At 39.3% G+C, this 65,177-nt stretch overlaps 2 protein-coding genes across 2 annotated transcripts; both read left to right on the top strand.

Annotated features, from left to right (window-relative positions):
- The first annotated feature begins 9,577 nt into the window (after positions 1-9,577).
- LOC139736331 (histamine N-methyltransferase-like) lies at positions 9,578-13,340 on the top strand. The gene is made up of 3 exons (XM_071647069.1): positions 9,578-9,806; positions 11,255-11,572; positions 12,979-13,340. Exons 1-3 carry the CDS (start codon positions 9,578-9,580, stop codon positions 13,338-13,340), a joined length of 909 nt encoding a protein of 302 aa, XP_071503170.1.
- An 8,106-nt stretch (positions 13,341-21,446) lies between these two features.
- On the top strand, positions 21,447-23,813 carry LOC139736325 (histamine N-methyltransferase-like). The gene is made up of 3 exons (XM_071647054.1): positions 21,447-21,675; positions 22,234-22,551; positions 23,461-23,813. Exons 1-3 carry the CDS (start codon positions 21,447-21,449, stop codon positions 23,811-23,813), a joined length of 900 nt encoding a protein of 299 aa, XP_071503155.1.
- The last annotated feature ends 41,364 nt before the right edge of the window (positions 23,814-65,177 follow it).

Here is a 65,177-nt window from a genome sequence, read left to right as displayed (position 1 = left end):
GTCTGTAAAAATGTCTCCTGAAGGTAAAAAAAACACTAAAGAGACATACATAAATTGTGAGTAACGCATGATTCGAGAATCACCTCTTTTAAATCTGAAAACCAGCTTAATTGTTCAAAATCCTTTCAGTTCTTTGCTATAATATATATACATACCCAATATATGCTCACTATTCAAACTCATATAGTGTCCATTGTTCTCTTGAGTTGTGTTGCCGTTGTTACTTCTATGATTTTTATGACATGACCAGCAATCTGCCCATAATGTTTAACTTTAAAGAATCATATACATTTGGTGATGTGATCGAATTGCCGAAGTTGAGAGTGTCATCGGCTAGTTGTGACATTTTTGATTCTCTGTCCGTTGACGGTTTTGTCAGAAAACACACAAAAAATGCCATTTATGCAACTGTTCGCCTCATTTATGATCTATAAGGCAGACAGCTAACCAAGCTGACAACCATGCATTTCCTCCCGTTCTTCAAACTTCTCTGATACTCGTACACATGTATATTGTTCATAAGGGTACCGGAAGAGCGTAATTAATTGTAACCAATAACAAACTCTTTAAATGTCATTTTATGCAATCAAACGACCTACATACGAATATCCTTTATAGACTTGTCTTGAACAAAATTCAACATGATATTTTTCATGTCACTGATAAAACAGTACATGAATGTATCAACTTTCTTTTTTCAAAAACCCCGTAAACTTTTTAACACTGTGATAAAAAGAAAAACTAAAATTCCTGGTATATTACCACTTCCTTTAAAAAAACAAACAAACATATTTTTACCAAATGTTTTCTGCTTCTGCTTCTTCTACCCGCAGGACTGTTCACGTGGGAAATGTTGAAGTGATTGAATTACACAACAATCATGTGAATGTCTCTTTGTGTATGTGTGTGCGTTTGCGTGTGTGTATATGTGTGTGTTTGTAAGAATAAATGTGTCTACGTGTATGTATGTATGTCTGTGTTTTCCTGACTGGGAGCCATGAAGGCCTGGAATTCACATGAATAAACTTTTTCATTTCTGCCTTTGAGAATCCATGATGTTTGACTGCAGCTCAGAGCAGCAAGAAAATTTAGTTGATGTTGTAATATCTAGTAAGTTGAAAGAAATTTAGAGTTTCGAGTCAAAATGTACCCCTCGTTCAAGTTGACTTTAAAAGATAAACTCAAGCAAAGAAATTAGAAGATTTTCACTTTTTTTTTTCAGCAAAACAGTGATATCAATCACTGTCATAACGAAGCAGGTCAGGAAATGAAAGCGTGGTCTTACAGGTCTCTCTGTCTCTCTCTCTTTCGCTGGCATACAGCTTTAAAAATCTAAAAAAAAACCAACAAAACAACAACAACAACAACAACAACAACAACAACAACAACAACAACAACAATTCCACAATATGAAACCAAGGCCCAGATACTGTATCTTCACATCAAGAAATTGACGTGGTTGACTGTGTGCAGAGACGGTAGGAAATGATTATAATTATATCGATAAAATAATGATCTCATTAATCCGTTGAGGACAGACTGATATTGGTATAACATGCGTTTCCCATAGACACCTGCCCGATTATTCGTCGGACTCGTCTTCAACGGGTTAATACTGGTATATGCACAAGTGTAGAAAATTAGAGAGAGGGTTACAAAATAAAATTGTCTACGTTGAAGAGATTGTGGTAGATTACACTGCTTGGGAATATTATGTTAAACTTGAAATTTAATAACATTCACATCTGGTGTGTTTTCTGATGATCTTTTCTTGTTTCTTTTTTTTTCATTTTAGTTTCCTCATCGAAATCTCCTCTACGATAATTTGCATTTCACCTGAAGCGTGTTGTTGAATTTATTGGACCAGGAATTGGCATAAAGCAGAAATCAACCAAGCCTAAACCAAGCCCTTGGAGAAAATCAGCCCTGATCAATTGTCGCAGGAACAATAATGTCGTGTTACCATTTTACACGCATTAATATTCTAAATTACCGGTATAAAGTAGATAATCATCTCGTCTGAGCGGATCTAAAAAATAAACGTACTTAAATATGTTGGTACTAGAATGAGAACTCAATCTTCAATGATCAAACTTGAAGAGGGACAGGGTTAGTGTTGCGTGTATTTACGCGTCACCCCGTTTTAATGTGCGGGTATAATGATGCGTACTTAGTATACCCCCCAGTCCTGTACCCTTAGATTCTTCCCTCATAGATCCTCAGCAGACGTTTTTACATGTGTGAAATTACAGCCGGCTGGTGACTGAATTTCACTTGTCAACCGAAGACGGTGGTTACGGAAACTTTCTCCTGTTTTGGACACAGAAGTTCACGAACAGGTAAGTTTTAACAACGTTTCATCTCCTGCATCAAGCAATGAGGGTAAAGAATATTCGCCTGATACTCTATTATCATGATAGTAAGAATCGTTGTTGTACATTGTATTCACACATATTCCTCATATTGGTCAAGTTTTTGTTTTTGTTTTGTTTAGTTTTTTAGTGGGAGCAACCACTTACCTCTTTGCAATCGCTTTACATGTACTTTCGTAGCATCGTAATTATAACTGATTAATTTAAAGAATAAAGTCTGGGGAGCATCACCGATGATGATTTCTATAGACAGAGAGACTTGTAGCTTTTTTCTTTTCCCTCGTTCTCTTGGTTGTTCTCAGCCACATTAATTTCCTTAAATTTTCCAGGCACTAGGGTTAGATTAGTTTTCTTGGGTTGGGACAACTGCAGTAAATGTTACTCTGTGGTATCGATTCCTAGACGGAGCTATAGTGTAGCTTTACTCATTTACTCGCTCTCTTGGTCGTTATTAAAGCAATATTATCGCCTTTTTTCAGTTCTCCGGGTACAGTGGGGTGCCTATGCTTTCTATTAATGAGGGGAAAACAACATTAAGTGTTACCTATTTCTATTCCTAGACGGGAAGTGTATCTTTACTAGTTTCTCTTGGTAGTTTTTAATAGCAACATACTCTCTAAAAAAAATCGAGTGAAAATATTCACTCTTAAAAGAGTGAATACAAAAAAGAGTGAATTTCGAGTGAAATTGGAGTGAATTTTGAGTGAAAATGTTCATTTTCACTCATTTTGGAGTGACGTCAGGGATCACTCCAAAATCTTCGAGTGATCCCTGACGTCACTCCAAAATGAGTGAAAATGAGCATTTTCACTCAAAATTCACTCCAATTTCACTCGAAATTCACTCTTTTTTGTATTCACTCTTTTTAGAGTGAAAATTTTCACTCGATTTTTTTTAGAGAGTAAGTTCGTGTCAATTTTCAGGGTACTGGGGTTGGATTCCGTCCCTTGATATGGATAGGGACAGTAATATGTCATATTACCTTGTGGTATTGATTCCTAGACGGTAAAGTCATGAAAGTGTAGCTTAATTATCAGGTTGCTCTCGTTGTCTTGCTCTTTCTCTGACACATAAAAGTCTTTAATTTCTCCAGGTAGTGCCCGGTGGTTGAGAACTGGTTTCCTTGCCAAAGGACATGGTGGTCAATATTAAACCTTACCGTGTGGTGAAAAAAAATAAGGGGGGGGGGGGAGAGCTATTGCATTATATAACGTGCACTCTGGATAATTTTGAGTAGCTTGATTTAAGGGGGGCAGTGGGGTAAAAAAAAAAAAAATTGAGTTTTGTAATTCTGTGGAATCTGTGAAGTGTAAGCTTTCAGAAACTACCAAATTTGTGGGGTACAGGTAAGTATTTTTTTGTCTAATTAAGGATTAAGTAATTAATGTCGAGCACTTTTCTGACCGGAAGTGCTTATTTTCAAACCAGAAGTGGACATACAATGACTGACTGAACAGCCAACACTAACTATGTGCACAATAAGTAAACTGTGAATGTTGAAGTCCAAACAGATCAATTTATTGTTCTGTTTTCCAGAGATGCACTAGAGAGATAATGCAATGTATCATGGTCCCTGGAACTTGTATAGTACTCAAATATGTTTGTTATCCCACGGAATTGTAATATTTACACATTTACCAATATTGTATGTTTACTTTAATCGCTTATTTACCAACATTGAGGTTTTATAGACTAAAATTGCAATAACTTGAAGATTATTCATCAGATTTTGCTGAAATCTGGAGGAAACATTTGTTTTTACGAGATGAACAAATTAATGATGAGTTTTTAGGGGTATCTGTATTGTGAGCAAAAATATGTCAGTGGATGAGTAGGTTTTCTGATTTTTCAAATAATTTTTATCAATCTATGAAAACAGCAGAATATCTTAAAGAGCTATCGTCAAAATATTGTTATATCAACATAACATCTGTCTTTGATTTGAATAAGGGATATACCCCTACACCTCTGAGGAGTAATGGTTGGAATTTTGATCTGAAAAAAGAGAGAAATTTTTGCCATGACAGGTAAAATTGCTTGTCTCTCTCTCTATTTTATGTTGTCTAGTCTGTTGGTTAACTTTTCTGGATTCCTCAGGATCTAAGCTTTCCAACAGTATATGGGTCGTAGGGGGTATCTTGCATAGTTTACAGGTTATTCTTAATTGATCGCGGGTACCCAAAAACATGAAATAATACCCCACTGCCCCCCTTGATAATAAATGATAATTCAGTGTGACCACCTGCAGTAGCCAGCTGCCTACCTTTTTTTTCAATTCATTTTCCTCATTTCCATAGATCAAATTATCGCTAGATATTAGCTATCTATTTTCTTTCTTTTTTTGTTACCGCAAGAACACATGATTCAGAAGATGATACTGTTTGAAGGGAACGCATGGCCTAAAATTACTCTTTTTTTCTCCAAAATAGGTAACCATTGTCGATTAGAACTTGAAAGTATCGTTGTATCTTGAACTGTAGCGCAATATAGAAACTATTTCTTAGTAGACTCTTCAACAATTAACCAAGAGTGAATATTCTTGAGAAAGTAAAGGGTTAAAAATGCAAAACTAATACAAAATCAGGAAGAAGGACATCGCGCATTACAAAAAGCAATTGAGACATCAATGACATGAAATATTGCCGTAAAATTGAGAGAAAGACAAAAGAAATGAACAATGACTGCATCCTTGAAATACTAGTGATAACATGACACGATATCCTGTATTCAACGTCACGGTAAGATTCAGTGATAACGCCTCTTTCGTTTTGTCTGTTTGCAAGTTAATAATACCGCGTAAAATCGTGCAAATAGAATGAAAGATGTTTTGTGAACTCGGACATAGAATGTTAGAAAGTTGTTGGATTTAAAGGCATAATTTTACTATCTGCAGATGAAACAAAACCCCAGCATTAGTGCTTTCAAATAGCTATAAAATGTGACTTAGGGATAGAAACATCCACTGTCAAAATGTGAACAATAGGCTTAACAAAAATGCTTTCAGACTAAATCTTCAATACAGGTATGCCTTATGGAGAAAGTATTGATGTCTCCTTGTATTTTAGGCTTCATTGCCGAAATTTTATATGGTTGGATGTTTTGTGATACAACAGACGTATACATATGCATCAAATGTGATATCTTGAACATTTTATTAAATCACTGCTCCCAAAGGTAAACTGGACCTTTACAAATTCATGTGCCTTTAAAAATTTTTATCATTATTAGCAACTAATTTCCACTGAAATCAAGAGGATAAGAATTTCATCTTTCTTCTAAAGCTTTACTGTGATTGCACCGTAATCATCAAAGAATAAGATGAGAATAATAATAATAAGGATATCAATATAAAACATTATATATATATATATATATATATATATGTATATATATAACATGCATATAAATATATTTTTTCATAATGACAGACTCAACTATTTATTCAAATTTGCCACTAAGATGCAACAGGAAGCACACTGTATATTTTCCCTCTTGTCTATCTAATTTGATTTCAAGTTGTCGAATTTATAAGACTATTTTTTTCTTCATCTTTATTATCATCTTTCTTCATCATTTTGTGTAGACGTAGCGCATTTCCTTTTTCACTGTATATCTTTCTTTTTTTTCTGTATTGGGCGAGATTTTGAATAAGTATTATTTTGTTTCTCCGACACCCTTTTTTCGTCCAGTTTCATTTACCATGAGTTAAAATTGACACAATGAAAATCTGCAACTGGTTTGAATTATCTCCATTGAAAAGAGGCACAATATCTACTCGTTTTTTCTTTGTAACAAACTAGTCGTTTTGAATCAGTTGTTTCGTGATACATTTTACTTTCACCGTTCTCAATGACATCGTTTTGAATACAGTCATTTCGCGATCCATTTTCCGTCTATCGTTCTCAATGACGTCTTTAGTATAAGTATGCACAACATAAGATACTGGTAAATGATCTGTTATGTCCGTGACCAGGATGTCTGATGTTGAAATTGCATGGTCCATATCAGTTCATCCCATTCAGCTGCCATTACGCTACGCATTTCTTGTATCTTCTCTCCGTCCTTCCTGTGCTCTATAGTTAAGAAAGTGATAATACACAACATTACCATTGATTACCACTATAGGAAGCCAAGTTTCGGTATAACCCACGATATTATAATCAAATTAAAAGTTCACGCTATTTAAGAACGATGCGGTGACAGAGGGCTGTTTTGGCAGGCTTCTGCTGTTCAAATGAAGAATGCTAGGGGGAAATGAACATTACTACAACAATATGAAATAAAATCAGTCGGTGTGAGATATTCAGAAACGATATCGATATCTCTTTTAGAAAGTCTTTGTAAGTCATGATGTGTATGATTTTTTTGGCCGAGTTATAGGCAGATCCTTCTCTGATAATAAGTGGAGGATAAACTGTGTCAATAAAAAGTGTTAAAATCAGCATCAAAATAAAGCTTGCCTGTGCATAAAACATTTTACCGAAGCTAGCAACTGTAAGGTTTGAAATACAATCAATATATGCAAAGCCTGCTTTACAGTCTGAAGAACAAATATTATGTTTTGCCAAAACACAAAACGTATATATTTGTTCATTGTTTTCCACGCAAAAGATTTCAAGGAAATTGATTGATGAAGCTAGAAAAAGGAATGTATTTTGGATCTCATCTCAAAAAAAAAAAGAAAGAAAGAATGATGGCTATAGTTTTACCCAAAAATATAACCTTAATGTAGACAAAACTCTATCAACTTTTCCTCGACTTATAACTGACATAATGATATGTTAAGGTTAATATTATACCCCTGTCTTCTGAAAGAGGCAAGTGTTCTATTCATTATGAGAGAAAGTAAACATATGTTAAATGTTCTTCACATTTTTTATATCGTTCCACACATGTGACATCACAAGCTGCAGTAGTCTTCTCATCCAGCAGTGACTGAGCAGAAACCTCAAAAATTCATAATTTTTGAACGGATTGTTCAATTTTTCCTCAAACTCTCACTAAAGTATTCTACTAATATTGCTGCATTCACTCAGTACACATGTCTATGAAAGGGAACTTGTCCTTTGAGAGCCACCTGTTTTAAAGTTGTAGAATGTTGGTGGAAAATTCTCCTTGGAATTTACTTAAGGAATATTTGTGGAGTAATTCAGTCCATGACTGAGCAGAAACCTCAAAAATTCATAATTTTTGAACGGATTGTCCAAATTTTCCTCAAACTCTCACTAATGTATTCTACTAATATTGCTGCATTCACTCAGTACACATGTCTATGAAAGGGAACTTGCCCTTTGAGAGCCACCAGTTTGTAAAGTTGTAGAATGCTGGTGAAATATTCCCCTTGGAATTCACTTATGGAATATTTGTGGAGTAATTCAGTCCACGACTGAGCAGAAACCTCAAAAATTCATAATTTTTGAACGGATTGTCCAATTTTTCCTCAAACTCTCACTAAAGTATTCTACTAATATTGCTGCATTCACTCAGCACACATGTCTATGAAAGGGAACTTGTCCTTTGAGAGCCACCTGTTTTTAAAGTTGTAGAATGTTGGTGAAATATTCTCCTTGGAATTTACTTAAGGAATATTTGTTGAGTAATTTAGTCCATGACTTGCTTAACTATAATGATAGGACAGTAATTACTTCAGTGCTATTTTATGCGTCTATATGACTCATAATTATTATAAGCCTGTAAAGCGCATATGGTGCGTCATCACGTAACCCGTATAAAGTCGAAGATCATAAAATGAAGAAAAATGCGTATATAGCCGACTTTGGTGATGTAATGTTTACAGTTTTCTAATTTTCAACTATTTTAAAAAGTATGTTCCGAGTATGGAAGTAGGTAAAATCATATAGTAATTTCGGTATTAGTACTACCGAATTCAGATCTGTCTAAAAAGAAAACAAAAAAAGAAAAGTATTTCCCCGACATCAAACGGCTTTAGTGATGATGCCTCACATGGATACAGAATTACGGTAATTTTCTTTGTGCTGTAAGTATATGACTAACACTGTTATTATCATTATTGTTAACAATAATAATATAGTAGTATTGATAGTGGTAAATAATACGATGTAGTAGTAAATTGAAAGCGAAGTATTTGAAATGTTACACTTTGTTATCCAAATATGCTTCAGAGAATAATATGACCTTTGTACTTGTTTGTACGATTTCATCATCTACATGCCCAGGTTTTGCTCTACTCTTTTGGATATTTGAAAACCTATAGTGTCGGATTCTGCTGTCTTGTTTGTTGGGACTTTACAAAGTATCATTTCAGGGTGTTTTCTTTTTTTTAAGGCTCTCCAATTGCTTGATTGCGTTGTCTGTGGCTCGTCAATTCTACAAGTCGGTGATTTGTTTTTGAAGTTGTTGCTGATCGGCTCTGCAGACGTGTGTTGCCGTGTGCGTTATTTGTTATTGACCATCTCAGGATGGGTTACACTTTCTTATGCCGAAGGTTCATCATTCCGAAGGTTCGTTAATCCGAAGACTCGCTATTCCAAAGGTTTGTTGGTACGCACCTTCTCCTCATTTTCGGATTAACGAACCTCATTTCATTTTCGGATTTAGGACAAACCTTTAGAATAACTAACTTTATTAACTGGGCTATTTTATTTTTGGAAATTCGAACCTTCGTAATAACGCCACAAAATGTTCGGATTAGCAAACCCTAGTTCATTTTCGGTTTAACGTACATTATTGTTTCGGAATAACGAACCTTCGGGATAACGATCACATCACCGGAGTGAGTTAGTCATTTTGAGTTGACTGCACACAGCTTGTACACCATCTCCACAGTATGATGCAGTAGCTGTGGAACTCGGTCGTAATCACCTGCTGAAGCCTGGAATCAGCCCTTACAGTATTATGGATATATACGTGGTCTATTTTAGTCATAAATCAGAGTCAGTAGTCGTTTTAGTAGGTTCATGATTCAAATACAGGCGTTAAAAATAGCTAGAGACTCAGATTCCAGTCAGCGTTTAAATTAAGCATGACAGCGCCACAACAAAGGAAACATGCTCGCCCTTTTTCCCCGAGGCCTTCACGTATAGTTCAGAGATCATTCAGCCATTGTATTTATATATAATATATTCATATATTATAACTATCTAAACTAACTAAATATTATATATTTATAACTATCATCATACATTTCATCATCAGGTTTAGAGGTTTGAATACAACACGAAGAGATGGAGAACAACAACAGCGTCAAAGTGTTCCGGCCAGTCAGCCTGACGGAAGACCTAGATCGGTACACTGACACCTTCATGACGGCCTTCTGGCCAAACTCCGAAGACGTGGAAGTCATTCGCCAGTGGCTCAGACAAGACTTTGAGAAGGAAGTCGTCGCAAAATTAGCAGCGCCCAGCCACGGATGCGACTGGAGAATCAACGCTCTAGGAGTGGGGACCGGAGATGGTGAGTGAGATACTGGAATGATCAAAACGACGGGAGCGCGAACACAAAATGGAGAGAAAGAAAGAAAGAAAAAAAAACCTGTAAGAAATAATGAAAGAAAGAAAGAAAGACAGAGAGAGAGAGAGAGAGAGAGAGAGAGAGGCGTGTTTAGAATACAATTTTTTTTCAGATATCTGGAATTGTTTCATGGGATTTCATGCGTGGGATAATTTGGCGTAAAAAATTGCAGGAAAAGTAACTTAAATTGTCTACTTAAATTTTAAAGGACAAGTTCACCTTCATAAACATAAGGATTGAGAGAATGTAGCAATGTTAGTAGAACACATCATTGAAAGTTTGAGGAAAATCGGACAATCCGTTCAAAAGTTATGAATTTTTGAAGTTTTTGTGCAGTAACCGCTGGATAAGAAGACTACTGCAGTGTGTGAAAAACTTAGATGTCACATGCGTACAACAATATAAGGAAAATATAAAGAGAATTTCACAAAATTTCATCTTATGAAAAAAGTACACATTCCCTCGACTCGTTACCGACAAATGTTATTGGTAATATTATTCCCCCTGCCTTTAGAAAGAGGCAATTCAGGTGCTCTTTTATTATGCGAAAAAAAGTGAAAATATGTTGAATTTTCTTTATATTTTCTTTATACTGTTGTACGCATATGACTCACAAGCTGTAGTAGTCTCCTCATCCAGCGGTTCCAAAACAAAAATTTTAAAATTCATAACTTTTGCATCGATTGTCCAATTTTCCTCAAACTTTCACTGATGTGTTCTACTAATATTGTTGCATTCTCTCAATCCTTATGTTTATGAAAGTGAACTTGTCCTTTAAAGTGTTCATAAGAAATCGAGTGCTTTCTACACAAACAGCGATCAAGGGTCCTTAATGGTTTACCACGGGATTTTTTGTTTGTTTGTGTGTTTGTTTGTTTGGGCGTTTTTTCTGAAAACATAAGCAGTGACAAGTGAAGCTAAAACAGGGACAAAATATATAACTTGAAGCGTTTGTTTGCAAAAACCGATAAGTCCATTATTGAAGGTTTTTAAGTACGGTTTCTGTCATAAAGTACAAAATAATACCTTTTAAATGATATATTGGTCACTACATATAAAGGCACATTTTTGAAGTTATGGTCAAAAGAAGCAAACAATTTCTTATTATTCTCTTTATTTTTCTTGACCTTTAATCGCAAATATCTCCATTTGGCAAATATGGACTTATCGGTATTTGCGAACAAACTCTTAATGTTAAAAAAGGTATGTAGAGCCATTCAGGATGTGTTTTTTGTTTTGTTTTTGTGTGTCTTTTTTAAAGAAATCCATAATTATCAACTGCAACTCCATTAGACCTTGTCCTTTTAAAATTCGCACTTTAAATTCTAATACATGTAAAGGGAAAATCAAAGTAAGATGCAATAGTTTTTGTATCATTGCCTTTATCACAGGCTCAATGGATGAAATCATAATCGAAAAGCTTCGTCTGTACTTCGGAAAGGTTCGCTACACCGCTGTGGAACCAGGAAAAGTTATCGAACAGTTTGAACGCCGAGTGCACAACAGCCTAGACTTGAAGGCAACGGAATTTTCTTGGAAGAATATGACGTATGAAGACTTCTGCCGAAGTGAGATGAAGCACGGTCGGAAGTTTACGTTCATCAGCCTGATCCATTCGGCATACTACTTTGATGACATACAGGAATCTTTGAGGTCCTTAATGGGATCGCTAGAAAGAGGAGGGGCGTTGTTGATCATCGTAAACAGAGGTCAGTGCAGAGATAATTATCAGTTGCCATACCTCAGACAATCTCTTTTCATGTATTCGTCCCCAAGGAATGTTTGACAAAGACTATTAACAAGTTTGATTCAAGTTTTGTTTATGGCTGGCCGTTCATGCTCCTGTGCCTGGGGATGCACGTCACGAGTTCGACGCCCACGAGTCGTGCAGACCACGAGCCATACAACCCACGAGTCATACCGTACACCCCATGAGCTCGACACTAAGGCAGATAAAGCCCCTAGGCAAACTAGGCCAACGAGTTAGACACTAAGCAAAAAAGGCCAACGAGACCGACACGCTGAGCCCACTGGTGTAATGCCAGTCTTGTGTGTTTTTTTTTTTCTTTTTGCTTAGAGTCTAACTCGTGGGCCTTGTTTGCCCAGTGTCGGACGCATAGGACCTATTTGCCTATTGTGTCGAGCTAATGGGCTGTGTGACTCATGGACTGTATGAATCGTGGACTTTTTTTCAATGTTGAACTCATTAGCCATATGACTCGTTGGTGTCTGTCTCGTGGGATGGCCCCATGCCTGGCCACTCGTATTCCATTCATGGTTTTCAGGGGAATTTACAAATATCGTGGACAGTAACTACCATCCATAGCTTAGGTGCGATTTACGTAGAATTTAAAGTTCGGCTTTGTGAAGAATCCCCCCCCCCCCCCCCCCCAGCACATGGGTATACAAGCAGAGAAATCACCCAGCGGAGAACCGTCGATGGCTCCTCCTTTGCTCCTTCCTCTGTCCTTTTCATGTCCTTTTCTGGCCTTTGACCTCCTGTTTATTGTTTCCACGCGTATGTAAGAGAGTTGCTTTGTTTCTGTCTGTGTTTGCGTTTGTGTGCGTACTTGTTTTATGTTCTGCTTCCCGAGGAATATGTCTAATTGTTTCGTTTCATTATTACTACAATTTACTACTCACGAGGGGACTGCATTCTACAAGCTTGGCTTTTTAGCAGTCCACTCCATTTCCGACTTTTTCTTGGATATGATTCAGTCCCATTTTGTCCATGTATTTCTTCATCTAAAGTATGTTTATTGTCTCATTGTAAACAAATGACGTTCATTTATATCTCATTTGGATATGCAAAAGTTACAATGTACTTTACTTTGTTTATATACAATTGTCATATTGTATACTTTCGTCGGAAATGAAATAAAATGAAAAGAATGAAATGAATGGATGGTTACACTATTGCTCCCAGGCTTTGTCATTATTGTTGAATTGCACTGGATTAAATGGAATTAATTCTATTTATCATATTTCACAATAAGACCCTAATACAATTACCTTTGTCCGTCTCGAGAGGGAGCAATTTGGTGCTGTCACGTTCGCTTAGGCCTTCCCATTTGACGGAGTTCTATCTTTCTTTCTTCACGTTTCCCTCCCCTAGACGATAACGACCTGGAGACATTTCTCAGTTCTCTCTCTTGGAAGACAAAGAATACCCAATCGAGACGTGTCGAAGAAATCCAGGCATTCGCCGCTTCGGAGAACATCCCTTTTACTACCTACCTGCTGTCTGCTAGAATCAACGTCACTTCCTGTTTCGACGAGTCGTCGAAAGAGGGCGACAAACTGCTCGACTTTCTCACGGAAACGGCTTATCTCCGTCGCACAGCGCCAACCAGTGTCCTAAGAGAAACGATAGACGTCCTGAAAATGGTTTCCAAGGAGGACGAGGAAGGGTTGCGGTATTTCTGCACCGCTTGCGATGCAATGTTGCTTTTCAAAGAACACGAAGAAACAGATTAATGTTTGTTTCCCTAAAAACTCATCAAAAACCTTTAGGACAATTATTTTTCTGAATTTGTTGCAACTCATTAACAAAGTGCCCCACATCGACGTATTAAGCACCGAATAAATCGGTGTAATAGTAGTACCAATGATTTAAAAAAAAATCATGAGCATACGCCAGGCTTGACTTGAGCCAAAGATTGTTTTCGCATTCAGCCCGAGCATGTATGCCCAGTGTTACTTACCTTTTTTTCTCTTTTAAATCATGGCTTGTATATTACAACACTGGTTTATTCGGTGCTTATCTATGCAGGGCTTAATTATAAAGTTGATGTAGGGCACGTTGTCAATCGGTTGCAATAAAAATAACTCGACGCAAGAGTGCTATTAAGTTTAATATTCTGCATTTGTACCACCTCTGGGGCTCATTTATGTTGCGATAGCTGTCCCATGCTATAACTCTTTATGTGCCATGGTGAAAACCCCCTGTGTGCCACGTTATTCCGAGACACGAAGGTAGTCATGCTTTGAGAAAGAACTCTGTTTTTCTAATTTGTATAACCTCTACAAATTTCTGTTAAGATGGGCATAATAGTAGGGAAAGTTAAAGAGGAATGCCAAACTTTGTTTCGATAAAGAATTTATGACGAATCTATTTCCAATTTCTCTTTCGAATGATCAGTTGCTACATTACTGTAAATGCATGACTTTTGCACATAAAACCGTGACAGAAACTTAGAATGTACGAGCAAATATAGTTGGGAACACCGCTTGACAGTCAATCACCACATAGAATGCAAGCCGTATATGAGAGGAACAAAAGCATGAAAAACGTTTTCATTGTGCGGCGGGATTAGCAGTGATTAGCGATTTATCGATCGGTTTTGGCGGCTTTATTTGTTGAGCAGAATATGCGAAGTTGGCAAGCCGTCGACTGAGTCGGACGTGCGAGCGTGGCACATAAAGAGATAGTAATGATACAAAAATTCTTATCGTAACCGAGTACGGCCCCATCAAGAAACGAGATTCTTGTCACTGTGTAGGAATGTACAAAAGAGCCTTTATATCATCAATAGTCAGCAGTAGTATACTGGGAAAAATATGATAAGGAATTATATTCATCTTCTTTGCAAAGTGCAGTCTTATCGTGGAAGTGCATATTTGATACAGCGTTCGCATTCAGTACCCTTGCATCGAGTTTTCCAAAAGTACGTTATATCTTTCGACAATTTTCTAAGGCGGGAGACAGTAATAATTGTGGTGTACTTTCAATAGGTTTGCGCAGGTTTGAGTAATGAGTACGAAACTTACACCACAGGTACATCACCTAAAGAAGCCAGTCAAATTCGAATATTTGGTTAAGTCCGAAAAGTTCAGAGGTCAAATGATCAATGGGTTTTTTCTCTGTAATCAGCTGGTAATACATGTACTTTTATATCGATTTTATTTTGAAATTTGGATGTAAACTAGCATAACAATGTAGTGATTATTTCGGAATTAAGTCAGGGGAAGAATGAGTATGACCCTAATACGTTGTATATTTCTTTCATGAATACCCATTTTCATTCATATTCACAGACACTTTACACAAACACACACACATTCTTTAAAAAACACTTTTATGCAATCTCTCATTTAGAAATGAAAATATACTAACTTATATCTCTTTAGCAACTTAGACTCGTATAATAGTCATTATGAATTTGACACACATCTACACAACTGTATACACGCACATCACACCCAACACAATGTTGACTCATGCATAATCAGATTAATATTTCCTCCATTGTCATGTATCTCTCACATTAATATTGATAGAGTAGTTTTTTTATCTATTTTTATGGCTATCGATTATCTATGTATCTAATATGGTATACCTGTGTTCCGTCTGTATTCACTCTATGTATCTACCAATGTAATGTGTTTGTATGCAAACTAAACAAATTGCCGGAAATGGACAATAAAATCGAATTGCATCGAAAGTATATATCGCGCCTGATGTGAGAAAACATTTGAATTCAACAATGTGAGTGTCTATCACTCAACTTGAATACATGTATACAGAATCGCTTTCTCTTTATATACAGAGTCAATCAAATTTCCTGTAGTTTCTACAGTAGTACTTATTGATTAAGTTATTCAATTGTCATTGTCTCCTCCATACATTTTAATCATATACTTATTAATAATTGTTATCGATTTATACTATTATTACTCTTTATCTATATTTAGTCATTTATCATTTGAATTGAACAATTGAATTGAATTATGTATAGAACAATTGCTTTGATTTATTTTTGTGTCTTCCATGTGTATGCAATCCCTATCTCTCCTATTTCCTATCTATTTATTTTCCTATTTCTCTCCTATCTCCTATTTATCTCCAAGTAAAATTATCTTTCGGGTTTGTGCTCGTGTGTCACACACAAATGCACTGCTATAGCTTTTGACCATTCGGGCATTGAGAATTAAGGGTTTCTGGGACGAAGACTGGACTAGGGCTTTCTATTATACTTATAGCTCGGTCGGTAGCGCACCGGGCTAGCAATCCGGAGGTCTAGATGGAATCCCATTTTCTTTGCTCATTTTTCCACTATTGAATTACATTCTTTTCTGGTCAGTTTTCACAGAGCACACATACGCATACACATAGCACCCTCAAGAAAAAAACAAACAAAAAACAGATGCACCCTAAAAGTATAAATTTGCGAAAATGTAGAACTTTGCACATTTGAAAGTGTACATCACGGGGCTTAATGTGTCGGTCTCGCTGTCCCCCCCCCCCCTTTTTTTTTTTTTGCTTAATGTGGAACTCGTGGGCCTTGTTTGCTTAGTGTCGAGCGCATGGGCTGTATGACTCGTGGACTTTCGTGAGCCGTATTAACTCGTGGACTGTATGACTAGCGGGCTGTACGACTCATGGGTGTCGAACTCGTGACGTGCTCCCAAACCAGAATGCTAATTATCCTGTATTCCCAAAACACAACCCTCCACTTGACACACTCGCATGGACAAAATAATTAAAGAATTTCGAAGCTCCATGGACAAACCAACCCACCTGGGCCCCATTTCATAAAAGATGTTAGGATATACAGCAACTCTTGCTGGAATGGCAACTTCCAATAGCAACAACCAATCAGGAAACTGAATTCTTCTCGTTAACATGACAATTGCCATTTTAGCAAGACTTGCTATCGGATCAACTTTTTATGAAATGGGGCTCAGGCCATTACCCTGCCAAATACGCACCACAGCACAACACACACTATCCTTCGAAGTAATATTATACACGATTTCTCCTTTAAATATCCTGCCACAGATAACCATAGCACATTGTTGACCCAGGCAACACACGCGTCTGCCAAACAGGTAACTACACTCAACTACAATTATATTCTTATCTACTTCTGTTTGCCATTTTATATTTCTCTCACTATAGGCTTATAATTATTAGAGGGCTTGTATAATTATGATATATGCCAATCACATTCATGTTTATTCCTCTTCTATGGCTAATGTGTTGTAATCGCCAAACACAATATGCTCCGAACTGTTATGATGAAATTACGTTCCATCTATTATGCCCATTCTATTTCATTCAATAGCTTACTTTCATTCAATAGCTTACTTCATGTAATGTGTTCAATATTTCTTCCCCATGCTTGCACGTTGATTTACGGTTATTTCTTTATTACGCCATGTTTGTTTACAATAAAGCTAGCGCAGATCAAGTATCAAAAGCTTCATTTAATGCACTTGACCTCTCGCGACATGCCTTGCTATGTATTACATATATCACGATTATACACAATAGAGGGTATATTCTGCTCCCACACCTCCCCATGCTCGGTCACTGCAGTTAGATATTCGATTTTCAAATCAGTATTAATACTGTGAAATCACACAACTATCAGTTTGTTGGGGCTGTTGGGGCTCATGCACCAAGAACCCTCTGGGGAGGCTACATCTTTTGATTCAGAGCCGTGCAACTAAGTTATTGCATGTGTGTTTTACGGAAAATGTCTGTTTTTCATACCTCAAAACCAATAATGATAATTATAAAACCAATAATTAATAATTGTATATTTTATTCCAAATGATCATGCTTATCTGAAATATCTCGAAAACCGGAGTAACGATGTATGGGTCTAAGCTTCCATAAATCGTGCGGTATCAGGGCTAGCAGATATTTGCCGACGTCACAGTGGTGCATGTCGGGAAAAATTATACACGCTTGAGGCCGCGCAGCAGGGCCGCACGCCGCATGCCCTGCTGCAGCTGCTCTCCTGTAGTTGCTAGAATGAATCGCTAGCAGAAACTGATCTCTACTCCGTGCTTACACGTCATCAATCACTATTCTGGGATTGGTCACGTGACATAACAGTTCACGAATATTGCATACAATTCCTCGAATTATCATTTTAAATTATGTTTTTAAAGTATAGTTTTAGAAATTTCTTCAAATTCTCTAGTGGAAAATTACCATGCGTAAAAAAAGTCATTTCTATGGGCCGAGAGATACTCTTTAATTTTAAAACTGTGTAAGAAGGTTTTTACATAGAAGATAACCTCTAGGAGAAGTGTTTCACTTTGCCTCATGATTGTAGTCGACTTTGCCCTAATAGTCTGGGGCAAAATGGAATTTTCATACTTTTTTCAAGGTCACAGTAATTGATAAAACTGATAATCTTAAAAAAAAAAAATTACTGCCATTTGTTAGCGTTAGTCCTTTACTCTGCTTTGGATTCCCGTTTTGGCTGGACAATATTTCTTGGTCTACTTTGCAGCGGGGTTCCTACAAAAATATTTCCAACGCTGAAAACATCGTGATGGGAAATGTAAATAGGAGGCGGAATGCAGCCGATATTTTTCCTGCTAAACGTATTTGTTAGAGCGGAAAGGTCAAGTCTCGCTTCGGATGTCAAGGTAGAGGTGTGTGAGATGTACAAAGGCTCCCCTTCCAATTACAAGAAACAGACAAACATATTTTCTATTCTCTTTTTTCACACCATCTCGATATCTGAAAAGCGCTTCATTCTTCTTCATCGATCAACCACGGATTCACTCCTTGGCAGTCTGCCATGGTATAAATAATACACTGTACCCCAAAGTTCCACGTTCTTTTCAATACCACGGAGTTTTGATATTCATATCATAAGGAGGGGGGGATGGAGAGGGTGTCATTGACAGTTGATCCCATCGGTCAGCATCGACCCCCACCACACATGCACGCGCGCACACACACACACACACACACACAAACACACACACACAAACGTTTCTATGTGCACAGCGTTTAGTTGCAGGTGCGCCGAGATACACATTATTCATGAGAAAATCTCTCGTTTGGTTACGGGAAAAAAAAGGCGCGAGCGGCTGGAGAAGAAGGTCATGTGACCAGTCAGCGTGTAGCTTCTACATGACATCCACATAAGGGCGCTTCAGCATTAGTCTGTTCTATAACTTCAGCATCTTACAAACACAACTCACACTTTAAAATATCCTTTACACCTCTCCTTAACCTCACACACTCTAAAAAAAAAAACCCGAGTCAGAACTGACCCGGATCTGGGCCCGTTGGGGTCATACACCGTTCCGGGTAAAAAACGACTTGGAATTTGGTTATGAAGACCCCGAATGGGATCACCCTGACCCAATTCATGACTCTGAATGGGTCATATCTGACCCCATTCCTTGTCATTTCTGACCCGGAACGGTGTATGACCCCAACGGACCCAGTTCCGGGTCAGTTCTGACTCGGATGTTTTAAGAGTGCTGAAGAACAACAGTAAGTATGAAAACATATACATCACTATATTAAGGAATGGCTTGCACGACGACAAGAGCAGGCCGTTTATTGTCAGTATATATGCATATAACGATACAATGCAATATCTATTCTGTTCGCTTTCAACATGTAAGATGACACAACTGTGTATTGGCGATAATAAACCCCTAATAAACCCAGGGTAAAAAAGAAAAGAAAAAAAAAAAACTCTGGAAAACCTTGTGGCTCATTAAGGAGCGTACATTAATACCGAATTATTACAAATTAAAGTGGTCGTGGTGAAGATGCAAGCTAGAATGATTTACTACACACTATATGCCCAACATTAAAAACCTTTCTGACAAGCCATCTGTGGCATTCCGGACTATTCATACGTCCGATTCTCTGGCTCCGACTGAATGCGTAAGTATGAATACATTAACGAACAAACAATATTCAGGGCCGGCGGAGCGTTTTCAGTGTGGAGGTCCACTTCCGGGTTCCATGAGCTAACAAGCAAGAAAAAAAGCTAATCTCTCCCCTTCCATTTCCGGGTTTCTTCACCTGACAAACAAACAAACAAAAAAAAAGGTCCTCAATGGAAAAACATAACCTACCGCGCTCACACTTCAAGATCTCTATCTATTTCTATTCAGTGCCTCCTACCACCTACGTACTTTCGGGTTAAAAAAAGTGTGGGGGCCCAAAGTGATGATACCTTATGTATTCCTTTGTATGGTGCACAAAAAGTGTGGGGGCCAGAGCCCCCACGGCCCCCACGCTTCCGCCGGCTATGCATTTGCCTGCTATACAAACGTAACGCAGGCAAAGAATATTTCAGAATTGAGATTCAGCATTCTGGTGCACGCTTTGGGTCAAATATTTGGGAAATTTTCAGTCTAAAAAGCGATTAAATATGTGTAGATTATTCGAATGAATAGGCCAACCCTTTCAGGACGATATGAATAAAACAAAGAAGTGAAGAAATGAATGAATGAATGAATAAATAAATAAATAGATAGATAAATAAATATTTCTGCATTCACCCAATCCACATGTCTATGAAAGTGAACTTGTCCTTTGAGAGTCACCAGTTTTAAAGTTGTAGAATGTTGGTGGAAAATTCCCCTTGGACTGCACTTAAGAAATATTTGTGGGGTAATTTAGTCCATGACTTGCTTAACTATAATGATAAAATAGTAATGACTTCAGTGCTGTTGTATGCGTCTATATGACTCATATTATAAGCCTGTACAGCGCATAATGGTGATGATAATAACTGTTATTGTCATTATTGTTATCAATAGTTATAGTATAGTAGTATAGTAATAGTAGTGTAGTGCAATGTAGTAGTAAATTGAAAGGGAAGCATTTGTGATGTTTCACTTCGTTATCCAAGTATGTTTCAGAGAACATGGCCTTTGTACTTTTTATTGATTGATTGATTGATTGATTGATTGATTTTTTATTTATTCATTTATTTATCTATTTATTTTTTGCTATTATTGTTATTATTATTATTATTTATTATTATCATTATTATTTTTTTTTTTTTTTGGGGGGGGGGGGGGGTTGTTTAAAAAAAACCCAGAAAACGATGGAGCCAGTTTGGCTTCCAGACCCTCTTCCCGTACGATTTTGCTATTCAGGATATTGACGCCATCAACGTCGTGTGTTGCCGTATACGTTGTTTGTTATTGACCCTCTAAGGATGGGTTACACTTCCTTGTGCGGAGGTTCAATATTCCGATGGTTTTAGGACGAATTTAGGATGGATTTAGGACGAACCGTGGGAATAACAAACTTTATTCATTTTCGGATAAAGGAACCTTTGGAATAACGCCACAAATATTCGGACAAGCAAGCCCTATTTCATTTTCGGATTAACGAACGTCTTTATTTCGGAATAACGAACCTTCGGAATAACAAACATCACCCAAGTGAGTTAATCATTGAGTTGACTGCACACAACTTGTACATAATCTCCACAGTATGATGTAGTAGCTGTGAAACTCGGTCCTAGAGATGTAATCACCTGCTGATGTCAGGAATCAGCCTGTATAATATTATGGATAGTGGTCAATTTGGTCGTAAATCATAGTCAGTGGTCATTCAAGAAGGTTCACGATCCGAACACAGGCATTTTAAAATAACTTAAGACTCAGATTCAATGCAGTCAGTAGGCTATTTAAAGCATGACAGTGGCACAACAAAGGAATTCAAGCATTCTGGTAAACCATTTTACCTGAGGCCTTGACGTATTAAATAGTTCAGAGATCATTTTAGTAATGATATCAATAAACCATCATTACATCTCGTCATCAGGAATAGAGGTTTGTATACAACACGAAGAAATGGGGAACAACAAAAGCATCAAAGTGTTCCGGCCGGTCAGCCTGACGGAAGACCTAGACCGGTACTCTGACACTTTCATGACGGCATTCTGGCCCAACTCCGAGGAGGTGAGAGTCATTCGCCAGTGGCTCAGACACGACTTCGAGAAGGAAGTCGTCGCAAAATTAGCGGCGCTCAGCCACGGATGCGACTGGAGAATCAACGCTCTGGGAGTGGGGACTGGAGATGGTGAGTTTAAAACTGGAATGAACAAAACAACACGAAATGGCAAGAAAAAAAAAAGAAAGACAAAGAGAGAAGCTTTTTGATAATTTTTTTTTCAGATATCTGGAATTGTTTCAAGGAATTTCTTGTGTGGGATAATTTGAAGTAGAAAATTGCAGGAAAAGTACCAAAAATGCTTGAATTTACTTCTAAATTGTTACAAGGAAATTGATTGTTTTCTACACAAATAACGCTCAAGTATCCTTATAATAGTTTTCTACGTTTTTTTTTTTCTTTCCTGAAAACGTAGCCATGACTTAAGAAACTAAAGGTATTGGGACAGAATATACCACTCCTCTGTAGGCCTATTATATGGTAGAAAAGGCATGTAGTTTTTTTTTTGTTTTTTTTTGTTTTTTTGAACAATAAAGCCATCATTATCAACTGCAGCTCCAGAAGCCTTTATCCTTTGACAATTTCCACCTTAAATTCTGATACATATAAAGAGAAAATGAAAGTTATAGATGCAACAGCTGTGGATCATTGCAGTATTAAAGTTTTGCAGTATTGCCTTTATCACAGGTTCAATGGATGAAATCATAATCGAAAAGCTGCGTCTATACTTGGCAAAGGTTCGCTACACCGCTGTGGAACCGGGAAAAATTATTGAACAGTTTGAACGCCGAGTGCACAACAGCCTAGACTTGAAGGCAACGGAATTTTCTTGGAAGAATATGACATATGAAGACTTCTGCCGAAGTGAGACGAAGCACAGTCGGAAGTTTACGTTCATCAGCTCGATCCATTCGGCGTACTACTTCGATGACATACAGGAATCTCTGAGGTTCTTAATGGGATCGCTCGAAAAGGGAGGGGCGTTATTGATCATCGTAAACAGAGGTCAGGGCAGAAATTATTATACCAGTTATCTCAGACAATCTCGTTTCAATGTAATCATCTCCAAAGAGTGTTTGACAAAGATTATTTAGTTCGATTCAGTTTTGTTTGTAGCTGGCCGTTCATGCCCCTGTGCTTGGGGGTGCACGTCACGAGTTGGACACCCACGAGTCATGCAGACCACGAGCCATACAACCCACGTGTCATACCATACACCCAATGAGCTCGACACTAAGACAGATAAGGCCCATGAGTCCGACACTAGGCAAACTAGGCCCACGATATAGACACAAGCAAAAAAGGCCCACGAGACCGACACGCTAGGCCCACTGGTGTAATGTCGGTCTTGTGGGCCTTTTTTGCTTAGAGTCTAACTCGTTGGCCTTTTTTGCCTAGTGTAGGATGCATTGGCCTTATTTGCCTAGTGTCGAGCTCATGGGCTATGTGACTTCTATGTAGGCTGTATGACTAATGGACTGTATGAATCGTGGACCTTTTTTTTTTCAACGATGAACTCGTTGTCGTCTGTCTCGTGGGATGACCCCATGCCTGACCACTCGTATTTCATTCATGTTTTTCAGGAGAATTTACATGGACAGTAACGTAGTTACGCAAAACTTAAAGTGCGTCTTTTGTGGAGAACCCCCCCCCCCCCATCCTCAGACAATGTGTATAGCACAATTATCTACAATATTCAGTGGAGACCCGTCAATGGTTACACTATTGCTCCCAGGCTTTGCCATTATTGTTGAATTGCACTGGATTAGATTTACTTCTTATATTTCACTATAAGACCCGAATACAATTACCATTGTCCTTCTCCAGAGGGAGCAAGTTGGTGCTGTCACGTTCGCTTGGGCCTTCCCATTTGATAGAGTTCTACCTTTCTTTCTTCACGCATCCTTCCCGTAGACGATAACGACCTGGAGACATTTCTCAGTTCTCTCTCTTGGAAGACAAAGAATACCCAATCGAGACGCGTCGAAGAAATCCAGGCATTCGCCGCTTCGGAGAACATCCCTCTTACTACCTACCTGCTGTCTGCTAGAATCAACGTCTCTTCCTGTTTCGACGAGTCGTCGGAAGAGGGCGACAAACTGCTCGACTTTCTCACGGACACGGCTTATCTCCGTCGCACAGCGCCAACCAGTGTCCTAAGAGAAACGCTAGACGTCCTGAAAATGGTTTCCAAGGAGGACGAGGAAGGCTTGCGGTATTTCTGCACCCCTTGTGACGCCATGTTGCTTTTCAAAGAAACGGATTAATGTTTATTTTCCTAAAAACCTGCTAAGAATCTTTAGGACAATTATTCTGCATTTATTGCAACTCATTAACAAATTTCTCCACGATCGCTGTAAGTAAGCACCACAATTATTTCGTGTTTTACTGGTTGCCAAAAAAAAAAAAAAAAAAAAAAATCATGGGCATATACAATACTCGGGCTAGATTCGGGCCAAAGACTGCTCTCACATCCAGCCCGACCATGTATGCCTATAGTGTTACTTTTTAATCGTGGCTTGTATACAACACTTATTAACTTGGTGCGCATCTATAAAACATATAGCCGATGTAGAGCACCTTGTCAATCAGTTGCAATAAAAACAACTCGACGCGATAATGTCATTTATTTGAATATTCTGCATTTGTACTACCTCGGGGCTCATGTTACGATAGCAGTCTCTTGCTATAGATTATGTAATAACAACTTCTTGTAGTAACCGAACACGGCCCTATCAAGAAACGAAATTCTTGTCGCTGAGTAGTAAAATGTATAAAAGAGCATTGGTATCATCGATATTCATCAGTAGCATACTGGGAAAAAATTATGATAAGAAATTTTATTCAGCTTCTTTGCAAAATGCAAAATAACATGAAAGCACCTTCTTGATAGAACTATCGCATTCAGTACCCTTGCATGAGCATCGAGTTTTTCAATTAAGTAGCCTTTTGTCAAGGATCTCTCGCTGTAGGTCAAATGGTCAATGGATTTTATCTGATACAGCAGTATTGCAATATTTGTATATCGATTTTATTTCGAAATTCGGATATAAATCATCATACCAATGTTATGATTATTTCGCAATTGAGTCAGGGTAAGAATGAGTATGACCCTGATGTGTTGTATATTTCTGTCATCATATGGTCATGAGTACCCATTTTCAAATTGTAAACACATCTACACACTGTCCTGTAAACACGTACATCACATCCAACGCAATGTTGACTCATACATATACATGTAGGCCTACAGATTACTCATTTATCTCTGACTTTAATATTGATATCATGTCTCTTTTATGGCTATCATAATTATCCATGTATCTGTGGTATACCTGTGTTCTGTGTGTATTCATTCTATGTATCTACCGATGTAATGTGTATGTATGCAAACAAAACAAATTGCCGGAAATGGACAATAAAATCGAATAGAATTGAAAGTATCGCGCCTGATGTCAGAAAGCACTTTGAAGGCAACAATGTGAGTGAGTGTCTATCAATCAACTTGAATACATGTATTTAGAATAGCTTTCTCTTACAAAGTCAATCAAATTTTCTGTTCTCAGAATACTTATTGATTAAGTTATTCAATTATTATCTATTCATAACATTTTAATCATATTTATGATTTATTGTTATTAATCTAGAATGTTACCACTATTCATTTTCATTAGTCATTTATCATTTGAATTGAATAATTGAATTGAATTATGTATAGTATTAAAGGGAACGCAAACCCAAAGAGCAATGTGGATTGAGTGAAAGCAGCAACATTAGTAGAACACATCAGTGAAAGTTTGAGGAAAATCGGACAATCGATGCAAAAGTTATGAAGCTTTAAAGTTTTGGTGTTGGAACCGCTGGATAAGGAGACTACTAGAAGTTATGACGTATGAGTGGACAACAATACAAAGAAAATATAAGGGAAATTCAACGAACATTTACTTTTCTAGCATTATGAAAGAGCATTTGATTAACCGCTTTCAGAAATGAGGGGGAGTAATTGCTACCCTTAACATATGTCAGTATCATGTTGACGGAATTTGTAATTTTCATGAAAAATGAATTTTTGTGGAATTTTCTTTATATTTTCTTTATATTGTTGTCCACTCATACATCATAACCTCAAGCAGTCTCCTCATCCAGCGGTTCCAACACCAAAACTTTAAAGATTCATAACTTTTGCATCGATTGTCCGATTTTCTTCAAACTTTCACAGATGTGTTCTACTAATGTTGCTGCTTTCATTCAATCCACATTGCTCTTTGGGTTTGCCTTCCCTTTAATGCTTTGATTGATTTGAGCAATGTGTATGCGTGTGTATGTATAATGTCATGAATGTAGAACCTAGACATAGACATACACATAGACATTTATTGTACCGTAAGGATGGCACCCTCAAGAAAAAAGATGCACCCTAAAAGTATAAGATTGAACCCTTTGTGAAAAAGTAGGACTTTGCACTTTTGAAGGTGAACATAACGGGGCTTAATGTGTCGGTCTCGTGGGCCTTTCTTGCTTAATGTCGAACTCGTGGGCCTTTTTTGACGAGTGTCGCACTTGTTGGCCTTGTTTGCTTAGTGTCAGACTCATGTGCCTTATTTGCCTAGTGTCAAGCTAATGGGCGGCATAACTCGTGAACTCTCGTGAGCCGTACGACTCGTGGACTATGACTAGTGGGCTGTACGACTCGTGGGTGTCGAACTCGTGACGTGCTTCCCACCAGAATGCCCATTATCCTGTATTCCCAAAACACAAGCCTCCATTTGACACACTCACATGGACAATAATAATCAAAGAACTTCGAAGCTCCTTGGACAAATTTATCAACCCACCTGGTCTTTTGTAGCTTCCATATTTCATTTGTAATAATTGAGTATATGAATATAAGAACGACCCAAGTCCATTAGAGAAAATTTAGGAAAAATAGAAATTAATAAAAAATTCCCTACTCCCTTAAGTGTTTTCGGTTATTGGGGTGTTATTAATTCAAATTTGAATATAAAACAGTCACTTGAATGATTATCTGTATTTGCATGACTACGTAAATGGCTTTCAAACGCGATAGCCAAATTTGGACTTGGGTCGTTCTTATATTCAGGTACTCAATTGCATGTTTGTATACTCGTTCACTGTCCTCTGTTTACTATGTACAAAAGTTATATTTTTACATGAAACAGAATAAAGTTCAAGTTCAAGTTTGTGTTCACCTCTGCATAACCGCCATCAGACCATTACCCTGCCAAATACGCACCACCGCACAACACACACCATCCTTCCATGTAGGCCTATTATTACATGATTCCTTGTTACCCTGCCACAGACAGCCACAGCACATTGTTGACACAGACAACACACGCGTCTGCTAAGCAGGTAATTACACGCAACTACAATTATATTCTTATCTATTTCTGTTTGCCATTACATATTTCTTTCACTATAGGTCTGTATGAGGCATAATGGGTTTGTATACATATGCCAACCATATTCATGTCTATTCGTCTTCCATGGCTAATGTGTTGTAATCGCCAAACACAATACAGCTGTATGCTCTAAACTGTTATGAGGAAATCACGTTCCATCTATTGTGCCCATTCTATTTCATCCAATATTTAAATAGCTTATTAGTTCATGCAATGTTCAACATTTCTCTCCCATGCATGCTTGTACGTCAATTCATGGTTATTTCTTTATTACGTCATGTTTGTTTACGTCGAAGGCTTCATTTAATCACGCACCTGGCATCGCTCATTAACTAATTCATGCACCTGTTTCTGTCAAAAGTGGCACAAAAGCATTACAAACATGCTTTCCTGCTTTGATCTTACCGCCGACAGCCAGCCTGGATTAAAACAAGACGACGCTTTGAGAAATCTAGAAAGTACATGCGCAGAAGATCAAGATTAAATCAAGAAAAATGCATATGCAGTTGTAGTGTAAATTGAGAAATTATTGCTTAAGTAATTTCATAGCGAAATATAAGTACTTTACGAGAGAAAGCAATCATTTTGGCAGGTTGGTTGTGATTTGTAATCTAATTTTCCCCATTTTTCGCACATTGTTCCAGAGTAAACATGGACAGTAACCGTAGATGACATATTATGTCTTATCATTAATCCATGCATGTTACATGCTTGTCCACAAGTTATACTATTGTCTGTATTTGCTTTATGACACTCCTACCTTCTTGTACAATAAATCCTACGTAGTAATAAGTATGTATTACTGTATTTGGATATGGAAATGAATGAATGAATGAATGAATGATTGAATGAATGAAGTGTCCACTTCAGTAATTTTATTTTTCAATTTTGTGACAAGAAAACTGTCATGTTTTCGGGTTTGCTGCTCCCTTTCATCGGTGTTTATTCAAGGGCGGTTCAGTCTGAAAAGGCACCTCAGCAAAAATAAGACCGCAATGAGGGAAATGGTTCTTTTGTCAGTGACGATGCACGATTGCATAATCGTCATTATCCAAGCGCCTGAACGTACTCATTATGATACACATAGTCAGGTTGCGCCGGTGATGATGGGATCAAAGAAAGGCCTTCGTTACTAATAGTCCATGTGTGTAGTAGGTCCGTGATTTAATCCACTGGGCATCCTGCAACATGCCTTGCTATGATTTATCATGATTATACACAGTTGGGGTATGCTGCTCCTACACCTCCCCTTGCTCGGTCGCTGCATTTAGATATTCGATTTTCAAATCAGTATTAATACTGTGAAATCACACAACTATCAGTGTATTGGGGCTTTAAGGTCGTTTCTTGTAATTTGAAATAGATAACCAATAACGTATTGTCTTAGTTTTTAATTAAATATATTCCACGAATTGTGCACCAGATCGTTAAATTTCGATGCTTAAAATATTATTAAAGAGCTCCCTCGTGTGAGAGGGGTAATCCCCTCCAACACCCTGAAAGCTCGTTCGTTCTGTTTACATTTTACATTTTCAAATAATTTGATTGGTAAACAAAACAAAAATATCGCCGAAAAAATACAGCATTTATTTTGTATGTACCCCTTTATGCAAATTAGATATCTTATATACCAACGTATCGACCTACTTTTTTGAATATTGATTTTCTAAACATTGTTTCCATCAAAAGTGTACCAAAGGTCTACACTAGATTGGTAAATTTTCAAATCTAAAGATGAAAAAAACTCCCTCAGTCTCCTTCGGGGGAGGGGGGGGGGGGGGCGGGGCGGCGGGTATAGAACCCATCCCCTAAACTCTCCCCCGTTCAGTAATCAGTTCCTGCGTTTATATACTTCATTTTCAAATACATTTCTTTAAAAGCAAAATGGCAAATTCACATCACAATTATATAACCTTGTTTGCTGTTTTATATTTTTTCCTGTTTTAGCCATTATGGCAACACCTTTAAATGTGCAAAGCTGACCTCATTTATCTAAGTGTTTACGTGGAAGGCGATGTATAAAATCACTCTTCCGAGTAAGTTACTCGTATGTATGAAGTACAGACGGTTTCTTTGAATACGTATTGTATTGAACAGTTGTTGATGAATTATTCGAATGTAAAAAGGTGTAGGGCCTGTATGAATGATTCCAACGCTGAAAACTTCGTGCGGGGAAATGTAAATAGGACGCGTGAATGCAGCCGATATGTTCCCTGCTAAAGGTAGTCCATGGGCCAAGGCCCGAAAAATGGGTTATTGGTACCACCTGAGGTGGCAAAACCATTTTGGTATCATTTTGTTTGTCGGGCATAGATATGCTTTATCAGGCTATGATAGCATTTCCAAATGAGTAGCTTAGTCATAATAAATGAATTTGTAACCAATTTGGCCTCGTTTTTATATCCCTATACTTCTGAACCGAAACTAACCGCTATACAAAGAAGATCACTGTCTTCTGTATGTCCACAGGTGTTCTGTTGTAAACGCTGTGCTCTTGGTCTTTATTCAAGGCAGCGTAGGGGATATCCAAAGGGTTATGATGTCCATAGCTGTCACGCGGTGCGCTTAGTCTTTATCTAGACCAATGTACCGTTATCATATCTAAAGTTCTTAATAAAAGGGATTATCTATACTGTTTTATACTATACCCTCTCAACAAATACATCAGTTTTAAACAAAAATCACTCTGTTCATTTACAATATTATTTATCATGATATATTGTAGTGTACCGGTACATTGTTTTTGCATGATCTCTCATTGTTGGATGGAAATAAAGCGACATTGGCGTGGTATTACTGTTTTCACCGTAGCGTGTTCACCGGAAAATGATAAATAATTGAAAAATACGTAAAATTCACGAGGATTTTTTTTTTTTTTTTTGGGGGGGGGGGGGTGGTTTTTGTTTTTTTTTTTTAGATAAAGGGATATACACTGTATCATAAGCTTTGGATATTCCCTTCGCCGTCTTGAATAAAGACTAAACGCTGTGGACATCATAATCGTTGGATATTCCCTTCGCTGCCTTGAAGAAAGACTAAGCGCACCGCGTTTACAACAGAACACTTGTGAACATACAGGAGACAGTGCTCTTATTAATATTTGTATAGCGGTTAGTTTCGATTCAGAAGTATAGGGATATAACTATGAGACAAAAATTGGTTAAAAATTCATTTATTATGACTAAGCTACTCATTTGGAAATGCTATCATAGCTTGATAAGCATATCTATGCCCGACAAACAAAATGACACCAAAAAGGTTTTGCCACCTCTGGTGGTCTGGCCTGGCCCATGGACTATATTTGTTAGTAATTGTTAGTGTCCCCCCCCCCCCCCCCCCCAAAAAAAAAAAAAAAAAAAAAAAAAATCTCGCTTCGACGGAGATGTTATACGTAACAATGGAGAGGGAAAATTCCTCTCTATACAAAAACGGTTGTCAAAGTAGAGGTCTGAGGTACAAAGGCTTCCCTTCCAATATCAAGGAACAGGCAAACATATTTTCCATTCTCTTCCTCACGCAATCTCGATATCTGAAAAGCGCTTCATTCTTTTTCATCGATCAACCATGGATCCACTCCTTGGCAGTCTGGTTATATTATAATACACTATACTACCTCAAAGTTCGACATTATCTGTCACTACCATGGAGTTTTGATATTCATATCATGAATAAGGGGGGGGGGGGAGTGTCACTAACCCTTTACCCTCATCGGTCCGCCGCGGTCTCCCCCCCCCCCCCCCCCCCAACACACACACACACACACACACACACACACACACACACACACACACACACATATTAGAAAACGTTGTCCCTGTATGACATATGCAACTCTTTAGACGGGGAATATGTCACGTCACTGTGACACTTCTATTACATTTCTTTTTATAAATTGGTAATAAATTCAAGCACCTCTATGTCGGTTTCAAATGCTTTGCTGATCGTGATGTTCAAAATTGGGTTCAAAGTTTGATTTCCATAGAATATGAATTAATTTTCAACAGACCTAAACATCTTACGGTTGTTGATATGCTCGCTCAGTTACGCGAATACCACGTCATTTCTATAATAAAAAGCGAAATTTAGCATTCATATCATAAAATTACACACACAAAAAAGCAGAGGATTCCTACTGTAATACATATGAGTAGGTCCTGAGGTATCATCTCTCCAAATTTGGTGATTCTATGTGCTCTGTCATACTCCCAATATTTGACATTATAAAACAACTTGACTGTATAAGCTTGGCAGGGAGTACACAAACAAAGAGCAAGTGAATTTAAGCAAGCGGAAAATTCTGTGAGAGCAAGTGGCTAGTGATCACATCACAACTGGAGAAGGTCATGTGACCAGTCACCGTGTAGCTCCTACATAATACCCACACGAGGGTGCTTCAACATTTTTTTCTTTTAGAATTTATAGATGCAGCAATATGGCGCAAACTTTGGGTGGAATATTTGGGAAATTTTTCAATTTAAAAGATAATGAAATACGCGTAAATTTTACAACTGAATAGGCAAACCCTTTCAGGACGATATGAAGAAAACAAACAAATGAAGAAATGAATGAATGAATAAATGAATAAATAAAGAAAATAATAGATAGATAGACAGATAGATAGATGATTATATAGATAAATAAACAGATAAATAAAAAACAAATACCCAAGATAATGTGAATGTTAAATACAGCCGTCACATTGTTTGTTCTGCGTGTATGATATAAAGAAAAAAAATCGAATAAAGACATTAATGACTGAATAAATAAATGTAAATAAATAAATGAATAAATGAATAAGAAAATAAATGAATGAATAAATGAATGAATGAATGAATGAATAAATAAATAAACAAATGAATAAATAAATAAACAAATAGATAGATACCCAGGATAATGTGAATGGTTAGGTAGTTGTACATCCGTCACATTACATGTTCTACTTGTGCGACTTTACTGTGTACTGTAAGTCTGTGGAGGTATAGATTGTGCTCGATGACAAAATAAACAGCATGCACTGAATTCACTTGTAGTGACAGGCATCACGATAATGTCATGTGTATTGTCACTACAGAGGATAAGGAGAAATGTAATAAGCGAATAATGAAAGAATGGGGGGGGGGGGGGTTGAAACCCCCCATGGAAACCACACCCTGTTTCTCTGCGGCCATTGTCATACTCCATCTTTCTTTCAAGATATTCGTTCAGTCATTCACTTGGATCAGGTTCTCAACCGTGATTGCTTACCACGAGGGAGTACGAATTGACTTTCATTTCAAGGTTATTTGTATAAAGTATACGTGTGTACATAATAATTATGAATTTTCATTGAATTTAGAAGTGAAGAAACCCAACAACTCTGCGGTTGCATTTGGAGCGATAGGAAGAAGTTTTCGTTCTTTCCCCAAGCGGGCCCTGCTCTCCAACGACCCTCCCGAGAGATCCTCTTCTATTGTACCACCGATCTCTCGGTGGAGATCAGTGGTCGGGTCCAAAGACGTGTACACTCTGACTGGTCACACCGCTCGGCACTGAAGCCCGCGCGCTGCGGCATCCGCCATGAGCAAAATGGCAAAATGACGAACACAAGTTCCAATAAAGGCAAAACATTCTCCTACGTGTATGTGGGCCGCAGACACTCGACAGCAACGCAAAATCTATTAGCAAAATGGGCCAGGTACACAGAATTATGAGAGCAAAACCGGCAGGTTGGGTGTCAATAGCAGGGAGCCAATCAGGTGTGGAAGCAGGGGCGTCACCAGCTTTTTTTCAAGGGGGGTGCGTTTTGACCCTAATGTAACGAGATTTTTTTTTTTTTTACCGACATTTGGAATATAGGAAGCTCTCAATCCCTAGACTTTTACTGTTGTTGAGGGAAACCAAGCGGGAAAAGGGCACCGGCGTAGCTAGGATTTCATCTTTTACAGTAAAAAAACTACCACTTGGAGCTATATTTTTTCGCTTTGGAAATAAAGGGGGGGGCGTACCGGGCGCAACTGCCGGCAATTACTGGCAGCAACATCAGGAGAAAGGCATAACAATTAAATGCGAGCGAGCGGAGCGTGCGAGCTCAAGAATATTTTGACATTTTACAGTAAAAAAAAAAAAAAAAAAAAAAAAAAAAAAAAAAAAAAAAAAAAAACCTGCCGTTTGTTGCTATATTATTTCGCTTTAGAAATAAAGGGAGGGGGCGCACCGGGCGGAACTGCTGGCAATTACTGGCAGTAACATCAGGTGAATTGCATAACGATTATTTTAATGCGAGCGAGCTTGAAAATTTTACATTTTACAGTCCAAAAGCTGCCGTTCTTACCCATATTTTTTTCGCTTTGGAAATCAAGGGAGGGGGGCGCACCGGGCGGAACTGCTGGCAGTTACTGGCAGCAACATCAGGTGAATTGCATAACGATTAAATGCGAGCGAGCGAAGAGAGCGAGATTGAAAATTTTACATAAACAGTCCAAAAACTGCCGTTCTTAGCCATATTTTTTCGCTTTGGAAATTAAGGGACAGGGGCGCACCGGGCGGAACTGCTGGCAATTACTGGCAGCAACATCAGGTGAATTGCATAACGATTAAATGCGAGCGAGCGAAGAGAGCGAGCTTGAAAATTTTGACATTTTACAGTAGAAAAACTGCCGTTTGTAGCTATATTTTTTCGCTTTGGAAATTAAGGGGGGGCACCGGACGCAACTGCAGACAATTACTGGCAGTAACATCAGGGGAATTGCATAAAGATTAAATGCGAGCGAGCGAAGAGAGCGAGCTTGAAAATTTTACATTTCACAGTCCAAAAACTGCCGTTCTTAGCCATATTTTTTCGCTTTGGAAATTAAGGGAAGGGGGCGCACCGAGCGGAACTGCTGGCAATTACTGGCAGCAACATCAGGTGAATTGCAGAACGATTAAATGCAAGCGAGCTTGAAAATTTTACATTTTACAGTCCAAAAACTGCCGTTCTTAGCCATATTTTTTTCGCTTTGTAAATTAGGGGGGGGGGGGGGGTGGAGCGCATGCCACCGGGCGCAACTGCTGGCAATTACTGGCAGCAACATCAGGTGAATTACATAACAATTCAATGCGAGCGAGCGAAGAGAGCGAGCTTGAAAATTTTGACATTTTACAGTTGAAAAAGACACTGCCGTTTGTAACCATATGTTTTCGCTTTGGAAATTAAGGGGGGGGGGTGCGCCGGGCGCCACTGCAGACAATTACTGGCAGTAACATCAGGGGAATTGCATAAAGATTAAATGCGAGCGAGCGAAGAGAGCGAGCTTGAAAATTTTACATTTTACAGTCCAAAAACTGCCGTTCTTAGCCATATTTTTTCGTTTTGGAAATAAAGGGAGGGAGCGCACGGGGCGGAACTGCTGGCAATTACTGGCAGCAACATCAGGTGAATTGCATAACGATTAAATGCGAGCGAGCTTGAAAAATTTACATTTTGCAGTCTAAAAACTGCCGTTCTTAGCCATATTTTTTCGCTTTGGAAATTAAGGGGGGGGGGTGGAGCGCATGCCACCGGGCGCAACTGCTGGCAATTACTGGCAGCAACATCAGGTGAATTGCATAACGATTCAAGTGCGAGCGAGCTTGAAAAATTTGACATTTTACAGTCCCAAAACTGCCGTTTGATGCTATATCTTTTTTTTTTTCTTTTTTTTGCTTTCGAAATTGAGGGGGCACACCGGGCGCAACTGCTGGCAATTACTGGCAGCAATATTAGGAGAATTTAAATGCGAGCGAGCTTGAAAATTGTGACATTTTACAGTCTCAAAACTGCCGTTTGTAGCTATATTTTTTGCAGTAAGGGGGGGGGGGGGGCGCACCGGGTGGAACTGCCGGCAATTACTGGCAGCAACTTTAGGAGAGTGGCATTACGACTAAATGCCAGCGAGCGAGATTGAACATTTTGACATTTTACAGTCCAAAAACTGCCGTTTGTAGCTATACTTTTTCGCTTTGGAAATTAAGAGGGGGCGGGGGGGGGGGGGGATGCCCGGTGCGCCCCTCCCCCTGGATCCGCCACTGTGGGTAGTCAAGGGTGTCGGTTTATGTTCATGACTGGGGGAAGTATGACCAGCGAGGTGGCGTCGAAGTGACCAAGTATGGGAAGGATGTCCAAAATCTATGTATATAGTCAACACTTTATAGAATACACTTGTACTAGTAGATAATTACGTATAAAATCAGTGCTGCCAGAACTAGGGGTGCGAATTTCTTTTGCCCACGATTTTTCTTTTTTTTTTTTTTTTTTGTCCCCGATGCAAAATATCAAAAAAAAAAAAAAATAGATAAAAAATAATAATCATTTATTGTCCGGCGTTGAGGTCGCTCGCAGACTGAAGTTTTTTTTTTGTTTTTTTTTGTTTTTTTTTGTTTTTTTTAAGTCTGAAGGGGGGTGCGTTCGCACCCAACGCACCCCCCCTGGTGACGCCCATGGGAAGATGGAAGAAAGCAGATTATTAGTAATCAGACACAAAGGAAGGGAACTGAATTAAAGGATGGAGATGATGTTATTTTTCTGTTGTCCATGAGAGAATTAAATAGCCCTTGATATCTTCACAGAAATAAGAAAAATAAAGAACAAATAGAAACAAATAAAAAAAGAAAGAACCGAATAATTTTCACTTCCTAGCTCCTTTACAATTATCAGGAGTTCAAAGGTTGATTTAAGTTCATCCCTGTTTTCGCTTTTTTCTCTGGCAGTGTTGCCAAAACAGCAGCAGAAACATCATCATCAACAACAACAACAACAACAACAACAACAACAACAGTCCTCTACGATTTATCAATGGAAGTTGTCAACAGCTGTGACAGATCGTTTCATGTGATATACAATAATATAGTATATAACATATAAATGTATTATATATTATATATAACGCCCTTCCGTTCCGTTACCGTGAATAGCTTGGTTAACTTAATTGGGAGTCATTGGGCGTTAAAATTGTCTCATAGATCTCTCTCTCTCTCCCTCTCTCTCTCGAAAAAAAAAAATATTCGATTGTCCACCAACTCCCATCATCTCTCTCACACTCTTCCTCTTTTTAAAGAATTAGGCTCTCTATCCTTTAGATATTGGATTTTAAAGACCGATAATTTTTATGTTCAAATATGTAAATTCGATTATGCCACGTATTTAACGATTATTTTGTAACGCATTATACAAATCACAATTTTATCTCACATTTTAGACAAAAATTTGTCTTGCCACTTTGCCGACTTGATATAAAATACATAAACTCAATGCAATATAGAGCTATCCGCTTTTTTGTGGATTTTTCATTGTTATATCTATAACTGTATACTTTTTTATCAATCTTCCAAAGTATACATTTCTATTATTGGTTATTCTGCGTAATTGTATGACAATTATAGAGTTAATGATTACTTTATGATCCTTATCACTATTATGTATTCTTACAAAATAAAAAAGAAGAAACATAGTTGTGTACTGTATGCTCGGTATTTTTATCTGTCTGTCTGTTTGTTTGTTTGTTTGTTTGTTTGTTTTTGTTGGAATGATGGAAAAGAATATCAATTGTACTGAACGGACACTCAAAAAAAAAATCGAATTCACTGGAATCTAATCCCAAATGTGCTGATGTATGAGCAATGTAAGAATGTGCAGATGAATATGTATTCCTTTCAACCAAATTATCAAAAATCGTTAATGCAGTTGGTTCATGTAATTTTCAATAGAGTCACTACTGGTGTGTTTTCAACTGCTTTTCTAACAAAAGGATTAATCAATGTTTTTAAAAGTACGTGATTCAGAGGTCGTTTAACGCTAGTGACATCAATGTGGGCATATCGATATATTGTGCGCACCCCTCCTTCATAGGGGAATGATTGTGGGTGCACTGTGCCAAAAAGAAGACTATAATACAGGCGTACTGCTAAAACATAAATGACCTAATTGTAAGCAAATATTGTATCATCTATCAAGCAAATACCTTTCTAATATTTCAAACATTCCACGGAAGGTACGGAGAGCACTATGTAGTGAAAACACCCTCCCCACCCTGCCCCTTCCGTCCACCTCACTGTAGACTTTGACCAAAGTGAAGAAGCATAGTTGGGACAATAGGTAACAGATGCCATGAAAGGTTATAAGAATTTCTGGAAATTTATGGCGGCCATTTTGTACGCCACCTTGGAATGCGGAAAACGCTCAAAGATGTTTTATGAGGACTTTTAGTATGTTATTCTAGACATTTTTCTGGAGCTATCCTGAAAAAAAAGCAGCTTGTTACCAAAAATGTCCAGGTTTAGGCCTTTTTTGACCTAATGCTCTTGGACTATCTATGTAATCAGTACATTTTCACGTTGATACAAATAGGCTCTCTTTTTCTTAGTTGGTCAAGCCCCTGTCACACTTCGGCGGAAAGGCCCACCTTACAAGAAATGGGCGATATTTTGCTCATCCGTTGTTCAAATCGTCAATCCGGTGGACAAAGTGCGCTTACCTTCTCTGATACTTGCGTTGCAATATATTTTTGGAGGGCCATGTTGGCATTCTGCAGATTCAGATCTGCCTATAAGACTGCCCGGTATCGATGTATATCTTGGAGCCGGTGCAGTTTATCGAGAACAGAGAGGCATGAAGGGTGAGGTGGGTTGCACACATTCGTCCAATCTTTTCCATCTCTTGCAGCAACAGATTTTACAGGAGGCCTAGCGGATCGAAACGCGTGAAAAACGACAAAGTACAGCACAGATACAGGATAAAACGTGCAACCATAGGACAAGTGTCGCATCGCTCTATCCGTTTTTGGCGACGAAAAATTGTACACGCACAAAGTTTTCTGGCTGCTCTAACGGAAATCACCGGAAGATAATCGTCCATCCTAAGGAAAAAAAAAAGGACGTGAAACGTATTTTAACGGACATCAATGGATGCCATAAATCGTCCTTCATTTCCCATGCGTTTGCCTTATCCGGCAAAGTGTGACCGCCGGATAAGGCGCCGAAGTGTGACAGGGGCGGTGACAGGGGCGGTGAGTTGGCTCAGTCGGTAGCGCGTCTGCCTCACGATCACGCGGCCCGGGTTCGAACCCGAGTCTGGACTGAGCAATGTTGTGTGTAAACATACCGCCCCCTCTAGCAAGAGGCAAAACACTCTGTCCCTCGGATAGGACATAAAATGGAGGTCCCGTGTATGAGAGAGTCACAGCTCATGCACGTAAAAGATCCCGCTTCATTCATTCATCGTAAAGAGCAGGGTGTCTAACCCGGTGAAGTGGTCCCACCCCACATCCAACTGGACCCCATGGAAGACCAGCTTAGTGTAGCTGAATATGGGCTATCCAGCCATCTTCACGGATGGAAAATGAACAACAACAACAACAGGGGCACTGGGCAATTCACTCGTTTTCAAAGCGGCTTAATGCTTGCCCGACGGAACAAGTTATGGAATTCGTGTTCAGCAAAGAATAAATTTGCGTTGTCAATAGGCGTTTTCACATCAGCCCGATAAAAATCCAAGCTCGAGATATTTTTCGCAGAAAATAGTCAGCAAAATAGCGCGCTATTTCGAAACATCTGGCTGATGTGAAAACGCCTATTGTTTTGTTTGTAATGCAATAACAACCTTTTTTTTCATATTGCCAAATACCACGCGTGCTGTCAGGTGGGTGTGATGGACCAAGTACCATTAGGCGTTTTCACATCAAAAATCACATAAAAATCCAAGCTCGAGATATTTATTGATTTCCCAAGTCAGAAAATAGCGCGCTATTTCGAAACATCGGGCTGATGTGAAAACGCCTATTTAGTTAGATCCGTTCATTCATTCATTCATTCATTCATTCATTCATTCACTCATTTATTAATTAATTAATTCATCCGTCCATTCATTCATTCATTCATTCATTCATTCATTTGATTTTATTCATTCACTCACTCAATAGGCGTTTTCACATCAGCCCGATAAAAGTCCAAGCTCGAGATATCTTTTAATGTCCCAAGTCAGAAAAATAGCGCGCTATTTCGAAACATCCGGCTGATGTGAAAACGCCTATTCATTTATTATCGTTTAGATAAGGATCATAATTATGAATAATCATCACATCACTCATGCTTATCTCAGTGACCCAAATGCCTGTTAATGTAAATTTTTCCTGATCATGCGCAAAGTGGATTTACGAAGTGGTCGACTCTGAAACGAGATTCTTTTTGCGAGTCGACAGAGAACGGACAGGTTGGTAAATCCACACTGCGAAAGCAGTCAAGCGGTACATGTTCTCCCTTTCCATGGTCATCAAACAATGGAAATATCCATCGGGCGCATGGTATGATTAGAGGGTCCGCTGGTGAGCTCACAAGCTCTTTTGTTATACACGAAAGACTCACCTGAATTAGGTCAGCGAATCAAATATCCACGGAGCTTCAACCTTGATCGCTATATACATCTTTATACGAGTTTTACAGTTACAAGCGCGCAATACATTGGAGAAAATGGAAATACTACTGCGATTCATATAGAAATAGAACAGAGTTTGCTATAGAAGAAATTCAAATATTTCTATTACAGCAATTTTCTTAGCATGATAACACAAATTATCGCAGAGATTCAGAAAGACCCGAGACGTGTATACGGACTTGACTGTTGTTCTATAGGCTATCATCAAAGTTAACGAAGGACTTGCTATATGAGAACAGAGACGGCGTGAAGGTAGGTATGAATTAATTCTGTTGCTGAGTCATTATTCTCGTATGAAACACGATCAGTGAGGGTGAACAGCGCTGACAGTGGCTAGTGGAGAGCGAAGTGAACGATTATAATTTGTATGAAATTCCATTGAAGTCAATTCTACAGCAACATCTTACAATCAAGAACTCTCAGTTTCTTTAAACGTTCTATTTGTTTGACAGTATTTGTTTATTTACGTTGACTTGAGCCTTACACAGATGAAAAGATAAAGATCGAGGCACACTCGTGAAAAAAAAAGTCGGTCATATTCGACGAACAGTGCAGCCGAATAGCGGCGAAGAACAGCCTCCGAACGCTGAAAGGGTATCGACGAATGAATCATTCAAAACTAAAGAAATATCATTTGGCCGTGTCACACCTTTCCGGGCGAGGCTTGCGTGCGACTTGCGAAAACCAATTTTTACTACCCGGAGGTCCCCGCACATGACCCGCACATGACAGTACCTAGCACGTATCTCGCCCGTAGTCGCTCGGAGGTGCGCAAGCAAATCTATTTACCCGCAACCATGTTTAGGCCCTGTCACACCTTTCCGGGCAAGCTATACGCGGGCTTGTTGCGTGTAGGGATTTTCCAGCATACAGCTGTACGTTGCCTGCGAGGTGCTGCTGCTAAGGGCCTCCTATTGGCGTTCTGCGTGGTCCTCTGCGGGCAATCCCCGCGACTCACCCGGAAAAAGTTTTGGTCATGCTCAAAACTTGGCTTGCGGGTGAATCGGACTTGCGTGCGCACCTCTGGGGCAACTACAGGCGAGATACGCGCTGGGTACTGTCAGGTGCGGACCAACTGCAGAGAGCTCCGGGTAGCAAATTTGTTTCCCCGCAAGTCAAGCCGCAAAACTTCACCAGATACGGTATGACAAGGCCTTGAGCATGCTCAAAACTTGTTCCGAGTGAGTCCTGGGGGTTCGCTCGAGATACACAGAGATACACACAGAGGTACACGCAGAACACCAGTAGGAGACCCTTACCGGCAGCACCTTGCAGGCAACTCCAACGCAGGTACTTCTCAGTACCCATCAGTCGCTCGTGCAGGAAACGGATCGGTTTCAAAGCCCTCACGCAGGTCACACGGAATGCACGCAAGAAGAAGCTATTAAAGTAGCACGCATCTAGTAGCTTAGAAACAAATGCGAAAATTGCAAACATTCTTGTATTGTACCACCGATCTCTCGGTGGAGATCAGTGGTCGGGTCCAAAGACGTGTATACTCTGAGGTCACACCTTACGGAGCTGAAGCCCGAGCGCTGCGGCATCCACCCATGAGCAAATCTTCGTCAGAAGCAAAATGACGAACATGATATAAGGCAAAACATTCACCTACGTGTATGTGGGCCGCAGACACTCAACAGCAACGCAAAATGCATTAGCAAAATGGGGCCAGGTACACAGAATTAAAGAGAGCGAAACCGACAGGTTGGGTGTGAATAGCAGGGAGCCAATCAGGTGTGGAAGATGGAAGAAAGCAGATTATTAGTGATCAGACACAAAGGAAGGGAACTGAATTAAAGGATGGAGATTATGTTATTTTTCTGTTGTCGTAGTCCATGAGAGAATTAAATGGTCTTTAATATCATCAGAGAAATAAAATAAAATAAAGAACAAACAAAAACAAATACGAAAAGAAAGAACCGAATACTTTTCACTTCCGGGCACGTTTACAATTACCAGCAGTTCAAAGTCTTTTTTTTTTTTTGCCATTTTTTCCCTCTCTGACAGTGTTGCCAAAGCAACAGCAGCAGATACAACAACATCAACAATCCCATACGTTTTAACAATGGAAGTTGTCAACAGCTGTGGCAGATCGTTTCAGCCAATCGACATCACTGAGGATCCGGAGACCGTTACACGGACACCTTTATGACTGCCTTCTGCGCCAACTCCGAGGATATTGAAATCATTCGCCAGTGGCTCAGAGACGACTTCGAGAAGGAAGTCGTCGTCAAGCTCGCCTCGTCATTCGGTTGCGATGCGGAAATAATCGTGATGGGCGTAGGAGCTGGCGACGGTGGGATATTTCATATTTCATTCCAGTGTAAAAATGCAATTCAGTTAATTTTCAGAAGAATAATAATCATCAGTATTGTAGGGCCTAGATACTTATCACCTACCAAGCACCAAGAGTGTCTTTTGAATATCTCAAACGCAAACCCTGCTGGAAAGAATACAGTGTCCCGTAGTGTGAGAAACACAGTGTGAACACAGTGTGAAATCTCTTCACACTGTAAAATTTGAGCGTTTTAACAATGTGAACACAATGTGAGTCATCAATTCACGATGTGAAGCAAAGTATTACTATACACGTACTATGTGGACACTGTGAAAACCAAACCACAGTATGAAATCATCTTCACACTGTTAAATTCGAGCGTTTTAACAATGTGAACACAATGTGAGTCATCAATTCACGATGTGAAGCAAAGTATTACTATACACATACTATGTGAACACTGTGAAAACCACACCACAGTGTGAAATCATCTTTACACTATTAAATTCGAGCGTTTTAACAATGTGAACACAATGTGAGTCATCAATTCACGATGTGAAACAAAGTATTACTATACACATACTATGTGAACACTGTGAAAACCACACCACAGTGTGAAATCATCTTCACACTGTTAAATTCGAGCGTTTTCACAAAGTCGACAATGTGAACACACTGTGTACACACTATGGGACACTGTGTTCTTTCCACTACGGAAGACAAGATGAACACAATGCCATGCTGATCACACAAGAGAGCACCAATCTTTTTTTGTGTGTGTCTTTGGATTGTTGTGTGTATCTGCGATCTTGCCCACAGTGATCTACGTGCATGCAATGCAAATCACATTAGTCCTGCGTGACAATATAATCGTTTATCGGCATTGAATAATGAAACATTCCCAACAAATTCGTTGAAAAATGAAGCAAATAGGTTGTAAGCTTGTAAATATTCAAGAACAGTTACCTGAGAAAGAGACCTGGCGTTATCCTTCAGCTTCACTGCCGATGAACGAAGTTGTTTTTTCTTAATATTCTTGGCATAAATGCTATCACCTTAAAAGTAGAAGTTGAATTTTACTGTCATTCGTTGAACAACAGCATTTTGATAGTCGATATATCAATATTCACCATACTGTGATTGATTGTAGCTCTTGAACCGACTCCCCCCCCCCCAAAAAAAAAACATGACAGAGAATAATATTCAAATAACTGTATTTTTGTGAATCAACCTGCACATTAACTTTTCTATTCAAGTTCTTTTCACATAAATTTTTTTCGTTGCTAAACCTTTTTCCTGCATGACCACTGGGGAAAAAAAAAAACCTCTTTATCAAAAACAGTAGGAAATATCGATCTAAATACATTTCAAGTTTACTGTTGTCCTTTCTCATTTTAAATCAATTTAGGCTCCATGGATGAAATCATGATCGGAAAACTTTGTCAGCACTTTCCAATGTTTAGCTACACCGTAGTGGAACCAGGGAAGGCCATCGAGCAGTTCAAGCGCCGAGTCGACGGGAAAGACGAGTTTAAGACCGTAGACTTTTACTGGAGTAACATGACCTACGAAGAATTCTGCCGAAGTGAGTCGGAGAGTGACCGGAAGTTCTCTTTCATCAGCTTGGTTCATTCGGCATACTATCTCGATAACCTCGGATAATCGTTGCGATGTTTGATAGGATCACTCCAAGATGGAGGAGTACTGCTCATCATGCTCAACAGAGGTTTGTTCGATACTTTATGAAGCCGGAAATGTTGATCATCAAATTGTTTTGCCTGTCAATAGAATTACAAAATGTAGATGGTGTTAAGAAGATGGACATAATATTTGGATTTATCTTTTAGTGATCGTGAATTCTGTAATCTCATTGGTCAATCAACCACTTAAAGTAAAAACTAAGTTTCGGTAAGTGCTTGAGAACCCGTCTAGCACCATTTCATTTTTTTCTTGCAATATATCGAAAGAGTCCACTAAGAAACTTACCTGGCTGACGCGGTTTGCCGGAATGATGAGTCGGTTTGGAGTATTTTGAGAAAAATAATAATAGTAGGAAAACCGACTTTTACTCCAGAAGGCTCCAGACTAACTCGGTCTCGGGAAAAATTCGACCCTACTTCAGACAATTCACACGCAGTTCGTGATCGCCACATTCTACTGGCCACTGCATAATACCAAATTAGGCCTAACTGAGTGGACAGGAAAGTGCGTGCTAACGTAATCCTGTACAAACAAAACAAAACTGACAGCGCGCGGTCCTCAGTTGGTGAGACGCGCGGTCTTTGGAGTTTTTGTTGTTGTTTATCAAGCGCCTTTGATTGTTTTAGAGGTGCTTGATAGGCGCACACTAATTTTGCATGCGCGTAAAAGAGGTTTTGCTGCGCGCGTTGTAACAACTCGGACCATTGCTGCGAGCGAGTAGCCAGAACACGAAGCGCTAGTTTATACAGGCCGCTCCCATAGGACAACACTGTACAATCAGAGGGACAACCATTACAACTAATCCCGCCGTCAAAGCGAAGCCGAGTTATCACCGAGTTCGAGTTTAGCCTGACCCCGTTCGGGTAAGTACCGAGCAAAGAGATTTAATCTCTTTGGGTGCGTTCGAGCGCTCTAAAGCGAACCAAAGCGAACTGAACTAAAGCGTACCGTACCGTACCATGCCAATTTTGGTGCGTTCGAGCGCTCTGTGGAGAAAGCGTACCTCACGAGTTATTTTTAGAAAAGGTAACGCTTGTCTACAGCAAGAATGTCATTCACCTCTCGCTTGAACTACTTACAGCTGTCCCGAACAAAGAGAATGATGTTTTTGCATTGTGACGTATGCGCTTGATACGCGCATGCTTTACAACAAACTTTTGGTACGCTTTGGTACGCTTTTGAAGCACATCGGGAAGTGGTCCACTTTTGGCTCGGTACAGTACGGTACGGTACACTTTAGGAGCGTTCGAACGCTCCTCTGGCGCGGGTACGGTACGGTACAGTTCGCTTTAGGAGAGCGCTCGAACGCGCCCTTTGGTACCGAGACTGAACCTGTTTTGTTAATATTTCGCATTTTCGTCGTTACCCATCGAATATCTTGTCATAACATCGTTATCCTGCACATTTCCTAAGCATACGTTCACATTTGGGAGCGAAATTTGACAACTTTTGCAGGCGTACCAGAACTTTGTTTGGGCTTTAATATATCCCGTATTACGTGGATATGACGTCATGATACTGTATTACACATCCAGATGCGCGTGTACCAAAGACGCTTATAGGAAAGTGCGCGCTAATCCTGTACAAAACAAATGGACAGCGCGCGGTCCTCAAGCGTATTGCGCACATAACCTGAGACCACTAGACGCTTGATAAACAACAGCAACTTATATCTATCTGGTTACTGCAGTATCTTATGCATGGCGTGTACGCGCGCGCGCATACAGTAATCAGCTCGCGAGACGTAGGCCTAAGTCAACATGGTCATGGCTGATAGCCGGCGATTTCAACATCATTCACGAGGGGAAATCAGCGAGAAGAAGGTTAGCACTTACACTTAAATCGTTACCCCCTGCTTGTTCTTACGAAATACGGGAAATATCTACGGTCTGGTGCCATATTCCATTCGGCCTCCGGCCTCATGGAATATGGCACCAGACCGTAAATATTTGCCCGTATTTCGTGAACAAGCAGGGGGTAACTACAGTTAGGGTGCCGGTTTTCGACACTTCGGCACATTTCCTTGTTTACCATCAATACTGCACCGTTTTACCTCGGAATTTCGATGTGAAGTTGAGCTACAAAGGCCAATAATAATATGCCTTGAACGAATTCCAATTTGAATACACTCGTGTTCAATCTTAGCGATTTCCGTCACGCCGTCGCTGGCATCAGATTTCGACACCCAGCATCATTTTTCGACACAATCACAGCGCGCATCACGCATAAATCACATGGCGCGTACAGTATGCGTACACTCCATTGTGGACGCAAACCAGCAAAGTACCGGCGCAAGAACTTGTTGTTCCCTCTATAACGTGTCTTAATATGGGAATGTCGAAATCTGGTGCCACATTCTCAAAGCTAACTCTTCCTACAAGTTGGCTCATTTATTACGAATTCAGCCATGAAATTTCTAAAGACGATTATGAAATCAAACATCAGGATTTGGCAAACAAACTGATACTAAAGTAAGATAACCGGCATGGGTGAATTTCATTTTACGGCGATGTTTACAAAATGCGTCATATTGTTTGAACCCCTAAAAATGGCCGACATCAAAATTTCTGCTGACACTGTGTTTCTTTTCTCCTAAATATTCTATCGTCGGATTATGATGACAAGTGACAAACAGTGTTTATATTAGACTAGAAAATGTGATTGATAACTTGGTTGATTGTTGAAGTCAGACGTTTGTATTGAGTATAAAATTTAATAAGAATTATCTGCTGGGTGTCGAAATCTGGGTCCTGTCGAAAACTGGTGCACTAACGGTAATATTATCTCCAAAAGATTATTCATGTTTGGAAATTCGTATTTCAAAACTTACATAGATGGGTCTAAAGATTTTACTCATCCGAGCTCAGGATATGTAATGCTATTACACAAGGCTGGCTCTTTATTTCTATTTGTCTTTTTTTTTACTTCATTTCTACTAGGTCAGTTGTTAATGTTTGCATTTCCTTCGTTCATTGTTTCATTTCTCTTCGCAGACGATCACGACACCACCATTTTCCTCAACTCCCTTTCTTGGAAAGCAACAAACACTCATTCAGGTCGTATCAACGAAATCAAGGCCTTCGCGGTTTCGGAAAATATTCGTTTTGCGACATTCACACTCACGTCGAAGTTAAAGGTCACCCCCTGTTTCGATGAGAGGTCGGAAGAGGGCGACAAACTACTCGACTTTCTCACGGAAACGGCTTATCTTCGCCGCACAGCTCCTGCCAGTGTACTCACCGAGACCCTGAACGTTCTGCGGACCGTGTCTAAAGAGGGTGATAAGGGCACGCGATATTTCAACGGCGCTTGCGATGCAATTTTGCTTTTTAAAGGTCCCGCATAACACTGGGGGCACGGAACGAGGGGAAGGCCTGGGTGTTGGGGTGCGTGGCAACTTCCACACTTTGGCTCTTTACAGACTATTAAAAAAGAATTGGGGAAATATTACGCGCACGCACACACACACAAGGAAAACACACACACACACACACACATTGAAAAAGATAATGATCAAAAGTCCCGTCCCAAGTTCACCGTCCCATAGGTCACTTTGTAGGGGTGTAGAGCATTTTGATACCCTTGACCAAACCACGAGCACTACACGTGACCACCCGTTCCAGACACAATTTTCACTTAGGCCTATTTACAGAAACATTGACCGGTCCTTGTAACAATCTACATTTCATTACAAATCGCTGTTTCCCCTTTTGTATGGTATTAGATGTGTTTGTATAGTTAGATATGGATAATAATGACCGAGGAATCTTAGCGGACATTATAATATACGACATGTATAACAGTTTTTAAACACCAATAACGTGTACTTAACGTATTAGATTAATGTTTGGGGTACCACATGGGGCATATTCGGACAGCGTTTGTTTTAGTGGTGTATACGTAAATGACGTCATCAATGCATCAAATCCACGTCGTTTTGAACTGTATGTATACATTTTGGCTGCTCATCCCTATTTACAAGAAGCAACATTGAACAAAATGGTGAATTATGAACTTCCAACGATTTGTGGTTGCTTTAAATCATACAGACTATCATATACAAATGAATGCATGTCAAACGAGAATGTATATAGTACGATAAAGAAGTCCTCCGGAATGATAATTATGCTAATAAGCGCAGATGGAAACGTTATTTTCCACAGTTCCTGAATATGTTAATGGAAGAGAGATTGTACTGGAAAATCACATTCGAATCATGCTTACACTCTTCCGTTGTTTTACCGTGATAGCTTGGTTAACTTGGGAGCCATTGAGCGTTAATTAAATCGTCTCATAGTTCTCTCTCTCTCTCTCTCGAAAAAAAAGTTATTCAATTGTCCACCAACTCCCATCATCTCTCTCACATTCTTCCTCTTTTTAAAGAATTAGGATCTCTATCTTTAAAAGACAGGATTTTAGTTAGGAGTATTTTCATATTCAAAGACGTAAATTCGATTATACCACATATTTAACAATTATTTTGTAACGCATTATATAAATTATAATTTCATCTCACGTTTTAGATAAAATTTGCTCTGCCGCTTTGCCAACTTAAGATAAAATACAAGAACTGAAGGCAATAAATTATAGAGCTTTGCTTTTCAGGGGACCACTTTTGTCCATTGTTATCTACTTTTTAAATCAATCTTTCAAAATATACATAGCTATTCTTGGTTTTTTAACGTAATTGTATAACAATAGAGTTTATGATATACTTTATCACCTTTATCATTGATGGTCCCATATCGTACAAGCTTTGCTTCTTAGTGGATCCTCCATCAGTCCAATCCATCCCCATCCTTAATTAACTTATAATATGTGCATATATATATATATATATATATTTTTTTTTAAATACAATTGTGTTTTATTCATCTGTTACTCATTTTCACATGTACTTTGTTAAATCAAGTTTTTTTGGCAATTATTTCAAATATATTCTGCTTAAACATTGTATGATATTTTTGTTTATTTGATGGAAATGAAAATAAATTTGAATCTTCAATCTTGAATCCTTATCCCTATTACGTATTCTTACAAAATGATAAAAACTAGTTTTGTCCTACTTGCTCGGTATTTTGTTTAATATTTTGGTTATAATGATGGAAATGAATATCAATTGTACTGAACGGAAACTCAAAAGGGACAGGAATATCGAATTCACCGGAATCTAATCCCAAATGTATTACGAGACTAAATCTGTTCTGTTTCAGTTAAAATTGAACCAGTGTCTTAGGGATATTCATGTTTTCATCAGGGTGTCGGAGAAACATACACTGCAAAAAGTCCGGTGTTAAATAGTGAACACCGAGCTGGTTTTAAATTTTCGGTGCTCATTTATGGTGTTAAGTCAACACCTCCGGGTGTCATTTCCAAATTTTAAACTGTTTTTTGAAGAGTTTCTTAGTAACTGCATTTCTTGCTGATTTTTAATTTAAACAAGACAATCAAGAATTTTACATCAAAATACTAGATTTTTGAAAAAAATGTGAAAATAAATTTACACCACAGTAACACCAGCTGGTGTGGTCTCTTATTGAAGCTGGACGGGTGTTAAACCATTGGTATTAACACCAACAAATATCAAATCAACACCATGTGGTGTCATTTTTTGAATTAACACCAGTACAGTGTCAAAATAACACCAGGTACAGTGTTAAATTAACACCACGAAGTGTCAGGTGAACACTTTTCAACATCATCACAGCGCATTTTCAACACCTGTGGGTGTGGTCCTCTATTGAAGTTTGATTGGTGTTAGATTTAACACCCGTGGTGTTAAATCTAACACCGACGTTTTTACAGTGTACTCTCATCATGCTCATGGTTTTCTGTTTGTGTCGTATCGATATTTCCTCTGATTTTCTGTTGTATTTGATTGACTTTTAGTGCTATATTATATGTATAGGGCAAGACTTTTGAAGACCTTATACTAATGACTCACTGAAATATTCTGGTGCCATTGAATGCAGAACTGATAAGTCAGCAATGATAATCTCAATTTTAAAGACTATGCGAGATTGGATATGCAAAGTCAATGCAGCTGCTTCAAGGTGGGCTGGATTGATTTCGTTTATAAGCATGCAATGTATGTATATGTATATTATGTGGTTAGACATTCGTTGGAAATTAAACGAAATAAAATGAAGTGTAATGAAATGAAATCATCATTTATGTGCTTAGCCCCTTTCTATCAACAGATAATATCGATTTTACATTCCCTCACCACACAGGCTGCCATAGATTTACAGTTGAAATCAACTATATAATCAATTTTAACTCTTCATAAAAAATGGCCCTAATGTATGAACTGTGGTTGCAAATGAGAATGTGCAGATGAATAATAGGTATGCCTTTCAACCAAATTATCAAAAACAGTTCATGCAGCTCTTTCATGTAATTTACAACGGAGTCTCTCCTCAGGTGTTTTCAACTGCTTTGCTAAAAAGGGATTAAGCCGTGTTTTTAAAAGTATGTGATTCAGAGGTCATTTCACGATAGGGGCATCGATGGGGAGGGGGTTTATCACTTTGCACCCCCCCCCCCTTCACACGGGGCTTACAGTGGATGTTACTGTGCCTGAAAGAAATTAGGAAGCTTTTAGATTTTGACGCGCGGACGCTTGAGACGACGCTTGCGCTGGACTTAGGTCCTACTCCTCTTCCCTGCGTCGTGCTGAAAAGAAGCTTTAGATTACGCTTGTACGCGACCAGACGCAACGTATGAAAAATAAATGGCGCTCCCATATGATCGCTGCATGAAGCAGTTCTCTACGTCGCAAATTATTGTTCGGACGTAAAAATGGCACAAAACTCAGGCGACGCAAGCTAAAAACAGATCGACTTGACGCGCGTTTCTGCGCATGCTCAGAACATGTGTTTCTTTCTGAACGTCCCCGTCTAGATAATACAGGCAGATTGCTAAAACATAAATGGCAAATTGTAAGCAACCGTTGCATCACCTATCGAAACTTCGCAAATACTTTCTAATTTATAAAGTTATAATTTATCATTTGCAGATGAAACAAAAACCCAACTTGAACAGTGCTTCAAGATAGTTCTAAAATGTGCGTTACTGATAGAAACGACCAATGTAAAAATTGGAATCAGTGTAATCAATGTTAAGTATTCTTTAATATGCAAAATGTAAACATTAGTAATGATAAAAATGTTTCCAGACTAAACAATCTACAGCTATGGTTTATTGAGAAAAATAGTGATATATCCGTATTTTAGGTTTTATTGTGAAAAATTTATATGGTATAGGATGTTTTGCAATAGAACTAATCAACACATTTGCACCAAATGTGATATCTCAAACATTTTTTTTAAAAAATTACTGCTCCAAATGGTAAACAGTTCCTTTAAATTCTAAAAATTCGAAAGCTCCATCATGTGGGAAAACCCCATCCCACACCCCGCCCCTCCAGTGCACATCGACTACTAAACTTTGTACACAGTGAGGTAGCACAGTTGGAACAACTGAGTTAACAGACACTATGATTTAGCCATTCACAATCTCCCCAAATATTTGCTATTCGACCATTGGTAGGTGTAATTAGCATATTTATGTTCACATTGGAACAATGGTCTATCTTTTTTTCTCAGTTGATTAGGCACTTCACTCGTTATCAAAGCAGCATTGCCCGACGTAGCAATTTATGGACTCGTGTTCAAACAAAGAATGAACTTGCATTTAGACCAGCAGGGGCTCGTTTCATAAAACTTGTCATCAGTGAAAAGTTGTCATAGATGTGACAAGCTACTGAAATCCTTGCATCTGATTGGCTGAGAGCAAATTTGTCGTAGAAATGTGGCAGTTGTCATCAGTGACAAGTTGTCATATATGTGACGAGCTACTGAAATCCTTGCATCTGATTGGCTGAGAGTGTCATAGAAATAAGGCAGTTGTCACTGATGACAAGTTTTATGAAACAGTTTTATGAAACTGCCCCGGTCACCAGAATAGTCCATCAGTTGACATTCATTATTTTCATCAGGTATCTATGTCATTGTTTTGCATTTAGTGCAATAACAACCTTTTCCTTTTATTGCCAAATACCAGGCGTGCTGTCAGGTGGATGTACTGGACCACCAAGCACCATTTCGATTCATTCATTCATTCATTCATTCATTCATTCATTTATTCATTCATTCATTCATTCATTCATTCATTCACTCGCTCATTCACTCATTCATTCATTCATCATCATTGAGATGAGGATCATAAAAATTATGAATAATAATCACATCAGTCATACTTACAATGTTTTGTATGTCAGTGATTTAACAAACCAAAATGGCTGTTGATACAAGTTACCTTTTTTTTCTGCTAAAGCCAAAGTGGATTTACGAACTGATGGTCTATTCTCTGAGAGCCTTCAATGCCCTCAAGAAAGATTATGTTTGCAGGTAGACAGAGAAGGGACGGGTTGGTAATTCAACCTGTGCGAAAGCAGCCAAGCGGTACATGTGGGTATACTCCCTTTCCATGGTCAACTACATGTGCCATCGAACAATGGAAAAATATCGATCGGGCGCAAGGCATGAATACAGTGTCCGCTGATGAACTCATTTCACACAAAAGACTCACCTGAATAGGGTCAGCGAAATCAAATAATCCACCGAGTTCAATCTTATTTGCCATGTAGGCCTACATCTTTATACGAGTTTTACTGCAAAACAAGCGCGCAGCACATTGGAGGGAAGGGAGGTAAGGCTGCGATACACGGAGAACTTGTACAGGAAGAAAACGGATATTGATAGAAGAAATTCTAATCTTTCCATTAAAGCCATTTTCTGGGCAGAATAACACAAATTATCATTAATTCAGGCCACGAATGCCAGGCACCCCAATCTACAATCAAATTCATTCGGCAGTTTGGAAGACACAGCCAGTCTAGATGATAGTGAAATTGGTCTACCAAATGCTACTTCATCCCCTACAAGGAGTCAACACCACGGCACTCGGCAATCAACAAGGAAAAACGTGTCCTCGAGCAGTGGCATCAAATGCATTGTTGTGAATTGTGATGGACTGTACAATAAAATTCCTCATTTGGAAGCAATGATAGATACGCATAAACCTGATGTCATCATTGGAACAGAGTCACATTTAAAACCAGACATCCTCACTTCTGAGATCACCCCGACAGGCTTTACCACATATAGGAAGGACAGGACACATGCTAGGAAAGGAGGAGTTTTCATCATGATAAAGGATTCTGTGGTAGCAACTTAATGCAGTGTTTGTACATCTCAGTCTGAACAGATGTGCATCTCTTTGCAAATTCAAGGCTATAAGCCTTTAATCATTGGAGCATTTTACATGCCTCCCAACTCAGACAAAGAAAACATCCTGCACCTTTCTCAGTCCCTAACACACATCTCCACAAGCATGGGAAACCCAATCATACTTGTTGCAGGTGACTTCAACTTACCTCACATTGACTGGGCCAAACGCACTGTCCAGCCGTATGCTAGTGAAGCAGGAAAATGCTCTTGCCTCCTCGATGTTTGCAATGACTTTCATTTGGAGCAGATGGTTAGAGAGCCTACTAGAACAGCAGGCGTCACTGAGAACATACTTGACCTCGTTCTCACCACCCATCCAGCTTTCATTGATGATTGCAAAGTCACAGCAGGTATCAGTGACCACGATCTTGTGAGCTTCAGAGTAAGCCGCACTCCTTCAATCACAAAAAAGAAGGCTCGAAAGGTATTCCTGTACAGCAAAGCTGACACAGCCAGCTTGAAGGCAGATCTGCTCAAGTTCCAGTCTACTTTTCTGAATAGCAGCCCAGGTTCCAGATCTGTACAGCAAAAACTGGGACTCCTTTAGGACAGAAATTAGCAACCTCATGGATAAACACATACCATCAAAGATGTCTGGAAAGAAAGGAACCAACCCTTGGATCACAAACACCTTGAAATGAGGGATCAGGAAAAAACAGAAGCTATACAACAAAGCTAAAGCATCAAAAACATCAGATGACTGGCTTAAGTACAAGAATTTCCAAAAAGAGCTTAAGAGTCAACTTTGGCACAACTACTGGACTTATCAAAACAAGATGTTCTCTCCAGCAGACAAGAACAACAAAGCCTTCTGGAAGTTCATTAAATCTAGAAAGCAAGAGTCAATCGGTATTGCATCTCTTAAACATGATCAGCAGCTAATCTCAGACAGCAAGGGAAAGGCAACAGTATTGAATGACCAGTTTCAATCTGTCTTCACCATGGAGGATCGCACAAACATCCCAGATCTCGGACAGCCTACCTGTCCATCCATGGACCGCATTGAGATTTCCGTGAAAGTATTGCCAAGCTACTAAAAACCATAGATGCAGGCAAAGCAACAGGACCAGACGGCATACCGGGTAGAATCTTTAAATACCATGCTGAGGACATTGCACCGATCCTCGCCTTCATCTTCCAGCAGTCCCTGGACACAGGAATGATGCCATCTGACTGGCGTCTTGCAAACATCTCTCCCATCTTCAAGAAAGGTGACAAGAGCATGGCTTCCAACTACCGCCCTGTATCAATCACATCCATTTGCAGCAAACTGCTTGAACATATAATTTTCACCAACATCATGGATCACTATGACGAAAACAACATTCTGAATGATGTACAACACGGCTTCCGCCCGGGCCATTCATGTGAGACCCAGTTAATTATCACATCACAAGACATTGCATGCTCTCTGGATCAAAAAGAGCAGATTGATGCAGTTGTTCTAGACCTCTCCAAAGCCTTTGACCGTGTCCCCCATGAGCGCCTTCTACGGAAACTCCAGCATTGTGGGATACATGACAGCCTCCTTCAGTGGATCAAAGTTTTTCTTACGGAAAGGTCACAACGGGTTGTAGTTGACGGAGAGTCATCTGAATGTGTACCAGTCACATCTGGGGTACCGCAGGGTACGGTCCTCGGTCCACTTCTCTTCATATCTTTCATCAATGATATAGTAGATGGGATCTCTTCCAAAATCCGACTCTTTGCAGATGATTGCCTCATATACCGACCTATCAGTGACCTCAATGACAGTCAGGCCCTGCAACAAGATCTCAGCCGGCTGTTCACATGGGCTGATACATGGCAGATGAAATTCAATACTGAGAAATGTTATCATATTACAGTCTCCCTTCGTCACAAAGCCATCAGAAATACATACACCCTGGGAGACACTCCCCTTGCATCTGTACCAGATCTCCGGTATCTAGGGTTAACTTTTTCATCCAACCTATCCTGGCAAAGTCACATCAACAACATCACATCCCGGGCCAATCGGATGCTAGGACTAGTCAGCAGAAACCTACGAAAGACCTCGCAAAGGTTCCGCCAACAAGCATAATTCTCCCTAGTGAGACCACACCTAGAATACTGGGCACAGCTCAGTCTGGAACCCACATACAAACAAACACATTTCCCAAATAGAAGCCATCCAAAGGCGAGCAGCAAGATTCACCCTCCAGAGGTATTACCGTCCAGATAGTGTCTCTGCTATGATTGAACAACTTAAATGGGAAAGTCTGGAGAGGAGAAGAAATGCTGCTAGACTCTTCCTCATGTACAAGATTCAGCACAACATGGCAGCCATTAATGCACAGCACTACACATCACCCATGATTGTTAGCAACACACGACAGTACCATCCAAACAAGTTGCTGGCAATTCCTTCCCGAACCCAACTCTATCGGAACTCATTTTTTCCACGTACAGTAGCTGCTTGGAATGGGCTTCCTAAAAACGCCCTTGAAGCCACTTCATTGGAGGCCTTTAAGGGAGCTCTTCCACTCAGCATCTAGACTGAGGAACTGGATTTTTACTCGCACCATATATTGTTAATGCACCAACAAGCATGCACTGCAAATGAGCACCTAAGTTCAACTCCTTAGCACTACATCCTGACTTATGGATCCTGCTGAGTATCTTCGTAGAAGTAGAAGAAGTACATTTTGGATATGGGTTGACGCCACGGGAACCTGGTACACCACGTTCCCGTAGGAACAGGTTATTTATAACCTGACTGACACGCCGGGCTGTGCATTACGCGAATGCGCAGAGACTCGAGACTCAAGGCGTGTATACGGACGTGACTGTTGTTCTATCATTATCAATTAAAGTCAACGAGGAACTGGCTATTTTGATTCGAGAATAGAGACAGTGTAAAGGTATGGATGAATTTTGTTGCAGACTCATTGTTCTCGTGTTACACTGTGTCATGAATGGTGAAGGTGGACGGCGCTGGCAATGGCTAGTGGAGAGCGAAGACAACGATTATAATTACATGTCGTATGAGAGTCGAGTTGAAGTCGCTTCTCCAGCAACACCTTGCAATCAAGAACTCTCAGATTCTCAAATGTTATATTTGTTTGACAGTATTCGTTTATTTACGTAGACTGCTAGACCATTAAGTTTCTGTTTAAGCCACAGATCGAGAACACCTCGTAAAAAAAAAGTGGTCAAAGTCGACGAACAGGGCAGCCGCAGCTAAGCCAAGAACCGCCTCCTAGCGCTGAAAGGGTGTTGATGAACGAATGATTTAATACTAGAAGACTAGTCCTATTCATACTTAAGATTATCAATTCACGCTTCAGTCGAATCATGGACCTAGTACACACGGACATTTGTCGCTCGTTAATTAATTCGTGCACCTGTTTTTATCAAAATCATCGCGAAAGCAATTTCATTTGCAAAATACAAGAACTTTACAAGAGAATGCAAATAATTAGGCAGGTTGAATGTGCTTTGTAATCTATTTTTCCCATTTGTCGCACATTGTTTTAGAGTAAACAGGGACTGTAACAGTTTACGACATGCTTGTCTTACCATTCAGGGACGTTACATGCGTGGCCGCAAGTGTCCGCTTCGGTAATTGCCAATTTTGTGACCCAAAATTTGTCCTTGTCTGAGGGTTGCTGCTCCCCATCATTAGTGTCTATTCAAAGGCAGTTGAGTCTGAAAGGCGCCTCAGCCAAATAGGACCGAAATGAGGGAAACGGTTCTTTTGTCAGTGACTATGCACGATTACACAATTGTCGTCCAAACATGTTAATGTACACTTTGAAATGCACATAATCAGGTGGCGATGGTGAACAAAGACCTGCGTTCATAGTCCATATGTGTAGTAGGTCCATGGTCGAATTGTTGCAAGAAGGCCGTGTAGTCCTCTTACGTAATGCCAATGACATGCCTGATACGGCGTGATAGAAATAATTCTACGTGACCTGGAAGAAGAGGAAGGAACCAGCAGGAGGACAATCTCGCCTTACTTCCCATATTACTGGTTTAAAGGGGTATTCCAGAGAATTAACATTGCATAATAATATTTCACATCATATACTGTAGGTGTACATAACTCGACTGCTCCTTGTATAGATTTGTGGAATTTATTGTGGTCCTTGAGCAGTGAATGCAATACTCTGAAAAACCGTAAACAAATTACACTGAAAAAATGATGATGACATAGGACGCTCACATCATTTCAGAAATGTAGCACTAGCGTAATAAGCTACTCCTGTCCAATATCACCATTTTACCAAATATCATTTCTCCTCAACAAGACCTGCACGCACTCACACATCCAAACCGTGATGTTGTTGGAGAGCAAAATAACAATTCAAATCAAATCTTTGCATGCATTTTATAATTTGATTTTGATTTGATTTGATTTATTTCTGCACTCAACCAGATACAAATTGAATACAAATTTCAAAAGCACAAAGAAAAAGAATAGCATGTGCAGTGAAATAAATCTATAACAGTACACAAATAGATACACATAAGTGATTGCATTGAGCAGTATACATACACAAAAACAGAAAATAGAATATACAGTATTTTTCAGTAAATAACAGAGATAATTGAATGCAGGAGATCGCCATCGTAAGCGATTAAGCTTGAAATAAATGGGGATCTCATAAAAGGACTATCCGACGACACAACTCTCTTGGAGGAAAGTGATCAGGTGGGTTTAGTGCAGTTACAGGTGTGAGTGCAAGATGCAGTTGAAGGAAGAAAATAGAGATTGAAAAAAAAGAACGATCATTCATGCGAGGAACGTCCGGTATATATTTTGATTTCCTTTGCTTCAATAATCAAGCACACTTATCATAATTCACATGGTGCATGTACATGATATAACAAGGTCTAATCATTACCATAATATTCTAACAAGGAACTAGATGCACACATCACGACATACAATACAAAACGTGTGTGTGTGTGTGGGGGGGGGGGGGGAGTAATGCGTCCACATGTATTTACACCCGTTTACATACATGTTATCGCTGTCAAATCTTTGGCAAAATGATTTGCAAGACATTTTTTCTAGAGGTAAGCACTAACGGGTGCTCCAACGGATAAATGAAACAATCATGAAATGAATGCGAGATATGAGAACAGCGCGCGAGTGGACAAAAATGACAATAGTTAAAAAACGAACAAACAAACATTAAAACAAATACATGTACAAGTCATTCGAGCAACGACCGGTGTACGTTTTGATTTCCTTTGCACTTTAAACCTATTAAAACGGCAAGACTTGTGAAACGAGAAGTACAATCAATGTTAAACGTACAGCTCATAAACCGTTACATGTACTACAATCTGGCTATCTCCCAAGCAATTTAGTTTCGGGCCAGGCTGAAACACAAGCGTAATCCTTGTAGATCTAAAACACAAACAAAAACAGACAAAAAATTCACCTTATTAAATGTTTATACCTCAGAGCACGTTTACAACTATCAAATGTTCCAGTGTTAATCTAAAGTTCGGGGTCATCCCACGAGACCGACACCCACGAGTCATGCGGTCCACGTGACCGACATCAAAAATAGGTTCATGAGTCATACGGCCCATGAGTTATACGGCTCACGAGTTATACAGCCCATGAGTTTGACACTAAACGCACAAAAGGCTCACGAGACCGACACAACTAAGGAAGAAAGTCCACGAAACCGACACTCCACGATAAAGCCCCACGAGACCGACAGTACGCAAAAGAGTCTGCTTACGAGGCAAAGAAAGTTCACTAGTCGAGACCGACAAGATGAACAGCGCCATCTACATGTCAATTAGAAATATGTATCTATACAGGGCTCACACCCATAAATATTTCCCCATAGGGATGTGTGTTAAAAATCAAATTTCAAAAAATTCTGTAAAATAGCTGGGAGAAATGAGGTGTTTCAGCCTCACTTACCTGGATAAGTTAGATATACCCTTTCATCCATCAAATTCTCAGGGTGGATAATTCAGTTCAAATTCTGTCCAGAGGTCCGCAAAGCCAGACTACGAGTTCTTGTCACTCAAAATATCACCCATTTTCCGTACACGTACCCAATGAAATATAGTCCCCTCAAATTCCACCAGAAAAGCTTTCATCTTCGAACCAAAATGCAATTTGTAGAGGAATTCATACTCAATATCTACAGCTATTCAGTTTTTTGCCAAACTACATCATTGATTTTTAATTAATTTTTTTCTTCATTTATTTTGGTATCTTTGGTACGAATTTGTGAAGGGGTCTGGGACGGTCCATTGTATTTACGGGTGTGAGCCCTACAGGATGTTTCATGAAGGGGAATATTACATACTGGCGGGTGCTATTTCGTCACGCTATCGAGCGAGAGATTGTAACTAATTGAACAGCACCATCTACTTATCATTGACATCGAGTATGTATTTCTACACGTGTTGCTTTTGGGGAAAGTTCTGTCACGCTACGAGGAGCGACATTGTTACCAATTTAGATAAAATTTTCCTCTTCATAGGACCACCCCCACCCCAAAAAAAAAAAAATGCAGAAAAACCAACAAGAACGATGTGTGGTTTGATTTAAGATGCCATTGTGCTATTTTTAATAGACTTTCCCAATTTCTAGTTAGACGGTGGACACAGTATAAGTTTTTTTTCGCCCTTTTTTTCTCGCTCCACTAATACAGTAGGCTTCATTAGATATCCTATCCGCCTGCTTATACCCCACTGCTAAGAGTTCATTTTGTAATTTTCTCTGTAACTATATAATGTATGACATTCGAAGGATTAAAACGTTTTACTGCAGCGATTTACTCGATTTCTGGTTTGTGTTTGTAAAATTATTTTCTTAAAAACGTTATTTTTCCTGGGAAAAAGAATAGCTGTTTCATGGATGCATCTTCTTTTCCCGCATACTTAACGCTACCTCTAGACGATTACATTATTTCCTGTTAATTTATACTAAATCAACACCTTTGCAGATGACTATCCCCGCCCCAATATCATGTAAAGCAGGTATGCACTGCAACATTGACCGTTTTGTGAAATATTCATTTGTAAGCTTCATTTAACACCTGGGTATTTTTCTAGATGGTTGATCTGAATGTCCATATCATTTTATTTTATTATTTTTTTCTAATCAGGTGCATACCAGTGTGTGTTTTGCGGAAAGGGAAAGGAGGTGTTTCGGCATTTTCGAAATTAATGTTAAAACATCTTATTCACTTTGAATGATTTTCTTTTTCACAAACACTCACACATGCAAACACAATTAAAGGTCTTGAACAGCTCAGGGGGTGAGTGAGGGCAATTGACGGGGTAATACACTAGCAACTCTCCTTTTTCCATCTCTCATATTTTCCTTATGCCATTATCTGGGCACCCTATACAAAAAAGGTCTATAGGTGGTGCTGTTCATCCTGTCGGTCCAGTGCCGTACATAATACGACACTGTGTCGGTCTCGTGGGCCTTCTTTGCCTAGTGTCGGTCTCGTGAGCCTCTTTTGCTAGTCGATTTCGTGATCTCTGTTTGCGTAGTGTCGGTCTCGTGAGCCTTATACGTAGTGTTGGACTCGTGGGCTTTGTTTGTTCCTTGTCGGTCTCGTAAGTCTTTTTGTGCGTAGTGTCGAACTCATGGGCTGTATAACTCGTGGGCTTCAAGTGGTATAAGTTGTGATTCATCCAGGTGACGATCAATAAAGGAACCAAAATTAAATCAATTCATCTGGACTTACTGTTTTACTTCCGAGAACGGTTTCACGTCCGATCCTGGACGCTTCATCAGCTCGTCTGATTTGATGGCGGGAAGGCGTCGTTGCTAATCGGCGCAGACGCACTATATACCGACGTTATTGTTCGAAGTCAGTCCTTGTCCAGGATCGGACGTGAAACCGTTCTCGGAAGTAAGACAGTAAGTCCAGATGAATTGATTTAATTTTGGTTCCTTTATTAACTCCTGGGCTTATTTTACTTGATGTCGAACTCGTGGGCTTTATATATTCAGTGTCGAACTGTTATGGGCTGTATGACTTGTGAGCTGTATGACTCGTGAGCTGCATGATTTGTGGGCTGTTTGACTCGGGGGTGTCGGTCTAGTGACGTGCATTCTAAAGTTCTTCCCATTTTCTTGCCATTTTTTCCTTTCTCAGTGACATCAAACGCACACACACACACACACACACACACACACCCCATCACCACCACCATCACCACAGCCAAATCAAAACAACAGCAACAACAACGAGGCTGTGGTAGCAATGGAACCTGTCAACAGCAGCTGTGGCAGATCTTTCCGCCCGATGGATCTCACGGAGGATGAGGAACGTTACTTGGATACCTTCACCAACGCCTTCCGTATCAACTCCGGAGACTTCGATGTCATCTTCCACTGGCTCAGAAACGACTTCGAAAACGAAGTCGTCGTTAAGCTCGCTTCGTCATTCGGTTGCGATGAAGAAATAAGCGTCGTGGGCGTAGGAGCTGGCGACGGTGGGATATTTCAACATACTGTATTATCGTAAAAGTTCAATTCAGTTAATTTTATGTAGAATAGTTCAAAATGTAATACTGTCGACCGTAGTGTGTACTTATTGTCTGCCAAGTACTGAGGTTTGCTTTTCATCGATATCACAAGCAAAACAAAAAATAAATAAATACATAAATAAATAACCAATAGATAAAAATAAAAAAAAAATGGACGGACGCTCGGCATGATTTGAATTAAGATGAACATAAACTTATCACACGAGAGATCGAGTACTAGTATTCTTTTCCGTCAGTCAATACCGCCCTCTTGTGTACAGTATTTAGGTTTTTACGTGTAGTTTTGATCCAATAAGCCAGTTCGTAATTAGCTCATGTGAACGTTGGTACAAATGACCTTTCTTTTTTTCAGTTGGTTAGGCACTTCATTCATATTCAAAGCAACATAACGCGTACCGGTAAGTGTGCCCGGGGTAACAATTTATGGAATTTGTGTTTAAAAAAAAGATCTTGCATAACGAGACCAGGTGACCAGAATGGTCCGTCGAACAACCCTGACAAAGAAACTTGTCGTATCCTTCAAATCTGATGTCGACGAACTAAGCCTTTTTGACATTCTCTGCATAATTGCTATCGTTTTGTTTTATCAAAGTAGAAGTAGAATGTTACTTTCATTCATTGAAGGAGTGCATTTTTTAGAGTTGATGCTTTTATATTAAATGTACTGTAATCGATTGCTGCTTTTGAGTAAAAAAAAAAGATAAAGGCATTTATTTCTTTTAAGATACAATAAATTAATCTAAGTCGTAGTAAAACGTTTCAATACTTTTTTTTTAAAACCCAGGTATCGTTCAATGCCAGTCAAGTCAATTTGAATCATTTATACTCTATTTACACCAATAGCGAGAAAACTTATGAAACGTGGTGATACATTTATCGACTCGACTGTTAAACAATTTGAAAGCAATTTTGCTGTTGACCTTTCTCATTTTAAATCAATTTAGGCTCTATGGATGAAATCATGATCGGAAAACTTTGCCAACACTTTCCGAGGTTTAGCTACACCGTAGTGGAACCAGGGAAGGCCATCGAGCAGTTCAAGCACCGAGTCGACGGGAAAGACAAGTTTAAGACCGTAGACTTTTACTGGAGTAACATGACCTACGAAGAATTCTGCCGAAGTGAGTCGGAGAGCGACCGGGAGTTCTCCTTCATCAGCTTGCTTCATTCGGCATACTATCTCGATAACCTCGGACAATCGCTGCGATGTTTAATGGGATCGATCAAAGATGGAGGAGTGTTGCTGATCATGCTTAACAGAGGTTTGTTCGATACTCTCTGAAGCCAGAAATGTTGACCATCCATATCATTCTGCAATGCTTTATAGCGTAAGAAAAATGTAGATCGTGTTATAAAGAGATGAGCATGTTCGAACTTCTCTCTTGCTTATCGTTGATGTTTGGAAGTTCGTATTCTAAAACTGAGATGGATGGGTCTAAAGATTTTACACATCCGTGTTTAGAGTTGTGCAGTGCCATTACACAAGGCTGGCCCTTTTTATTTATTCATTATTAATTAATTAATTGATTAACTAATTTGTTTATTTATTTATTAACTTATTGATTTTTTATTGATTGATTGATTGATTGACATTTTTATTCATTCATTAATTCGTTCATTCATTTATTTCAGTATTTATATAGTTTTAATTTGCTTCGTTTCCTGCTTCTCCAGTTGTTCACGTTTGTCATTTCCTTCGTTTATCATTTCATTTCTCTTCGCAGACGATCACGACACCACCATTTTCCTCAACTCCCTTTCTTGGAAAGCAACAAACACTCATTCAGGTCGTATCGACGAAATCAAGGCCTTCGCGGTTTCGGAAAATATTCGTTTTGCGACATTCACACTCACGTCGAAGTTAAACGTCACCCCCTGTTTCGATGAGAGGTCGGGAGAGGGCGACAAACTACTCGACTTTCTCACGGAAACGGCTTATCTTCGCCACACATCCCCTGCCAGTGTTCTCACCGAGACCCTGGGCGTTCTGCGGACATTGTCTAAAGAGGGTGATGACAGTACGCGATATTTCAACGGCGCTTTGCGATGCAATTTTGCTTTTTAAAGGTCCCTTTTAATCCAGGAGCCACCGGTCAGGGCTTTGGAGGGGAGGGGGAGGGAGTGGTGGAGTGTTGGTAGCTTCATATCCCCTTTGCCTCTTTAGAACTGAAAAAAAAAATCCTTAAAAAAAGTTTAAAAAAAAATCCCATGATTTTAAAGGTTCCGCCACATGTCTACGGCGTGATTCTTTCAATCAAAGCGTGTAGGGGTGCGGGGCATTTACCCTAACCAGAAGCGCAGCGACTGACCCCAGGCCCGTAGCCAGGGGGGGGGGGGGGGGGGGGGGGTGCGTCGGGTGCGTACGCACCCCCCCCCCCTCCCAAATTCTGAAAGGTCCACTTTTTCATAATAACGGTTTTTAGCAATTCTCAAGATAACAATCCAAATAAATAGAAAGACACATTATATGCTACGTAAATGTGGAAGAGTACGTTTAACAATGTAAAAAATAATTGTACGAAACCCTTTTGTTGTATGAACCATCGGATCGTCCCCATGCACACAAACACAAATGTTATGTATCAGTTTGTGCGAGCTATTATTATATTGGCACTGCATGCCATGGCCCTTGGTGCGTGTGACCGGTGTTTTTTTTTTCCACTGGCCGCCCGAGTGCGCATATGGAAAACTTGCGCGCATTTGCTTCGGAGCGAGAGCACCGGTGCTTATAACACGTGAAAAGACGCATCATATCCCCCTCCTTTGGGACAAAAATAGCTCTGCACAAAAAACATGGCTATGAATTCAAAACCCTCGCCCTCCAAATGAAACTAGAATGTACCCTCTTTCTACTCCGTGTATTTCCCCAAAAATAGGTTTGGGGAAATTAGGGTACTTTTCCCCTGAAATTCTGCTTCAAATCACCAAATCTTGAGTTTGTCTATGGCGGAGTACCCAAAATAAGGCATAATTTTCGGACATGCCCATATAAATCACAGGCTGTACCACGGAAGCTTAGTGGAATTGTTTACCCTCGCACTTCAAAATGAAGTAGAATGTTTGGGCTCTTCAGTGATGTATAACTTGCTTTGATTGGTTAGAGAGAAATTAGGGCACTTTTCTTGTCAAATCAAAGAATGTTTTACAAAACTGCTTGTGACTTTGCTAAAGCGTGCGAGCTTTTGTGCTGTCCATTGTACACAATTCCCCCGCTAATGCTTACGGACAACGGACGAGTGTGCGTAAACAAACAATTGTGTTTGTGCTGTGAAACGAAGGCGGGAGAGTTCAAGTTATTTACAATTTTCGCTGGATATCATGCCTTTTGAATCGTCTTTCGTCCACATTATAACAGATTAGTCTAATCTGACAATCCTGCAGAGTGTATTACCACTTCTTTCAGAGCTAAATATTGCCAAATTCAAGGATCATCATGCGTATTAATGTGAGAGCGTTAGACTGCATTGTGACGCGTCGTTATTTAATTTACATTCTTTATTCATATTTTTCATAAGAAACACAGGTAATGAGCCGGATTGGGTTAAAATTCTCACTTACAGCTTTGTAGAAGTCTGAGTCAACAGTATCACACAGTACTTCAAGACGTATTAGTACAAACGATTTCTTGAGCCTGCACCGTTTCAGGCTCTGTTCTGGATACGGCGGTAGAAACTCATTCTTTTTTGTTGTTTATTTTATCATTATTTACTAATCTCTTTTCTAACTTACAGGTAGCGGATTTCTTTGCAGGCCAAATTCGGAAATGTACTGTTGATTATTACTTATACATTTTATCATGTTGTGACAGTTCTATTGGTTCTCATTTTAAAGTGAGCCAAAACCTAAGAACATTTTCACTTATAATTTCCAAAGAGTATTATGCAGGCACGCAAACTCATTTTAGTTGTATTTCATTTAAATGTAATGGGTAAGAGGGTATGAGAGAGAATGGAAAGTGCTGAGCTATGAAGTAAAATGGTGAAGTAAAAAGTTTGTCAGAT

Source organism: Diadema antillarum, unplaced genomic scaffold, assembly GCF_040938485.1.
Source record: "Diadema antillarum isolate AM-2024a unplaced genomic scaffold, OU_Dant_1.0 scf00000028, whole genome shotgun sequence".
NCBI lineage: Eukaryota > Metazoa > Echinodermata > Echinoidea > Diadematoida > Diadematidae > Diadema > Diadema antillarum.
This window is presented reverse-complemented; position numbering and strand designations above follow the sequence as displayed.

Excerpts from the sequence above, each read along its gene's own strand:
- LOC139736331 (XM_071647069.1), top strand. The coding sequence starts at position 9,578 with ATGGAGAACAACAACAGCGTCAAAGTGTTCCGGCCAGTCAGCCTGACG. Across the intron at positions 9,807-11,254 it reads AGGAGTGGGGACCGGAGATG|GCTCAATGGATGAAATCATA; the intron begins GTGAGTGAGATA and ends CCTTTATCACAG. Across the intron at positions 11,573-12,978 it reads GTTGATCATCGTAAACAGAG|ACGATAACGACCTGGAGACA; the intron begins GTCAGTGCAGAG and ends TCCCTCCCCTAG.
- LOC139736325 (XM_071647054.1), top strand. The coding sequence starts at position 21,447 with ATGGGGAACAACAAAAGCATCAAAGTGTTCCGGCCGGTCAGCCTGACG. Across the intron at positions 21,676-22,233 it reads GGGAGTGGGGACTGGAGATG|GTTCAATGGATGAAATCATA; the intron begins GTGAGTTTAAAA and ends CCTTTATCACAG. Across the intron at positions 22,552-23,460 it reads ATTGATCATCGTAAACAGAG|ACGATAACGACCTGGAGACA; the intron begins GTCAGGGCAGAA and ends TCCTTCCCGTAG.